Source organism: Balaenoptera borealis (assembly GCF_965194805.1).
Source record: "Balaenoptera borealis genome assembly, chromosome: X".
Taxonomy (NCBI): Eukaryota; Metazoa; Chordata; class Mammalia; order Artiodactyla; family Balaenopteridae; genus Balaenoptera; species Balaenoptera borealis.
Genome location: NC_138881.1, coordinates 93,627,875 through 93,699,416, shown reverse-complemented (window position 1 = coordinate 93,699,416; position 71,542 = coordinate 93,627,875). Strand labels below are relative to the sequence as shown.

Here is a 71,542-nt window from a genome sequence, read left to right as displayed (position 1 = left end):
TGGATTGTGTTCCTACAGTTATCTCTCCCTAAGGCATTAACTCCAAATGTCTTTATCTGGCTTTCAGGGCCCTCGGCTAACTATGCTCTTCATCTATTCTAATTTCTGATAACTGTTGAACAAGGACTTTCCCCTTTAATGATTTCCTAATCATTCCCATCTGGAGAATAGTATTTCTTCAATTTGGAGGTCTTTCTTTTATTCTCCACTATTCTCTTTAAAAAACACGCTTCCAAACTCACCTTTCTAAGAAGGCTTACCTGAACTACTCCAGCTCCATTACTTAGCCCAGAAAATCTATAAAGAAATTTAGAAGTATCAAAACATCAGTAACCAGTACACAACGCTATTCAAAGAGCTGCCCTTCTAGAGGCCAAGGAGCATTAAAAATTTTTTTTTCACTCAACAAATATTTACTAGGAGCCTACTATGTAAGAGACACACTTTTAGGCTTTGGGGATACCATAGTGAGCAATCCTTGCCCTTGGCGGGCTAGCATCCTGGTCGGGGAGACAATGAACAAAATAAGCAGGTTGATGTTATAGTATGTTAGATGGCAGTGAGTGCTAAGGAGAAGAATAAAGCAAGGAAAAGGAATAGGGAGTATTCAGGGTGGGAGAGCGTTGCAGTTATTAATAGAGTGGGCATAGTAGACTTCACTGAAAAGATGATGCTTGACACGATTCGGATTAAGACCTGAAATGACTCACCTGACATTTACCTCTAGATACTTGTTAATTGAGTAGCAAAGGGGGTTAAATAAAAGCTTTCAAACCAGTTTGACTCTTTTAACGTCAATCACAATTGGAGAAAATATTTAAGATGTCTTCATCACAGCTTCCACCATATTTTCTGCTTTTCAAAGCTATTTGGGCTGTCTATAGCCCAGCTCACTTTGAGAGGTAATAGAGCAGCATGGACCTTGCAGTTTGACCAACTTGTGTTCCTGTCTCAGCTCTGCCACTTACTTGCTGTGTGACTTTGACGCAAATCATTTAAATCAGCATCTTCTGCAAAATGGGGCTATAATAGTAATCTCAGAGGACTGTTGGGGGGATTCAACAGGACAAGGCATGTGATGCATTTCACATGGTGCTCACAGAAGTTGGGTAGCTGGGGTAGTTGTTGCTATTGGGCTTTGTCAGCAATGTGTAAATGAATTGGTGACCCCAACACCCTAAAACAGACATTGGTTCCTGGTTTCTCGGCCTCCACCAGGAAAATTAATTCAGACGTTGATCCATGTTGCAAGCAGGTTTTATAATGGTTGTTATGTTCAACTGTATATGGCAGGGGCAAACAATTGTAGAGCAACAAATCAACCAAATAGCTGAGGGGAAAACAATAACACTACTACAACTGAAAAATGGTTACTTCAAAGGCTATCTAGTGATGTGGACAGAGATTCTCTTTAGAAGGAAGGCCTTCAACAGCTGGAAGTGAGAGTTATTTTCGTATGTGACTCAATGCCAGAAATATTTTGAATTAATAAAGATACATTGCTTGCTTAACTTGAGTGTGTATTTTTCTATTTTGATGACAATTATTTGTGGGTGGAAAATACACCAAAAATGTGTTTTATCTAGAGGAAATGAATCTTAATTTCAAACATATAAACAAACTTGTTTTGAATCTCAGTGAAAACAAATTTGTTTTGGAGTCAACACCTAACATGCTATATTACAGCCTCAAGTCTAGTTTTTTAGCCAAGTAATTAACCCATTAAAATAGAAATACAGAACAGAAACATTGACATACTCTTCACTTCACATTGAGCAAGTACATGATCCAAAATTAGTGCTATTTGAGTCCTGAGTTTCCATAAATCTTTTAGACAACTGCAAAGCTGCTCACACATTTTTAAAGAGGATTAAAAAAATAAAGTGAGTCAGGGAGGAAAATAAAGAGATCTAGGAATTAGATCCCTCTTCTGGCCAACTGGGCTCCTCTTCACCAAAGACATATATATATAAATATGTCATATTACATCCTAATTGCTGCATGCTACTAGCAAACAATTAGAAAAAAGCCAACAAAAAGCCTTGTCCTTTAGCATTTCCTTCATGGGGCATAATCATTTCATTTTTCTTGTACCATTTGGATCTTCTCTTCTTCTGAGATACTTGTGGTAATGTGTCTTCCAGCAGAATCTCAATTTCCCTTGCCATGCTTCAGACCCAGGCACCCACAAAAGAATAGTTGGAGGGCAATGATACTTTGGAGAGAAAGACTATACTCTCTGTGCTTTTGTAGCTTTCTTTCCTTGTTAGGCTTTTGTCTACACCATGGTGTTTCTCTACCCATATTCTTTTCCTCAATCTGCCCAGTCTTAAAATCTACATAGTCTTCTTCAAGAAGCTCTTCTCCCAACTTTCTATCACCTAATCATGGCCCTCCTCAGCCCTAGGCTTTTCTTCTCTCCATGTTCACCCACTCACATGACCCGCAACTCTGGCTTTAGCAAGAATCTCCCTGGAACAATAGTCTTATTTCTCCAACCACCAACTCTATATCACCCATGTCAGTGGTCCTCAGTCACCTCAAAATCAAGCTTATTCCAATTTTAACCTATTATCATTTCCTCCAATCTATGTTCTTTTTCTACTGTCTCCCCAGTAGCCCAAGCTTGAAATCTTGGAATAAGTCATTTTTTACTCTTACCTTCACCTTCTTGTGCTATAGTCAACCAGTATTCAAGTCCTCTAATCTTAGGTCCTACTGTTGATCATTTAACTTAAAAAAACTGCCTCCTCCCCTCCCCCATGTCTCATTTAAAAAAATTCATCCCTATGACCTCATTTAGCTTCACATGTTGATGTTGTTGGTACCTCTGATATGCACTCCTTATATTCACTTTCTATTCCTTATGTGAACACTGTAGTCTAGGCTTGTATAACCTTAAGACAACGTGATCACTTTGGGGAGGCTGCTGTGTCCTACGTTGGAGACATTACCTGCTCACTCTCTCTGAAACTGAGCTGGAATGACTGTTCAGATAACATAGTGATGCTTAGTTTTAATTCTTATCCCCAAATATTAAAGAACTGCAGGGAAACGCTACATCAACAGTCTTGTTTACATAAGAGAATGATGAATATGATTTAACAATGATAAAACATAAAATAGTTAAGAACTTTTTAACCATAATGAAATAAATCAGAGAGTACCAAAACAAAGACAGAGGGAAACAAAAACTAAGAAATGTCATCAGTTTTATAACAGAACTTGAAATATTGATTCTGATCTCATTCTCATCTATTTACAGTTTTTTTTTTAAGTCTCTTTATTCTTTTTTTTTTAAATTAATTAATTAATTAATTTATGCTTGTGTTGGGTCTTCGTTTCTGTGCGAGGGCTTCCTCTAGTTGTGGCAAGTGGGGTCCACTCTTCATCGCGGTGCGCGGGCCTCTCACCATCGCGGCCTCTCTTGTTGGGGAGCACAGGCTCCAGACGCGCAGGCTCAGCAATTGTGGCTCACGGGCCCAGTCGCTCCATGGCATGTGGGATCTTCCCAGACCAGGGCTCGAACCCGTGTCCCCTGCATTGGCGGGCAGACTCCCAACCACTGCGCCACCAGGGAAGCCCTACAGTTTTTTTTTAATGGCTAAATTTTACTTATAATTCTTGGTTGATTTTGACTTTCTACCCCATTCTTATTTTGTGTGAGCCGTAGGTCTGGATTTCAGAACAGCAATCACCACTTAATGGAATGAGTCAAAAATAGGCTCCATCTACTTACTTATTTTTGTGGCTCTTCCTGCTAAAACAGGTCTTCCTTTGAATTACCCTCTAGAGGAGGTCTACACAGTGAGTTTTAAGCTGGAACAAGAAATCCCTCTTACTTTCTCTCAGAAGTAAATCTCTTTGAACTTTTTCTTTGCATCTGTAAACAAGACATGAGGGTAGGGAGGGAGTGGGGTATGGCCCCCTGTTGTAACATAGTTGCCCCAAACTCCTCAAAGTGAAACTAAAGAATAATTTTACATTAATTTGGTTTTCTAAAAGGCCGAAGCAGAGCTGGATTACCCAATAAGTAGTCAAAACATATGCACCAACACAGAGACCCCCAAAATTAGAATTAGAATAAAAAGCTTTTGGAAAAAAATTAATATTGAATTTTTAAAAAATGACTCAAAGTAGTCATCACAGAGGAAAAAACAAAACTTTGTTGAACTTTGTTCTACTTACTTTATAGTTTAGGGAAGTTTTATTAGTTTAAATTATGTATGGGGGTGAGTACTGTCTTTTTGACATTCTACTTAAAGCCTATAGGGTCTTCATCTGGCCTAGGGACAGATTTTGTTTATATAAAACCAATTTGTGTTAACAAAGTTTAATCATTTTATTCTAATAAATATTTTCATATGATTAAATTATTGTAACAAACTCACAGACTCTTTAAAGCTAGACTATATTTCCCAGCCTCCCTTACATTTAAGTGTGGCCCTATGACTGAGTTTTGGCCAATGAAATGTGTATGACTTCTTGGACTGACCCATTAAAAGCCTCCCACACAATCTTCCATTTTCTCTTTTCCATCCTCCAGCTAAATGGAAAGACTGCCAATGTGTTTACTTGGTTGCTGTAGACCTTTGACTATTTTCAGCGTTTCTGTAACATTACTTTAGCCACCCTCTAGTTGTTTTTCAAATGCCTCTGTGGGGAAATGTGGAACCATAGCTACCTAGTCTGTCATCTTATGGATGGCACTCCTGAATATGACTTCTTGTGTTCACCTTTGTCCTTCTTTATGTGCTATCATGCCACCCACAGTGTCCTTGCTTCTGTATCCTCCACCACATTCAAAACAGTAGGAAATTTTAGGGCATTTTTTATCTACCCTCATCCCAGTCCATCCCCAGTGCAGATGGCACAGTCTGAAGGAAGTCATAGCCCAGTTCCAAATTCCCTCCCTCAAAATAGAAGGAACAGAGTAGACCTTATTTGCAACATTCTGACTTATCTAAAGGATGCTTGTGGGATAGCTCTGTTTCACCTGACTCAGGTCTCAGGCTAGGAAAAGCCATGGAAACCCACAGTGGCCAGGGCTCATGAAAACTGCAGGAGGCCTACAGATCTCCCAATGCCTGAGGCAAGAGAATATGGGTAGAAGAATACAGTAGAACATCTAAGACCCTGAGAAGAGTTTGGGGTGAGACTCTTTGAAAAATTAAGACAATTCAAAGCATCCATGTATATGGCAAATTTTAAAAACACACACTCAGGGCCAGCCAATATGCATGCTCACAAAAGACCAAAGACCTTAAGTGTTAACTCTGGGTTAATTTGAAGATTTACAACATGCCCTACTAATTAGTGAAGGTCTTCCTTAGTGCAAAATCAATTCACAGAGACTGGGAGGAGTGACTGTTTTTTTTTCAAATGCTCAGTTTTCAACAGAAAAACCACAAGTCATGTAAAGAAACAAGAAAACGTGCCCCAATCAAAGGAAGAAAATAAAATGGCAGAAACCATCCCCAAAGAAGGACAGGCATTGGATGCACCAAATAAAGACTTTAAAACAACTGTCTTAAATATGCCCAAAGAGTTAAAGGAAAATACTAAGAAATAAAGGAAGTCAGCAAAACAATATATTAACAAAATTAGAATGACAACAAAGAGATAGAAATTGTTAAAAGGAATCAAACAGAAATCTGGAACTGAAAAACACAATAACTGAGTTGAAAAATTCACTAGAGGAGTTCAACACCAGTCTCAAACAGGAAGAAGAAAAAAACAGTGGACTTGAAGACTGAATATTTAAAGTTATCAAGTCTGAAAGACAAAAAGAAAAAAGAATGAGGGAAAATGATTAAAGTCTAAAAGTCTTACAGGACATGATCAAGGGGACCACTATATTCATTTTTGGAGTCCAAGGAGGAGAAGACAGAAAGAAAGGGGCATGAGATTATTTGAAAAAAATAATGGCCAAGACCTTCCTAAATTTGAGCAAAGACATGAATATACAAATACAAGAAAGTCAATGAACTCCAAGTAGATTAAACCCAAAGAGACCCAGAATACATTATAATCAAATCTTGAAAGCAGCAAGAGACAAAGTGACTCATTACATACAAGAGATCCTCAAAAAGATTATCAGTAGATTTTTGAGCAGAAACCGTGGAGGCAGAAGGCAGCAGCATGACATATTTGAAGTGTTGAAAGGAAAAAACTGTCACCTGAGCATTCTATGCCCAGCAAAACTCTTCTTCAAAAATGAAGAAGAAATTAAGACATTCCCAGATAAAGAAAAGCTGAGGGAATTCATTGCCACTAGACGTGTCCTGCAAGAAATGCTAAACGGAGTCCTTCAAATTGAAATGAAAGAACACCAAACAATAATTTGAAATCATATGAAAATATAAAGATCTTTGATAAAGGTAGACACATGGACAAATATAAAAACCAGTATTTTTGTAATTTTGGTTTGTAACTCCACTTTTTATTTTCTGTAAGATTTAAAGGATAAATGTATTTAAAATAATAAATCTATGTTAATTGGTATATATAAAGATGTAATTTTTGACACCAATAATATAGAGAGGGGCAGAGCTGTAATGGAGTACAGTTTTTGTATGTGATTGAAGTTAAGTTGGTAACAATTTAAAATAGATTGCTGTAACTTTAGGGCATTATATGTAATCCCTATGGCAACCACAAAGAATATATCTATTGAAAGGGGACCCTCATGCACTGTTGGTGGGAATGTAAATTGATACAACCACTATGGAGAACAGTATGGAGGTTTCTTTAAAAATTAAAAATAGAACTACCATATGACCCAGCAATCCCACTACTGGGCATATACCCAGAGAAAATCATAATTCAAAAAGGCACATGCACCCCAATATTCATTGCAGCACTATTTACAATAGCCAGGACATGGAAGCAACCTAAATGTCCATCAACAGAGGAATGGATAAAGAAGATGTGGTACATATATGCAATGGAACGTTACTCAGCCATTAAAAAGGAACAAAATTGGGTCATTTGTAGAGATGTGGATGGACCTAGAGAGTGTCAAACAGAGTGAAGTAAGTCAGAAAGAGAAAAACAAATATTGTATATCAACGCATATATGTGGAATCTAGAAAAATGGCATAGATGATCTTATTTGCAAAACAGAAATAGAGACACAGACGTAGAGAACAAAAGTATGGACACCAAGGGAGGTGGGAGGAATTGGGAGATTGGGATTGACATATATACACTATTGATACTATGTATAAAATAGATAATTAATGAGAACATACTGTATAGCACAGGGAACTCTACTTAATGCACTGTGGTGACCTAAATGGGAAGGAAATCCAAAAGAGAGAGGATATATGTATATGTATAGCTGATTCATTTTGCTGTACAGTAGATACTAACACAACATTGTAAAGCAATTATACCCCAATAAAAATTAATTAAAAAGTAATGCTTAGATTATCACCCAGTATGATGAAGTATTTTAATATATGTTTATTGAATGGAAAAATAAGTGAGCAGATAAACTATATGTCATATGAGGCTGTTACACTGAAAAAAAAAGAATATATCTGTTGAATATAAACAAAAGAAAATGAGAAGGGAATCAAAATGTACCATTACAAAGAAATAATAAAACACAAAAGAAGGCAGTAATGAAAGAAATGAGGACCAAAAAAAAAAAAAAAAAAAAGCATAAGACAGACAACAACAAAATGGCAAAAGTAAGTTCTTCACTATCAGTAACTACTTTAAATTGTTAGAATGGTAAAATTTTATGTTATGTATATTTCACCACAATTTTTAAAAATCAGGGAAAAAAATCACATCCGAGAGAGTGACTAGCTGAACTGAAATAGATCAGTACAGGAGTGACAGGAATCAAAGTTTATGAAATAGCACAAGAGATGAATATAACACAAAATCAGATTGGTGGAGGTAGTTGGAAGGAATTTGGATTTTTATTGCAGGTAAATAAGAATCAACTAGAAGTTCTTATGCAAAGGAATGACCTAATGGAATTGGTGTTTTAGGAACATGGGGATAGTGTAGCAGGGGCCTGGTGAGGAGTGCTGTAGTGATGGCAGTTGAAGTCATGAAGTCATGAGAGCAAATGAACCTCTGAATAAGTAAAGACAGAGGGAGAAAGATTGGAATCAAGATATCTTCTGCTCCTGAAAGAAACCAAGCATGCTCCTACTTCCGGGACTTTGTACTTGCTGTTACCCCAGCATAATATTATCTTCCTCCACCCTCAATTACCTACATGGTTCACTCCATCATTTCACTTGGGTGTCTGCACAAATGTCAACTCGTAAATGAAGACTCCCATGAACATACCACCTAACATATCATTTGTCCTGCCTCCAGGACTCTCTATCACCACTGATTTTTTTTTAAAGACTGTTTAAAGACTGTTCACATTGAGCAAGCCCTGAGTCAGGTCAAGTAAAGATAAGCCCTGTATGGGGGGATTTACAGGAAGCTGTCAGGCAGCTCAAATAATGACAATTCCAAGTCTCTAAAACTAGGGCTTTATGGGGAACTTTTAAACCTATTTGCCTCCTCCAGTGGCTGCCAGGTTGCTGGTTCTCACAACTACCATAGTTGTGAAACTATTGATTTTTTAAGGCTACCACTGGGAAGAGGGGGATGGGAACAGAGCAAGTTTAAATACCATAAAGCTCATGGCTCTTACTGAGATTCAGCCATTTTTCTTGAATAAACAGTTCTCGGATTGTTGAAAGATTTTGGTTAATTTCCAGAGTTCTGAAAAAGTTGATTTTGAATATTTTTCTCGTCTTCTTGTTACTTTTAAGGAGGAGCAGATTTGTGGAAGTTCTTACTCTACCAATCCAAAAGTGCTCTCTTATAGCTGTTTTAACCCTAAGCTATTTGTTGTACCAAACAAGGCCCATGTATCACCAAACCCATTATACATATATACCAGTCACAGACACATATATCACATTAACAGCTACACACACACACACACACACACACACACACACGCACAAAGAGTTTTCACTTCATTCTATCAACAGCCAAGTGGATTGGGGTAAAAAAAAGTACTTGAAAAGTCAGCTGCCTTCCTACCCGGGAATACCTTGAACATGTCATGCAGGCTGATAAATATCCAAACCATGAAAACCAGTACTGGCTCATGTGCTTCAGGGCTTAAAGATCATGATTGGCTTAATGAAAATAGACTGCAGGCTAAAGAGAATCATGAGGAGCTGCTAAAAAAAAAGACATTCAGTATGCTAAAATTCCTCTCTGCTTTCTTCATGTTTATTTTTTCATAGCTGCTATGTTTGACATGGTTTTGTAGAGCATAGTTTCAAGCAATGTAAACATGTAACTACACTTCTCACTGTAGTATAGTTGTTTCCAATGCCTGCTTGATTTAATGTGAAGATGTTTTTTCCTGGCTTGAGTAGAATGCTTATTTTAATTCACTTGGGGGACACCCTTTTGGGTAGCATTTGAGCCTTCAGAGGAACTTGGCAAAAAAATATATACATATATATCTATATATGTATATATCTTTCAGGCTTTCTTCTAAGATACAATTAGGCAGCTGATCAGAGAAAAGACCCTCTTTAACAATGTCGATCTGTAGTAGAGAAAAGGGGCCTTGAAAACCCTCATGCCTTGTTTGTGTTCCTATAAGTTACTGCCTTGAGGAAGAATGAATTCAGCCAATTAGGAGGGAGATGGTATGAATGGGGTGAGAAGTATTCTTCGAGCTCTTACAAACTATTTCCCTTCATACCGGTTTTGAACTCTTAGCAATGCAAGACCTCTCTAAATTCTTCAAAATCTATCAATCACTCTTCCATAAAATCAAAAATATCTCGAGTTGGAAGAGACATTAGAGATCACATAGTCTTGTCCAATTTACTATTTAATACTTGAAATTCCTCTATAATACGTCTGCCACCAGATTTTAAACCTCTTGTCTCATTTCCAGTGATGGGGAAGCTTACTATCTCCTTAGACAAATTTTTCTCCCTTTGAATGGTACTGAACATTCATAAATTTTTTTTTTATATTGAGTTGAATCTAGTTTTCATGGAACCTACACACACACACATGTGCACAGTGATTCTGATTTACTCTTTAGAGAAATAAAGAAGGTATCTGAGTCCTCTTCCCATAGACAGCAGTTTTGTTCACCCAAGTCTTACCTTCTTCAAACAAAACATTGCTTATTCTTTAACCACACCTCTCAGGCCCAGCCTGTTTCACTGTATTGTAAGTCCAAGTGTGTTGGTAATTGTTTAACCAGCTCTCTGAAGGAAGGAATTTGGGGTGGGAGAATTCTTTGCAGCATTTGCCAATTATTTGTAGCATTTGCCAATTTCCCATCATGGCCTACCATCATGATGATTTTGGATGCAGAGATGTGCATAATCACTGCTCAAGAACTGGTGCAAGTCACCTCCAGCACACCACTGGTCTTGGACCCCTTCTTCCCTGCTCAGGCTTTTGGAGTCAACTCTACAGAAAACATTTTATTTGCCTTGGACCAAACCTTAATCCAAGGAACATGGGATCATGGCAGCCATATATACATGTCCCACCTTCCAGTGCAAAAGCAGGCTTTCTGCATTCTCCATCATTCCCTCTCTGTAAATGAGTAGAAATCCAACAGCCCCTTGCCAGATCAGAAAACAGTCAATTGGAAAGTTACAATGTCTTCATCATAAGATTGGCAATGAAATAGTGTGTTCTCTAGTGACCAGAAAGACTTAATGTGGCTCTCTGGACTCACATTACTTTACCTATATGTCGTGGCCAATCTGCCACAGGAAATTCTGCGTGAGTCTATAAGAGGAATTAGGTTTAGGGTATATATAATTCATTTCTGCTAAAGACATAGTTAATTTCATATACATCCTATTCTTTAGTCCTCGTTTTTCAGAAAGCAACTCTAAGCTTTCCATTATCTAGTCTGAGAACTCCAAACTCCAGCTTGCTGGTGCCAGTAACACAGACATGGCCCACACTGCTGTCTGGGAAATAACAGGTCTATTTGGTCAGGTGTGCAATTGACTTTACTCTCTTACATGAAAGTCTTGATAGATCACCTTTTAAGACTCACTTGACAACATGTTCCCATCTTCCAGTGACTTTTAGGTGCCTTACTAAAAATGAAAAAAAATGGCATTTTGTAAATAAATACACATCCAGGCGTTCAGAGGAGAATGGATCTGCCAAAACAGAGGCTAGAGGCAAGGTTCTGCCTATGGTTTACCTTTCATTCCAGCTGCTTGGGAGATTGTGTTAAGCTCTCCTCATCTGGCCTCATGGCCCAGGGATCCCTTAGATTCAGTCTCTTTTGACTTTTCCTTGTCCTGCTGAAAGACAAACTGGTAGAAATAGGTAAAAAGAGATTGTTCTCAGTCAAGTAAGATTTTTCAGAGTTAAAACATAGCAATACACAAAATTTATTTACATCAGTGATTCTCAATCTTGCTCTACATTGAAATCATCTGCAGAGCTTTAAAAAATATTGATGCTGGGCTTCCCTGGTGGCGCAGTGGTTGAGAGTCTGCCTGCCAATGCAGGGGACACGGGTTCGAGCCCTGGTCTGGGAAGATCCCACATGCCGCGGAGCAACTAGGCCCGTGCGCCACAACTGCTGAGCCTGCGCGTCTGGAGCCTGTGCTCCGCAACAAGAGAGGCCGCGACGGTGAGAGGCCCGCGCACCGCGATGAAGAGTGGCCCCCACTCTCCACAACTGGAGAAAGCCCACGCACAGAAACGAAGACCCAACACAGCCAAAAATAAATAAATTAATTAATTTTTAAAAAAATATTGATGCTTGAATATCACCCCCAGGGTTTCTGATTGATCTGGGGTGTGACCTGAGCATTAGGATTTTTAAAGCTCTACAAGTGATTGTATTACACAATCAAGCTTGAGAACTACTGATTTAGACAATTCCTTAATGTAATAGTTTTCCTATTGCTGCTGTAACAAATTACCACCAACTTAGTGATTTAAAATAACACAGATTTATTACCTTGCAGTTCTGAAAGTCAAAAGTCCAACATGGGTTTCGCTGGGCTAAAACTCAAGGGCCAGGCAGAGCTGCATTCCTTCTGGAGGCTCTAGGGGTAATCTGCTTCCTTGCCAATCCAGCTTCTAGAGGTTGCCTGTATTCTTGGGCTCGTGGCCCCTGTCCTCCATCTTCGAGGCCAGCAACATCGGGCCAAGTCCTTCTCATGCTACATCACTCTGGTTCTCTCTCTTCCGCCTCCCTCCTCCTCTTCTAAGTACCTTTGTGGTTACATTGTCACACCTGGATGACCCATAATAATCTCCTCCTTTCAAGGTCAGCTAATTAGCAAACTTAATTCCATCTGCAATCTTAATTCTCCTTTGCCATCTAACCTAACTTATTCAGTTTCCAGGGAGTAGGATATAGACAGCTTTGGGGAGCCGTTTATTTGCCTACCAGAATTGGGTCTTTCCTGGATCACCTATAATAATTCTGCATGGAAGGTGGAGGGGTTAGGTGGAGGAAGAGGAATATATACCAAAAGGAAAATACCCAAATCCATTTTTGTCTGTCTTTGGAGCATCTGAAGAGAGACACTGTCACACACTTATGCTCAGGTGCTCATTTAGTTATATATATATATATATATATATATATATATGTAGTCAATAAACACTTTGGACAGAGCCTCATACACACTAGTCACTAAATAAATGTTCAATGAATGCATGGATGGATGAATGGCTGATACTGTTTTTGAATGTGCATTTCCTCAAGTTTTCCATACTTCTCTGTCTTGAGTTACCTGTGCCCCAGTGAAAAAGGTGATCATTGTCCTATCAAGCTCAAACTTTTTTGACACAGTTTGAGTAAAGAGAGAGATTTAGAGGTTGGGTATCCAGACTAGGGGTAGAATCCTCCGTAGCAAGGCCAAGTGAGAACAATAGCTACAGCAAAAAAAAAGAGTGGCTAATGCTTTCTGGGCCTCATCAGAGGACAACTGCATTCAGGGATGCACCTGATACCTCCTTCTACTGGTGTCAGAAGTGAAGATAGTACTGGATGTTCTATAGTGTCTTGAAGGTTTAATAGATCAGTAAGTCAAATGCTATACAACAAAATTCCTGAAAGTTAATAACATGAAGCAGTTTTTTGTTTGTTTGTTTTTTTTGTGGATTAAGCCATCCCCATTTGGCTCCACTCGAGAACTGCAGCTCCAAGTCCTTGCAGACCCATTTCTACCTGGGTCAATTTTCATCTCACATCTGTCTTTCTAGCTCGAAGAATTTGGCTTTCCCACGTGGTTCAAATGTTCATGCTCTTTAGATCATGAGAATGTGGCCATTTTAATGGGGGTCTAGAGACCCTAATGCTAATTCAAATGCCAGTGAATGACCTCTGCTTCTGTCAGGGTTCCTGTGTGCTCATTTCAGAACCTGGGGTTGGGGCAATGTATGCAAAAGCTTACTGCAATGCTAAAGGGGGGAAAAATGGCAGACACCAAAAGCTTTCTGACTGTAATTCTTTGTGCATGCCTGTGACCTCTCCTCCAGAACTCTCAGGGAAAAACTTTGCAGGGATTAGGGACCACAGTCAGCAAAATGGGTGTTATTCCTTTGTGACACTGACAACTCACTTTGCCAGTCTGAGATTCGACACTGTTGCTTCCATAACATGCTTTTGATGGGTACCACTGTATCTGCTGCCATAGTTCCCTCTGCCTGGCACTGTTCTGCTTCCACTAGGACTGCCACTTGGAGTCCTCAAAGCACCAAAGCTGCATGGAATTCTATGGTGAAGTGAAGGGGATGATCCTCCCATTTTATTTACACTCTGTTAAAGGGATGTTGAGTTAGGGACACAGCCGAATGACAGATGCCACAGTGTTCTCCGTATCAGCTCTCCTCTCCCACACTAAGGATAGACAATTGAACCAAGCTCGCAAGCCTAGCTTTCTCTCCAGGTGGGATGAATTCTCCCAGGAAATTTCCCGGTCCCTCACGCAAGTAAACTTATGTGCAAGGATACATCTGAAACCTGGTCATGGTCATAGTTTAAACTCAGAATGGGACCTTTTGCTATATAAGGTTGATCTTTAGGCCCTTCCCAAGTATCACTAATCAGTGAACAGTCTCTCCAGAAGGAAAATAAAAGCTTCAAAGAAGGCCAGGAGGGGAATTGAGATCTTGGCCTTGCTAACACTTGGGTCCCATCCCTAGGTAAAGCCTACACCTTTTCTTCAACTATCACCAGTAGATTCAAGGGTTTTTAGCAAAGATCACATATCTCAATTATTTTCAGGCAGCCAGGGGATTTTTTAAATCAGAGATTCTGGGAAAGAAGTCTTGAACTGTGATAAGTAAAGTAAGGAAGGAGAATTACATCAGAGAACATGGATAAATAGAAATACAGATACTTCTTTTGAGTCCATCTACAGGTGGATCTAGAGTCTCAAAGTACTTCTGAGGAGAGAAGAAGTTGGTGACAGGTCAAATAATTAGTTTTAGAGTTTAAAACAGTTAATTATTTTGCAATTAACGAGTTAGCCTTGAGTTGCTTGCTTTTAAAATACCTAGCTGCTTGAAGAAAATAAACTGTCATTTGTGCCCTTTGTTCCCCCAACTTGTTGGAATATATGTGAAAGCAAAGAGTAAATTATTTTCCTAAAAAGTAAGAAAAATTAGTGGATTCAGAGTAATTGACTGTAATACGGAAATATCGAGACAGGATCATTCAGAAGGAGAGAATGGGAATCAAAATCCATCATTTTAGAATTTGTGAATATGAACCACATATACAAAAGTGAACTCTGAAACATGGGCATTACCACCAGCTTTCTGGGTACTTCTACCTTGCAATGCCTGATTGAAGCTCATAAGGTTGATGAGCTGAGTTTTTAATTTTTTAAAGAAGAAAATTACTTTCTCATAAAAAGACAGAAGGTATAGTAATTTAGAGGTCAGATTGGATTTAGATAGACCTGGCTTCAAATCCCTTTTCCACCATTTACTAGCTGTATGACTTTGCAACATTTCTGAGCATGCGTGGTAGGGAAGGATAGTGGCCCACCGAAATTTGTATTCCCCCTTCCTTAGAGTACAGTTGTTACGGGGAAGTAGCCACCTGGCCATATTTTCCTGCCCCTCTTGCATCTAGATGAGGTCATGTGACTAGTCTTCACCAAGGGAATGGAATCTGAGGCCCTAGAGTATAGCCAAGGCACAACATGGAAGGATCCAATGTTCTTGAAACATCTCATGGAGGAAAGCTACCCATTAACCAAGAATACCCACCCTGGGCTGTTACATGAGTAAGAAATAAACTTCTATTGTGGTTCATTTGTTGCAGTGGTTATAGTTCCCCTGTGCATGTCTGATGCCCCATCTCTAAATTGACACTACCTGTACGTGCATGTTACTGGATTTGTTATCTAAGGTCATCCGAGAGAGCTGCTTAGGGAAAAAACTAGATCAGCAAACAGACTGAAATAATAGTTTCTGCATCCAAATCTAAGCTTTAATACTACCAGCTCTGACTTTGGACAAATCGCTTCACTTCTCTGTGCCTCAGTTTTATCATTATTATTATTACCATTATTACAATCTACACGTATAGAAAGGGAGATGCCAAGAAGACAGAAAAGAAGATAAGGCTCAGAGTCAAATGGTCTAATCACAGCCAGACTCTGCCCCTGGTCAGTTTCGTCATCAAAACTAGGTCATTTGGTATCTCTGGGTCTCAGTTTCCCCACCTCGAAACCGGGAATAGGAACTATCCCATCTACAGGGCTGTTGGCTATATTCAAGAGAAGCAACTTTTGTGAGAAAGGGTTCTTTAAAATATAAAATGTTATTTTAGAGTTTGGACCACCCAGTAGTCAGACTGTTTTTAATGTACATCCAAAAGCAACACTTGAGTGCCTCCACATGCCAATGAACATGGTACGTGGGATCAGTCAGTGCTGGAGACTACCCACTTAGCCTAACATTGGATGCTACTGCAATAAACACTTCTGGAACCTCTCCTAGGGATATAATAAAACTAGTATCATTGCTTTACATCAACGCCTCTTTTCAAAACAAACTTTTAGTATTACCCAGCTTAAGCACACATCTCACTCACTAGACTTGACCCTCGGTGATTTCTGACTATTTCCAGAATCAAATCTACCTTCACAGAAAGGAGAGTTGTTGCTGGATGTGTCCCTGCAACTAAGGCAGTTCTAAAGGAGGTGCTGCCCCACTGTTTTTTGCAGTTTAGTCCAATCTCTAAAATTATACTTTGCATACTAAAGGACTCTCACGATGTTTTTTTCCCTGAGTATCACCAATGATCATGGTAAGTAGGTTTCATACTGAACCAAATTCAGAGATGTGCACACTGAGTCCCAGAGAAGCTCAGTGACTTAGGCCTGGTCACATGTATGATGGGCAGAAGCTGGATGTAATTGAAGTAGTTTTGCTTGGAAATAAGTGTATATCATCTTCCCAAATGCCTATCTTGAGGGAAGAAACAGTCTTTTGGTTGTATATGATGCTTATTTACAGGTCATTTGCCAGTGACAGCCTTGCCCCAGCTGAGGTGACAATGACTGAACTAAGGGAATGATACCTTAAGGATGGAGAAAAGTGGATGAAGCTAGAATCAATAGAACTTGCTACAAAATTGGCTGTGGGAACTAGAGGGTTTTTATAAAAAAGGCATTTAAGAAGATCCCAGATTGGAGGATATCTACTGCTTTATTGATCCAGTAGCCCCTTCCATGCTTCTGGGAATTGTCTCTCAGGCTACCCCAACTTTGTGTCCCGTCTGGAGCTGCTTTGTTCTCATGTGACTCTCCTCCACAGGCCACATAGGAATGCTCTAGGGGGGAGTCTCTGGTCCAGCTTCACCAATAAGGTCCCTTTATCTCATTTTTTGTGCTTCTTTTGAAGAGAATTCAATCGCTCCCCGAGTAGCTATATAAGTTGTAACGCTATAAAGCAGAGCTGCCCAATAAAAATATAGTGTGAGCCAAGCATGTAATGTTAAATGTTCTAATTGCCACGTTAAGAAAGGAAACAGGTGGGATTAATTTTAATAATACATGTTATTTAACACAATACAACCAATATCTTATCATTTAAACATGAAATAAATGTTTTTTAAACTAAGAGGATATCTTACATTCTTTTTTTTTTCTAGTACTCAGTCTTCAAAATCCAGTGTGTGTTTCACACTTAACAGCCAGCACATCTCAATTTAGACTAGCCACATTTTGAGTGCTCCATAGCCAAATGTGATGGGTAGCTGCCATATTGGACAGAGTAGCTCTAGAGGCCTGGATCACCCACTATGGGGAGAAAGCCAGCCTCCAGAGAAGAAAGAAGTAAGTCAATATACAGAGAGGTGCAGACATGAAAAGCAAAGAGAAAAACCAAGAATACTGGTGGCATTCAGGTCTCTGATTCTAAGAGTTCTTGAGGATCAGCTACACCCTCCCAACCAGGACAAGCCATAGCCTGGATGTTTTTTGAGATATCCCAGTTCCATTTCAATAATATCCTACTTTGCTATTAAAAATATTATTTTCCTTATTATTATCATTATTAATAATAAAGTAAAGCCATTTGCATGAATTATCTTAAGGATGGCAATTTTCTCGATTTGTATACCCACACCCCTGTTCTTAGCAGACGTTACTAATGAATTGTTCGTTTGCCCTCTTTCTTATGGATTCCAAATATGACAAGAATCCTTCTCAACAATGCTCTAAGCAGCTACTACCAAATAATTGGAGTAAACATGTAAGTGGAAAAGTATCTACCACCACTGCTATAAGAGTTGCAATGCATCCATTTTATTCTTTCCCTTAATGAATTATGAGAGAACTATATGAGCACATCACAATGAGACAATCCCTAATGCTCTTAGACAAAATGTGTGTGCATATTGAGGTTGGGGGAGGAGCATGACCTCATAGAGAACCGAAGAAGAACCTGCAACAGCTGAAGGAGACACAGCTAGAAATAGATGGTTTGAACAGTTATTGCAGCCATATACATTTTTTGCCCCAGACAGATGGCTTGGGATGTCACCTAGACATTCAGAAACTTAGCCACTGTGAAATATAGCAAGTAATCAAAAGATTTAGTGGCAAACTTATGGATGATCCTTTATAACAAATCCAGTTCCTAAGTATTCCATTTTGGGGTTGTAATAAATATCAGCCAAGGAAGGAAGAGACTGAAAATAATAAATGCCCTAGTAAGAAATTCTGTCACTGAATCCGTGAACCAAACCTTTGGAAGAAGTTTCAAGTAAATTTGAACACTTCCTTCGTGGTGCTGGTGGAATCTTCAAAGAGGAAAAGATATTTGTGCAATTGTATCCAAATGAGACCAAAAGTAAACAGGTTTAATTAAAAATTAAAATGCACAATCTTTCTTTTCAATCTTATTTTGTTAATGGACAATGAAACTTGCAGAAAGTCAGACATACTCTTCTTTCTCTGATTTCTATGTGGATTTCCATGAAATAGCTTCCTTTTGTAAGAATGCCATTTCTAGGAAAGGAAAAGACAACATTTTTGGATTAAAGAATTCTAAGGCGACCACACCTCAGCCAGTGTCGTTAGAATAATTGCTGATACAATGCTGCCCTCTAGCAATGGCTCAGACTGAGCTTCCGCCCCAGTAGTCCTCTCGCCGGGCCACTTAGACGCCTTCCTACTTCCGGAGCATGTCCAAACAAGAAAGGAGTTATCCTCTTATCTGGTTCCCTAATGAGAACTGAACAACCATAAAGATGAGGTCACTGAGGCCCAGAATGATCAAGTGACTTGCCCAAGGTCACACAGGTTGTCCTTGACTGGCACAGCTGGAATTGCAATGCAGATTTTCATTTTGTTTTGTTTTTCTTTAAATTTTTAAAAATAAATTTATTTATTTATTTTTGGCTGTGTTGGGTCTTCGTTGCTGTGCGTGGGCTTTCTCTGGTTGCGGTGAGCGGGGGCTACTCTTCGTTGCGGTGTGCGGGCTTCTCATTGCAGTGGCTTCTTCTTGTTGCAGAGCACGGACTCTAGGCGCGCGGGCTTCAGTAGTTGTGGCACACGGGCTCAGTAGTTGTGGCTTGCAGGCTCTAGAGCACAGGCTCAGTAGTTGTGCTGCACAGGCTTAGTTGCTCCGGGACATGTGGGATCTTCCCGGACCAGGGCTCGAACCCATGTCCCCTGCATTGGCAGGTAGATTCTTAACCACTGCGCCACCAAGGAAGCCCTTCATTTTGTTTTATTCTCTCTTTCTCTCTCTCCCTTTCCCTCTCCCTCTTCCTCTCTCCCCCTTTCCCTCTCCCTCTTCCTCTCTCCCTTTCTCTCAGGGTAGAGGATGGTAACTTTTGGTGAGCTGGGTTATGGAGAAAATCTGAGCAGTGTCAGAATAAGAGGGTCTTAGCCCAGTGAATGACCACAACAATGAATTATTTGTTTGGGTTATTTTAGTTTGAGGTTGAAGGAGGAAGAATCCACAGGAAAGAGGCCACATTTCTCTGGGAATTTTCTTTTGAGCCAGGGCTTCTGGGTCTCCAACAAACCCCAAAATACAAGCCCATACTCACCTTTGTTGTGAGGCAATCTTTGTTACAGAAGGCAGCAGTCGAAAGAAAGTAGTTAATGGATCTGGGAAGGACCATGAGAATTTGCCTTTCTAATCACCCCCCAAATCCTGAAAAGGTTTGGGGCAATAGCATTGCTAGGGTGGGCTGGAGAGCAAGGGGAGAAGTAGCTTCTCCCAGAATACTCTTAAAAAGTGAAGCCTCTAACAGTACTTATGGTAACATGTTGCAAGATAGTTGAGTTTGTAATAAAAATATATTGGAGGGAAGCTCAATATTGTTAGCCATCAGGGAGATGCAATTCAAAACCACAGTGAGATACCCACTAGAATGGCTATAATCGAAACAGGTAATAACAAGTGTTGGTGAGGACGTGGAGAACTTGGATCTTTCATATCCTGCTGATGGGGATGTAAAAATGGTGCAACCACTTTGGAAGACAGTTTGGCATTCCTCAGACGGTTAAACATAGAATTATCACATGCTCCAGCAATTTTAATACTATGTATGTACCCAACAGAAATGAAAATGTATGTTCACAAAAAACTTGTACAAGACTGTTCATAGCAGCAGTATTCATAATAGCCAAAAGGTGGAAACAACCAAATTGTCCATCAACTGATGAACGTATAAACAAAATGTTGTATATCCATACAAGGGAATATTATTCAGCTAGAAAAAGAAATGAGTACTGAGACATGCTACAACATGGATGAACCTTGAAAACATTATGCTAAATGAAAGAAGCCAGACACAAAAGGGCACATCTAACATGTGGTCCCACTTGTAGAAAAAGTCCAGAATAGGTAAAACTATAGATACAGAAAATAGATTAGTGATTTCCAGGAGCTGGGGGGCAGGGGGAATGAGGAGTGACTGCTTAATGTGTACAGGGTTCCTTTTTGAGGTGATGAAAATGTTCTAAAATTAGATTGTGGTAAAATATAAAATAAAATAAAATTAGATTGTGATTATGGTTGCACAACTATGTGAATATACTAGAAAAAAATTGAATTGCACACTTTAAATGGGCAAATTATTGGTGTGTGAATTATAGCTCAATAAAGCTCTGACCAAAAAAATAATACATTAAAAAAAAAGATACTAGAGGATATTGTGGGAAAGCCAGGGTCAGTCTGTCCAGTACCCATTTATACATCAATGCTTAGACCAGTAAAATTCTCAGCAAAGGTTGTCAAAGCGTAAGAGTTTTTTTTTTTCTTTTTAAATCTTGCCGGCTTCCCCAAGCCCAGCCCAGCTCTAAGGGCAGCACGTTTCATATGAATGGTGAATTGACTCAGTCTTTCTTGGAAAATGTCTGCATTTCATACTGACTCGCGAGTGATAGTTGAACAGTGTATAGAATTAGAAGTGCACAGTTTTGCTGCTCAAGTGCTATGTAAATATTCTATTGTCAGCTAGCCTATATCTCTTCTGGCTCCACCACATTCACCTGGAGGACTCCAGAGCTTATTGGTCTGCCATTAAGATCCCTCTTTGTTTTTTGCCCCTGGGGATTTTCCTTTCTTTATTTCAGGCCCAGCTGTGAATTTCCCCCCACACTTTATCCAGCATTTCTTTGAGTTTATCATGGGAGCAGCTACTCCAATTTATCTCTACCAAGTTGCTTAAACCGGAAGTGTCTGGTGCCTTTTTTTTAATGTGAATACTTTTATTTTGTATCAGCAATGCCTCTAGAATACTTTAAATATACTCTGATTTATATAGACCCTTTTTTAAAATTGAGGTAAAATTGGTATATAGCATTACATAAGTTTCAGGTGTACAACATTATAACTCAACATCTATATACACTACAAAGGGATCACCAACAAAGGTCTAGTTCACCCATTGGGGAAGGGGGTTGAGGGGTGGAGGAGATGGTGCCTTTTAATGTGTGCACTCGCACCAGTGTTAGATCTAGGATCGCTTTCCAAGGCAGGGGTAGGGGAAGGCAGAAGAGGATGGCACTGGAAGGCAGGGGCATGGAGTATCTAAATGATTGATCGTCTTCCTTCCTTACCCACTTCCCCCCTTTCTTGAGAGAAGAGTGACAAAGAGGGGGAAATAAGTACTGAGAAAGAATAGCCAGCTCTTGGTGTAACCACAAAAATCCCTTCCACTTTCAGAGATGCTCGGGCCCAAGATGCATTTTTTTTTCTCTGTGGGAAGATGCCCAAGGGAGAATCTTACCTTCCTTCTCTGGCTAGAGACTAGAACAGAGGTTGTTCTACTTTGCGGCTGCAGCTAGCCCCTGGGCAGAACCCCCTGAGTTCAGTAGCATCCCACAATGACTGATTCTTTTCCTTGAATATTAAAGACTTTTTCTAAATACTCTCAAGAGGATTCACATCTGGATCTAAGATAGGGAAGGGGGAAAGCAGGGCCATTTTTGCTCAGGCCTCAGACTTTATGGGCTTCAAATGTTGGCTGCTATTGGGCAGCAAATTTGTTCAGGGTAACAGGGTAAGTCTTCACAGTGGCCATCTGGCTCTGAGTAATGAAGCCATGCCTATATAGTGGAGTGGTTGCATATGGGGGCTCTGGGGTCAGACTGCATGTGTTCAAATCCCAGCTCTGCTCGTTTTTAGCCTTTAGAAGTTATTTAACTTCTCTGTGCCGGAGATTCTTGGTAAAAGAATAAAATAAAATAGGATCAATGAGAGCACCCACTTCACATGGTCATTTTGAAGATTACATAGGATAATCCAGATGAAGCAGTTAGTCCAGAGCTTGGACTCCTGACAAATGCTCCATAGATGGCCTTCAGCCAAGGATTTACTTTTACATCTTCCCCCACAGTTTAAATAGCACCCCTGAAGAGACTGGATGCTGACTATGTCCCAACTAGCCCTATCCCACCCACTTCCCAACCTCCTCAGGGCCGAGCTTAGGTTAAGGGTAATAAGATCTCAGGCGATCCCAATGTGAGACTCAGAAATGTTTGGAAACTGTCTGAGGCATCAGTCATTCAATGACAGCCCGAGCCTATACTTTCATGGAGGCAGTGATCTTCAGGAGAAGGTTCTATACACTATTGGTCCCTGAAGGGCAGAGACAGAGACCAGGTGATGGGGGAGAGAATGGCAGAAGGAGAGAGGACCAGGCCAGGGTGACATTTGCTCTCCACCTGGGCCCTAGAACTGGGCGTTTGGAGAGAGTCCCTGGCATCTATTCACCTGGAGGATAATGGTTTTGATGAGATCTGTGGACTTCCAGTGCCTTAAGGGGCAGGGCTAGAGATACGGAAATAGGGGCTGAAAGTGGGGTCCAAATGGAGGACTTGATGGCTTTTGTTCTCCAGACACAGGAACTGAGTCTGAAAATCTGAGCCAGGGCAATGGGGGCAGGGGCAGCAGGGGAGAGTTTGCTGCAGGAAGAAACTGAAGCCCCTCTTCTCACGTGGGCCTCACTGAGGTACAGGGTAGAAGCAATGTGGCTTCGGTGTCCAGGTGACAAAGTGTGGCACGGTATGAGGAGGGGAATTATCACCCCGATCCCCAACTCCGGTGAACCCATCAGTGGCTTCAGCCAAAGCTGAAGGGAAGACAGCAACGTTTAGGCCCTTTGTGGATTTGCAGAATGCTCGTCCCACCCCTTCAGGGGCCTCCGTGTTCCCACAGCCAGAGGCACCCACCAGCAGCCGGGGCGGGGCGGGGCGGCTGCCCTCGCTAGCCATGTGGGCAGCCAACCTCCACCGAGGCAGGGTAGGAATGGACGAACAGGAGACGACTGTCAGAATATGGGAGACTGCCGGGGTCTTCCACAAATAAGAGGAGGAAACCTTCAAGGGGCTGAGGTCCTGTAACACAGGTGGGCACGGGGTCAGTGACATCCGAGTTTTTACTGCTTATGGGACCTTATTTTTACCCATGGGCCAGTGGGGCCTGAAGAAACTTGAAACACCATTTTACAGCAGATGAAATTGTCTTGAGTACTTGGGCGTATGATAGCCAGCTCCATGTAGATGCTGAGTGGTCATTTCTAATTATAACTTTGAGGTGGGTAGAGGAGCAGGGACAGGGCACTGGCAGGGTGTGATTGGGCTTCATTTATTCCACTTATCTCTAGTGACGTTAGCTTAAAGGAGAGGAAAGGCAAAAGCAAAGGGAAGAAAAATGACTGGGGAGAGAAATAAAGCAAAGGATTGCGATGGTTCTCCATTATTGTGGTTATCAGAAAATTAACTTCATTTTTAAGACATTTTCCTTCCCATATATATTTTCTAGACTCAGATTGTGATTCTGTATCATCAATTTCTTTTTCAGTAGAGAGTAAAGTCAACAACAGCCTCCTGAGCTAAGAGCAACTCTGGCTGAACAGGGAGATCAGAAGTCCGCACGGGTCTGGACTGGACCAGGTGTGAGCCAACAGGGTCAGAGAAGAGGGGAAAACTGGGTCCCCAGAGGCCTACTACCTAGAATTTGGTTTTCCCAACCAATGGCACCCTCTTTTTCCCCCGAGGCACCAGTACTGGTGATTGATGCATCCTCAGGCAGCCCGAAGAGCCAGATTCTTATCTCTATCACCATGGGGCTGCCAATTTGTCTGCTAATCTTTGTTTTTTCTGAGAATCATTTTCCTCTTCCTGGAATCAGACCCAGTGTTTAGGGTAATGGAGCAGCGGACTTGAATCCTCAGAAAGAATTTCGTCTCTGTCCTTCTCTTTCCATCCCCACTGCCCTGGCCCTAGATTGAGTAATCTGATGAGTCAGTCACCTGTACCATTGCAGTAGGGGGCTCGTACCTGCACTCTGACCCTTTCCCTATCCTGCATCCAAACTGTTGCCAAGTTAGCTTTCTAAAATATGTTTCTAATCATGTCACTCCTACTGTTTTTAAAAGGTCTTTGAGTAAACCAATTACATGGACTATTATTGAATAAATAAAATGGCTCTGTTAGTATCAAATTCCCCATTATTATTTCTTGTCTTTATAGCCTTCACCATGATTTCAACCTATCTTAGGTATGCGTTTTCTTGCTTATTGTCTGTCTCCCTCTTCCATTGGAATGAAGTTTTCATTTGATCAAGGTTCTTATCTGTCTGTCCCCAAAACAGTGGCTGGCACATGTTAGATAATAAATATTGATTGAATGAAGGACTCAATAAATCAGATTCTGTTAGCCACAGTTAATTCTTCTTTTTTTTTCTTTTCGTAAATGGACTTTATTTACTTTTACGATTACAAATGTAATACATGCTTACTGTAGAGAATCTGGAAAGTACAGAGAAGTAGAAAGAAGAAAAGTAAAACACCCATAATCCCACCACCTGAAGGCAAACACTGCTCATATTACGCTCTATCTATGCCTGTTTAAAGACCGAGATCTTTATCAAGAGGGCTGGCCACAAAGCACAATAGCCAAGGGGGAGTGAGGGCAATTAACAACTGAGGGGTCACCCAAAGGTCAGAGCTAGAGATTTGACACTGAGGGACAAGACAACGGCCACCGACAATAGATCAAGATGTAAGAAGTTGACAACACAACAACAAGTCGGGTTACGGTAAGAATGTAGTGAGATGATGCTTGTCAAGAGTTTAGCCCAGTAACTGTCACACAACACATAATCAATAAGTGTTAGCCATTACTAAGATTACTACTATGGGTCAAAACGAATGGTTCAGGATGGAGACTATAAACAGGGCAAGGGCCCTGGAGACCCGTCTTAGGTGCTATGAGTTGGGACATATAGGGACAAGTCTACTGGATGAAAAGGATGGTATTGGAGTGGGCTTCACTCTCCTTATAGGCTCCCCTGCCAGGTGAAATGGGACCAGGGCTTCCTCAAGTTTGCCTCATGACATGTGGCAAGACATTCTAAGGTGTTTTTGAGGTAGGACACGGTTTCTCCTGCCTAGACTTCTCCCTGGACCAGGAACTAGGACTGGCCTCGATGGTAATGGGAGTTCAGAACCTCATACACCAAACACTCTTGAAGTCCACGCTCTGATTGTTGGGGCAGGTCAAAGGCATGTGGGGTGAAAGAGAAGGTCAAGTCAGCCAAGTGGGAGATAGGGTGGGATGCGCCTGGAGGGGGATGCTGAAGGGGGAAGGCCACAAGGTTTAATGATGTAATTGAATGGAATGGGTCCAGGAACAAGTCCTCAAGTTAGCAGCCAAGCTGGATATCACAGGAGAAGAGTCCAGGTAGCATTACTTGTTAGTGGGGGCCTTCTGATGGCCTGTGCTCTGTCGAAGGTGGTCGTGCAGACCCTCTTGAGGGTCTCCATGCTCTTTCAGGTAGTAACAGCGTTTGGGAACATGCTGGTGCTGGGAGTGAGAAAAAACAAAAAATGGCAGAGGTAAGAGCCATGCTTACTGTGACGAGCGGGGTTCTGCCTGGATAATTTCAGTAACTTAGCAGGTCAAGCAACTTGGCTAATGTACCTTATTTGTATAAAGTGTGATCGAGGACTAGACTGGCCAAATTCCCTAGTGACCTGGGCCTATAACACCTGTGGCTGTAGGTGGGACCCAGTCGCCAAAACGTGACCCCTCTTTTAGAATTGGACCTGGAATAAGTGCCGAGTTGGGACTGAGCCCAGCCATTTCCCTCAGAATCAGAAGACTTAGCCCTTTGACCATCCCAGGCCCTCCATATCTTGGGTAGGGCATGCCTCCTCAAAGTGGTTAATACACCCAAAATAAGTACACAGCCAGGCCCGCTGATGAAACTCTAGGTTGGGGGTTAGGGTCTAGGAGCTCAATGCCTCTCCCAGCCTCTTCCTTAGGCTACTCAAAGGAGCAGGGTGACTTTGCCATCATTACCTCATTTTTCTATTCAGAAACCTTGAGTGTGTTTCCCCATCATTACCTCCTCGGTCTGCTGTGGAGAGTTCAGTTCATTCTCCATTGCCTCCTCGTTATTCCGCTTACAGGCTGACGGCAGAACCTGGCTTGAGCTGCCCGGGGAATCCTTCTCTCCAGCCAGCTGGCACTCGGTATAGAGAGACCTGTCTATTAGCTCCTTTAGGCTGCCGGCCACCTTCAGGAAGATCCGGCCCATTTTGGTGGCAACAGCTTCCGAGAGTCCTTCCAGAAACCTGGTCCGCAGAATGGCATCAGACCAAGACAAATGCCGGGCCAGCAGGAGGAAGTCAGTGGCATACTGCCTGACTGACTTCTGGCCCTGCTTGGGATGGCAAAGAACGGCACTGAGGATGTCTATTTCAGATAGGGAGTCATATAAGCCCTGGGATCTGCTCAGGAAAGATTTATCTTCATTGGAGAGGGGGTTTCCTACCTCCATCTGCAAGATGGACCACCTCTCTGCTGCCCCCAGATGAAGAGACACCAGAAAGGCCATTTTCTCTGAATCGTTCAAAAATCCCTTCATTTGCTTCTCCTCATCAATCTCCATCTCCTCCTCCACAGAGCATGAACCCCGGGCTGCTTCCTGTTCTGCTAAGAGGTAACAGAGTGCTGGGGTCAGCATGCCAAAAGATGGGACTTCCTCTGGCGGTTGGTTCATTGTTTCAGGGGTCATGGCAGTCACATGTGGTGTGGACTTTGATCCAGAGGCTCTGACGTTGATGTGAGAGGCAGATGTTTCCCCAGAGTCTGTGGCTTTGATTTCCAGAGTGGACATCATTCCAGAGGCTGTGGTTGCCATTTGAGGTGTGGACGTGGCTCCCGGGACTGGAGCCCTCATTAGCGGCATGGATACCCCTCTAGAGGCCGTGGCCGCCATCTGTGGCATGGACATCCCCCCAGAGGCTGTGGCTCTCAGAAGTGGCACGGACATCATTCCAGAAGCCGAGGCTCTCATAAGCGATACGGACGTTGCTCCAGAAGCTGAGGCTCTCATCGGTGATGCAGGCATCCCCCCGGAGGTTGCGTATGTCATTTGTGGCAAGGAAGTAGGTCCAGAACTCACAACTCTTTTTTGCAGTGTGGACGTTGCCCCAGAGGCCATGCTTTTCATCAGCGGCATAGACATCTCTCCAGAAGCCATGGCTGACATCAATGGCATGGGCATTGTGCCAGAGGCCGTGGCTCTAATGAATGGCTTGGACATCCCTCCAGAGGCCACAGCTGTTGTTTGTGTGGTGGACATCTTTCCAGAGGCTGGAGCTCTCATTAACTCTGTGGACACAGCTTCAGAGGCTGAGGGTCTCCTTAGTGGTGTGGACATAATTCCAGACACTGGAGCCCTTAATAGTGGCGGGGACATCACTCCCGAGGCAGGGGCTCGCACTGATAGCATGCACATCTCTCCAGAAGCTGTGGGCATCATCTGCGTAGTGGATGTTGCCCTGGAGGCTGGGGCTCTCATCAGTGGCATGGACACCCCTCCAGAGGCCGCGGCTGTCATTTGAGGCACGGACATCACTCCAGAGGCTGTGGATCTCATTAGCGACGTAGATAGCTCTCCAGAGACTGGAGCCCTCATTTGTGGCTTGGACATCATTCCAGAGGCTGTGGCTGTCTTTTGCGGAGTAGACATTGCTCCATAAGCTGGGGCTCTCAGAGGCGTGGCTACTTCTCCAGAAGCTGGGGGTCTCGTTAGTGCTGGGGACGTCTCTCCAGAGGATGAAGCTCTTGTTAGCTGTGTGGGCATCTCTGCAGGGTCTGAGGCTCTCATCAGTGGTGCGGACACCGCCCCAAAGGCCGGGGCTCTCATTTTTGGTGTGGACATCAGTTCAGAGGCTGGGGCTTGCGTCTGCAGTAGGGACATCCCCCCAGAGGTCATGGATCTCCTGAGCGACATGGACATCCCCCCAAAGTCTTGGGCGCTCATTGGCTGACTGGGCATCTTTCCAGAGGCTGTGGATCTCATTAGCGCCATGGGCATGGCTCCAGGGCCTGGGGCTCTCATTAGAGGCATGGACATAGTTCCAGGGGCTGCGGCTGTCATTTGTGGTGTGGACATGTCGCCAGAGGCTGGGGCTCTCATTAGCGGTGTGGACATCGCTGCAGAGGCAGTGTCTGTCATCTGCGGCATGGACACGGCTCCAGAAGCTGTGTCTCTCATTAGCATTGTGGAGATCTCTCCAGAAGCTGCAGTTGTCATTTGCTGCATGAACATTGCTTCTGCGGCTTTGGATGTTGTTAGTGGCTTGGACAATGCTCCCGAGGCCATAGCTCTCATCTGTGGCACGGACATCACTGCCGAGGCTGTGTCTCTCATTAACAGTGTAGACATGGATCCAGAGGCTTTGGCTGTCATCCGTGGGGTGGACATGGCTCCAGAGGCTCTCATTTGTGGTACAGCTGTCACTCCCGAGGCTGTGGCTCTCCTCTGTGACACAGACATTGCTCCAGCGACAGGCGCCCTCATTCGCGGTGTGGACACTGACCCAGAGGCTGAGGCTGTCATCTGTAGCATAGACATTGTTTCAGAGACTGGGGCTGTACTCGGCAGTGTGGACATTGTTCCAGAGGCTGGGGCTCTCATTCGCAGTGTGGACATCGCCCCATTGGCTGGGACTCTCATAAAGCCCATGGACGTGGCTCCAGAAGCTCTAGCCATTGCTAACTGCGTGGACATTGCTCTAGAGGCTGCGGTTGACATTTGCTCTGTGGACTTTGCTCCAGAGGTTGCAACCGTCATCAGCGGGGTGGACAGTGCTGCAGAGTCTGGGACTGTCTTTAGCAACGTGGACACACTTCCAGAGGCTGGGGCTCTCATTCTCGGTGTCGACCTTGCTCCAGGCTCTGGGGCTCTCACTGGCGGTGTGGACATCCCCCCGGAGGCTGTTGCTCTCATTGGTGGACTAGACACAACTTGAGAGTCGAGATTTTGTGTTAACCGTGAGGACATCACTCCAGAGCCTTGGGCCGGCATCAGCCGGGTGGGCATCCCGCCAGAGGTTAGGGCCATCATTACCAGTGGGGACATTGCTTCAGCGTCTGGGGCTGCCTTTGGCAATGTGGGCATTTCTCCAGCATCAGGGACTGACAGGAGCAGTGAGGACATTGCTCCAGAGCCCGGAGCTGTCATTAGTGGTGAAGACACTACTCCAGAGTCTGGGCCTGACATTAGCTGGGTGGACATTTCCCCAGAGTCTTGGGTGCTCGTTGGCTGGGTGGACGTTGCTCCAGAAGTTAGGGCTGACATTATCAGTGAGGAGATCGCTTCAGAGTCTGTGCCTGACATGAGCAGTGAAGAGATCTCTCCAGAGGCCAGGGCAGTCATTAGCACTTTAGACATTGCTTCAGTGTCTTCGTCTGTAATTTGCAATGGTGACATTCCTTCAGAGCCTGGAGCTGGCATTGGCTGTGGGGACATCACTCCGGGGTTCACATCTGGCATTAGGAGTGGGGAGATCTCTCCAGGATCTGGGGCTAGCATCAATGGTGTGGACATCGCTTCAGAGGATGGAGCTGGCATTGCCAGTGGTGATATTTCTGCAGAATCTGGTGTTGCCATTAGTGCTGTGGACATTGTTCCAAAGTCAGGAATTGTCATCAGCCCTGGGGACATTAATCCATACTCTGAAGTGGACAGCAATGGGGACAGTGTTCCAGAATCTGAGGTTGGTATCAACAATGGGGACAGCACCCCAGAGTCTGAGGTTGGTATCAACAATGGGGACAGTGCCTCTGAATCTGAAGCTGGCATTAACAATGGGGACAGTGTCCCAGAGTCTGAGGCTGGCATTAGCGGTGGGGACAGTGCTCCAGAGTTTGCTGCTCCCATTAGAGGTACGGCCATGGTGTCAAAGGCTGGGGATGTCATCAGCTGTGTGGACATCCCTCCAGGGTCTGATGCTGAACTTGAGACCATAGGCTGGACACTAGAATGCAGAATTTGGACCTCTGCTCTACTCTCTATCACTGTTCCAGAGCAGGTCGTCTCCCTGTTTGGGGGGTCGACACTTTCCTCCGTCAGCACATTGCTGAATCGCAGTGAATGTAAGGGTACTGACATATCTGCCATGGCCAAAGGATAGTGTGGAGGGAACCTCTAAAGCAGTTATATCAGGGATCCTGCTGAAGCCCACGTGGCAAGAAAATCTGTAGACAGAAAACAAGTTTAGCAGTCAAAAGCAAATATCAAGAAGATTGGGAAATAGACAAATGATCCACGATGGAGACTTCTTTTATGTGTTGCCAGCTATGTGGCATCGGAGATGGGCCTATCAAGTTAAAGAAGCTGTGCAACATTAAACAAATTTGAAGCTGGAGCAAATATGCTCTCCAGCCCTATCCTTTTCAAACCAACCCACCCCGTCACACAGCACACCCTCTCGGTTTATAAAAGCTATAAACGCGGGCAACTTCAGAGCAGCCAAGAGCCCGTGAGGTCCTGGTTCAAATGAAACAGCAGCACCACCTGCTGGAAAACTGTGAAAAGTGCAGGTTCCAGAGCTCTGCTCTCTCCCAGCACAGCACTAGCAAGCCAGCCAAGGAACTGGCAGGCCTGGATGAGAACGCCCTTTGCCCCAGGATGATCATTAGTTCCTTGGGCTCATCGAGTCCTGCCAATGGTTTAGTCCCCATTTTACTACTCTGATGGCCCTGAATGTCTTCCTCAGGAAAAGGAAGGCATTTAACTGATCAGTGGTTGAGAACATCATTCCATGAATTGAAAATCCTGTTTATTATCATTTTTATTATTAATAACAAAAATCATCACTATTACTACCACTTATTGCCCACCTAGTGTGTTCCAGGCACTATACTTTAGGCAACTGTACACAACTTTAAACTGTCTATAGTGCACAGAGATGTGCAAGCATTACCCGTTTGAATCTTACAAGAGATAGTAGCATTATTCCCATTTTACCAGGTTTCTCAGATTAACTGGGGCTGGGGCTAGACTAAGAGCACTGTGACAGTAAAAACTGTTTGTCTTTGACTATCGCTTCCTCCTCGGGGTTGCCTAGCCTTTGGCATCCCTAAGGCCGCATTCAATTATCTCTCTGATGTCCTAGATCATGGCTCACTGAAGCCCAGTCTCTAGCAAATACAGATTTCAAGTTTCTCTGACGACATGTGGGTGGGCAATCCCAAAGCCTCAGCCCTCCGGCACACTCCCATAAGCAGCCCCCAAAGGGGCTTCTTGGCACAGAGCTTGGAAACCAACACGCACACTACACGACGTTGATACATCCCCACAGCCTGCCCATACCCCCAGTGGGGCACTTGCTCATTTGGGACAATGTCACAGAAGTCATCAATCTTGTGCAGTGTGCCTCCATAATAATATTGAGAATACTAGCAACAGAAATGCCAACAGCCAACATTTCTTGAGCGCGCGCTGACTGGCGAGCACTCTGCTGGGCCCTTTACATGCATCGTTTGGTCCTCACAGCAACACTAAGAGATTTCGGTAGTACCCTATCCTCATCTTACAAAGGAGAAAACTCAGGCCCAGAGAGGCTTAATAATTTGCCTGCAGTCACTTGGATTCACGGGTCCACCCAACTCCAGAGGCCCCTACTCTTCTCCACTGTGCTATAATGATCCACCTTGTGTGCCCTCTCTCCCTCTTACTCAGTCACATTACCAAGACAGCACCCCGCCCCATCTCCAGCCTGGACAACCCCGAGATGGGGTTTAGTAAAAGAAATACTGGCCTCCTGCTGGCACCTTGGTTACTCTAATAATTGGTGCAATGGGAAAGATGAGTCAAAAGGGCAGTGATAGATGACCACCCCCGCCCCCATCTTTAGAAAAATCCCTGAACACGCCACAGTTTCCCACTAGGCAGAAGCCGGAAAGATCTTACCTTGCCAGTTAGGGAGAAGAGAGGGAGTGTAGCTCTTTTGGTCTGGCCAACTTACTTATGCCCCATGCCCAGCCAGTTCATTAAAGTAAGACCCAATACCAGCAGCTGTTCTCTGCAATCTCCCTTAGCTATCCCCTGCCACGCCCCCCTCAGCCTGCCCGCCCACCCGCCCCACTGCTCCTGACTTGCTAGTGCTTGCTCTGTCTCTCTGGTCCCAGATTCCTGCCTCTATATAGGCTCTGACATTTGCCTCTGGCCGCCTTTCACTTGACAGCCCTCCAGAAGCTCCAGAAGTGCATAGCACTTGGCCTATGCAACTCCACCCTGCTTCCCCTCGCCCCCAGTAGCTGCACCAGCTCGCTCTGCCCGCCTCTGGCCGTCCCAAAGAAAAGAGGAGAGTCACACAAAGAAAGAGATGAGACCGAAAGTGTCCTGGCTCAGGAAATGAGATGTTCCCTCTGCGGCTGAGCAGACACTGGCGTCCTGGGAGACAGGCACTGCCACCGGTGGGCCGTGGAAGAGCAGGCAGGGCTTAGAGGGAAGGGAACCGGGGCTGGAGGCTGAGTGGAGCAGTGGCAGGAGAGTTCAAAGACGTCTGGGTGCAGGGAAACCACGGTTTGGAAGGATGGGCCGTGGGGCTTAAGACAGCCCAGCAATGGCGACAATTAAAAAGCCAACTGGCCCCGGTGTCAGAGACACGGAGGGAAATCTGGCAACCAGTGACTCTACCACAGGGCCAGAATTCAACAGCAAGCCTCCAGGGTGTCCAGACAGCTGGCAAGAAAAGCACACCGATATCTTAAGGATACCAGGTGAGGGCTTGCTCATAGAAGCAGGGCTTCAGCCTGCTTTCTAGAACTGGGGCACAAGGTCAGAGTAGAACTAACAGGAAGGTTTGCCAGAGCTCTCTAACCTTCTGAATCAGGAGCCCTCAAACCCCTATACTAAGGGCAGAAGTGGTCCCTGAGCCCTGGATAGGGCAAAGCCTTTAGGTGAAGTTCAAGTACCCCAGGGACTCAGAGTCTAGGGGCTGGTGGGGAGGCATTCAGGTCGTTATAAACCACCCCATGCTCCAACAACCAACAATAATTAGCAACCAACAATACCTGGGCACTCGGGCTAAGCGCTACACTTGCTTTATATCCTTTGCGCCTCGTGGCAGCACCTGCAAGGTAGGCACTGACGCCATTCCCTTTTTGTTTGTTTGTTTTTTGCTTTAGAAATTTTTTTTCCTTCATTTTCTTTTTTTCAATTTTCTTTTTTTATTGAAGTATAATTGATTTACAATGTTGTGTTAGTTTCTGGTGTACAGCAAAGTGAATCAGTTATATATATATATATATATATATAGATACATATTCTTTTACAAATGGGGAGAGGGGCTTGGAGAAGTTGTGACCAAGGTCACAGAACTAGTACATGGCAAAGCCCAGATCTGAACCCGGGTCAGTCTGATTCAAGAATCATTTTCTCTCTTTCTAAACAGACAAGTGGTTAGAAACATTCCAAGTGCCACCTTCCTCTTCCCACCCCAACTAATGGCTGAATCATCGTAGTGATAATAATAATAGTAATAATAATAATAATACCAACTGACTTGGAACTCTTCCCATATGCCAAGAACTACACTGAGGGTTTTACAAGCATTCTCTCATTTGATCCTAACAGCTGTTTTTAACTCTCAGTTTACAGATAAGAAAACTGAGTCTCGGTGAAGTGAATTGACATGACCAAAAGCCTACAGCTCTGTTTGACTCCAGAACTCACTATAGTATACTACTCAAAAAGAAAAATTCCAGTCACTCTCCCCCTCCCCTAAAGCAAAAACTACTCACAGGGAACCCAACAACAACAATGACAATTATTATTATTATACTTAATAATAAAAGCTAACATTTACTGTGCCAGCCACTGTGCTAAGCACTTTACGCGCAGGATCTCATTTGTTACTCACGACAACACTATGAGGTGGGTACTATCATCACCCTCATTCCCAGATGAGGCACCAGAGGCACAGAGAGGTTAGCTAGCTTTCCCAAGGTCACACAGCTAGGAAGCACTGTTGTTTATGATCATAAAAACTTGGAAATTACCTAAATGCCAATGTTAGAACCCAATCCACTTAATGATTAAACAAATCATGGTGCATCTGCAGTGGCCAGTGAAAATGATTATCTGATTTTTATGAAATAAATATGTATATTTTTGCATAGACAAAAATACAGTTTGGAAAGATATACACCAAAATGTTAACAGTGACCATACCGGAGTGATGGGATTAAAGGGGATTTTTACTTTTGTTTTCCTTAGCTGTATTTTCTCATTTGTCCATAATGGACCCATATTGCTTGTGTTAGAAGAAAAAATATATTTTTCTTTCTTTTCAAAGGTGTGTTCCTCTAGGGTTCTATCTCTAGCCCTCTCCCCTCCTCTCTCTGAGTGTCCCCAGCATCTCCCCGCCCAAGCAATCTTTCTCCCCCAATAGGCTTAATTCTTGCACCACTCAGATCCTTGGTCAGTAGTGACCTCTGAAAACTGTCTCTAATGGCTTGCTTTTATTTTTTTATTATTATCAAAAAAAATTTCCTGTTTTTCTACTTTTATTTATGCCTAACAATTACACAAGTAATCTAGGAATATATTCTCAGGATAAAAACTTGAAATCCTACCTGCAGATAAAGCTAGTCCTGCACCTTCCCCGCCCCCCATCCCCTCAAGTCTGTTCACAGTTGGGTGTGTCTCCTTCCAAACTTTTTCTAGCTGCAATGGCATTTGGAGTTCCTATCATGCAATTGCTTGCAAAACCCAGGGTATGCAAAGAGCTACAGTTAGAAAACCATCCTGACACTGGGCTCTCCAGGAGTTCAAGTTCTGGTCTACTGTGACCATTTGTCATCAGCCGGCTCCTAAGGCAGCTACTGAGAGAGAGTTCTTGCAGGCTCAGCCCATTTGGGTCACAGACTTCCGTTGTATTCGTGCCAGTGTCTTTACAGCCACAGAGAGGGGAGGCCTACTAAGGAAGGAAAAGCCCAGAAACTGCTGCTTAGCATCTCAGATCCCTCACGTCTGGCCCAGTCTGCAGTGATCAATACGGCTACGAGGTGTCATGCTCCCGCCGCCTCACAAAAGGTAATTGAGTTTGGGGGATTGCATGGCTAGCTGCTCGGGGGAAATAAGAATAAACAAGACACGGTTCAATATGTCAACAAATAGCTTCCCAGCTCTTGAAAATAAACCTTTCCTGAGATTCTGCACGATATCCTCTCCCCCAGCCCTAGCAAACAGGCACCCAGATAACAGAAAAGAGACAACCTCAGGCTAAAGAAATACCTGATCTACTTGAGGGTCCTCTACCTTCCCTGATCAATCAGGGAGGGAGAGACCCTCCTCACCCCCTTGCTCGCCCCCTCCCCCAACAGCCCTGATGCTTAAAATGCCCACCCGGCTCTTTATAAATCGAGGGGGGAAATGGCTAGCGTTTACTGAGTCCTTACCCTGCCAGGCACTGTGTTAAGCTCTTTACATACATCACATCATTTATTGCACAATAAACCAATGAAGTGGGTTTTTTACCCTCATTTTATAAATCAGCTAAAGAACCAAAGTAGAGAGAAAATAAAATCAAGTAACTTACCTTGGCTCCCACAGTTGAGAGGGAGTGAAGCTGGGCTTGTCACTCGGGTCTGTCTGACTCAGCTGGTGCTCTTAACTCACAGGAGAGTCACACACTGTCTTCGAGTCTCTGAAGGGCTGTCATATGGAAGAGAGGGTAGGTGTGTTCTGGGTAGCTCCAAAGAGAAGGATTTGACTGTTAGTTGGGAATTACACTTTCATTGGATGTGCTGCAAATTCCCCAAACAACATGTATATGCATGTCCAACTCTATAGGGAAAAGAACATTATAAGAAGAGCAAATGGAACTGCCTTGCATTAGGTGCTGTCCTGAAGGATCTGTGGAATTGGAGAGAACAGGAGGGATATCAAAGGGCTGCAAATGGGCAGCGTCCCAATTTTCTTAAATAAGGAAACTACAGACCAGTATACTGTAAACTCCAGAGCTGTAAGCTTGATGTCAATCCTCGGAGAGATTCTGCCGCAGATCATGAAGCAGGTAATTTATAAGCACTTAGGACGTAAGTGGTGATAGGAGGTACCCAGAGGTTCTAGCAGAACTGAACAAATTAAACCAGGTTCCCAAGACTGGCAGCTATCGCAAACCAAAAAACTGGGGGACCGACAGTGGGTTGCCAGATTTTTCTTTTTCCAAGTAAAGGAACAAACGAGACAAAACAAACCCAAATTATCATTTCCTAAAAAGGGTTTTCTTTAAACCCCCAAAGAGAAGGAAACAATCTCAGAATAAAGGACAGTCCTTTAAACGAAATAGGTTTCGCTGTACAGAACACTGGCTACGTAGCCCTCTGACTTTCTCACTGCACCCGTGGACTGCTGTGATTTTCACTCAGAGTGAAAATATCAACACAGATAAGATCAGATACCTGTAAGACAGGAAGTCTTTCTGGCCAGAAGAGGGAAGAACAGAGTTTGACCTTAGCCTAAGTGGGGACACTGACATAGATAAAGGAAGTGTCCACAGGAAGGAGCGTGAGAGAAATAAAACTTGCCAGGTGCAAATTCAAGCCCTGCTGGGGCGGGACTTGGCCAGCGCATTTGACCTCTGCCATCCCTTGGACCACACGACTGTCTTGTAGGAATATGTGCCTGATGCCATTAAGCATTTGGCTCACAAACCAGTTTCTGACTTGAGACGCTCCAAGCAACCTTCAGACTATGACTTGTCTCCCCAGGGAGAGTTCCTAAAGGCAGATGAATTCACAACTGGCTCAATACCATGGCTAGACTGGGGTTCTACAACAATCTAGAAGGCGGCTGCTAGCCTTGATCCCGTCCTGTTTGACCCTTTTATCGATGGTGTAAATAAGAGCACAGATGGAATTTTTACACAATTATTCTAGGGCTGAGAAGAACCTCTGTGTTCGCCTAGGAAGTAGGCTTACGTTTTTAAATCCCATGGTTTACAATGTACGTCTCTGCACTTGGTCGTTTTCTCTCCTGTTCTTTGTTGCCAATGCAGTAAGCTCCTGCAGTGTGCACTCTTCGTGGAAAATGCTTAGTGAACATATGGCAGCTGTGAGCTCTGCCCGCTGAACACTACATCTCAGGCCTGTCATCTTCCCCCAGGTAACTGGTGTCAGCGGATACTTTCCCGGATCCGAAAAGAGGACAAACTGATGTCCTCTTATTGGTAGAATTGGCCCCATTTCCAAAAGAGTTTCGACTGGACTTTGACCACATCTGTTGACCTTGACCTCGTTTCTCAAGGTGAAGGCAAAGCAGTTTACAGTACCTGCCATACTCGATCCAACTGCATTTCTCGAAGTGTGGCTGGGAAGCCCTCTGCATGAGTCGCCCCCTGGGAGGACTGTTAAAATGCAGGCCGACCTGGGGAGGTGGGCCCCACATTCAAAGAGTCAGACTCAGTAGGTCTGGGGTGAGGCCGAGGAATCCGCCTTTTGACCCAAGTGATTCTGAAACCCTCTAGAGTTTAAGAACTGCTGGCTTAGGGGTTTGTACACCCTGATTTTAACATCAAACAAACCTGGGTTCCAGCTCCCAGCACTTCGAGTTACCTCGCCTCAGTTATCTTGTCTTTAAAACAGGGATAATAACAGTACCTACCTCCCAGGGTATTTGAATGTTTTAAACAAAAAACATGTGTAAAGTGTCTGGCACCTAGCTGAAGCTCAGTCATCTCTCCTGGACCTGCTTATTCATGGGCCCTGCTGCCTGCCTTCTGCCCCTGTTGCCAACTGCCCACTCTTTCTGGATCTGGTATTCAAACTGCCCAAGCAAGAGACTCTCATTGGTCCAAATTTAGTCACCACTGCGCTTGTTGGGCAAAGTTCTCATCCCAGGTTCCCTCCTAGGCAACTTGCCAGCCTATAGAGTGACTGCTCTTGAAACAGATGCCCTCTCCTGGCTCAGTCGGCTATTGCCAGGGGGATGCAGGGTCCCGTGGGCACCAAACATAGCCACCTATTCATAAGAAACTGCTCCTTCCCTCTGCTAGGGTCTGCGGATGGAAACTCCTTTTAGAAGGGGCCCGTGGGTGTGGCAGGAATTCTGAGGCTTAGCCCGTCCAGTACACCTAGGCTTCTCATTTATCCAGCCTGCCAAAGGAATGAAGCATTCAAGTTCACTGAAGTCTCTATTTAATTCCAACTTTTCATCTCCATCAGGCTAGGAACACCAGTTTTCAAAAAACTAGACACAGTGAAGGGAAAAAAAAAAACAACCTTAACCCTAAAAATGAGACCGTCTGTGTCTAGAACACGTTTTTAAGTTTTCAAAGCACTTTCGCATCTACTTCCTCATTGCAGAGCTTGCAAACTGGCGGCCACAGGCTGGATTCAGACTGCAGACGGATTTTATTTGACCCCTGCAATGTTTTTACCATTTTTTAAAGTAGTTGCCAACATTTGAAAGTCAGGAGATTTCACCTATGAAGCTGAATTTCTGGCTTCTCTGGGAAAAACAGAAAGGCTTGGATCCTGGTTCTGAGATGGCAAGAGTCAGGTGGAGCTGAGTAAGCCGCTCCCTGTAGATGGGGCACTGGCTCACCATGTGGGCTCAGGACCCACAAGCCACTTTTACTTTTTCAGGTAAAAAGTAACTTGCTTGGCCTCTGTGGGCCTTTGAAGCCTCATTTTAACCCCACGGAGTAGGGAGAGAAGGTGGTTAAGAGCACAGATTCTGACGCCCAACTGTCTAGGTTAGAATCCCAGCTCTGCCCCTCACTGGCTTTGGGAGTCTGCACGAGTGAAATAACCTCTCTGAGCCTCAGTTTCTTCATCTGTAAAATGGAGATGATGATGATGATAATAATGCCTACCTCATAGGATTATTGGCCCAACTAAATCAGTTAATGCATATAAACTGCTTAGAACCACACCCGGTGCATGGCACGCACTAAAGAGACCTTAGCTTCTTTCATTGTCCACAATTCCCTACCTGGCTTTTTGACATCCAAAAGATTCTGAAAACTGAAATTTTGTGGCAAGCTCATTTGGTGGCCAAAGTGGGCCTGAATTGGCATGAGGCTATTCATTTATCCAACTTAGAAATATTAGTGTATTCGATCACAGGATACTTGCCCCAGATCCCACAAGGGGTGTTATATGTGTTATATGTACAATATTGCTTTTCTAAAATCTAAAACTTCTGAAATCCAAAACATATCTAGCCCCAGTGGTTTCAGATAAAGGCTTGTGGCCCTGTATTATTAATTTGTATACCCACTTGACAGATGGGGAAACTGAACTCCCGGGCACTAAGCAACTGGCCCAAAGTCCTACGGCTTGGAATTGGAAATAATATTGACCATTAGGCATGAAGCCCCTAGCACCTAGTGCTGTGGTATATATCAGGCTCACTGTAGACATGTTGATACAGGACTCGAGTGGCTACCATTCAGGGTCCCTTGAAGAACTGAAGACTGCCACCATTTACTGAGAGTGACAAGCCCTTCCCCTAGTAGCATTCTTGCGACCCTTTGTATTAATCTCCACTATTCATACCATTGGATTAGGATTAGGATGGGGATGATTGTCTTCATTTTACAGAGGAGGAAGCTGAGGTCCAGCACAGAAAACTGACTTGCCCCAAATCACACAGCAAAAGACAGGCAGAGCTGGAACGAGAAACCAAATGCTGTGCTTTTTCGTCTTAAACCCCAAGGCTGATCCGAGGAAGACATATGCTGAACTTTCTACATACTGACCCACACTCTCTGCAGACAATCCTAAAATTTTCAACATACCTGATTAAAGGAGAATGTCCCAAGATCTCAGCAAATACAAAAATGAGACAGCGTGCCTGGGTGGACCTCATCCTTCCCAGTGCCATAGGCAGCAATGTACAGACACTATCCAGTCAGAAGCCAGGGAGGGGAGATTTCTCAAATCCCAAGGAAATCACAGAGACCCTACTGTTTGCTCTTCTCTGTTGATGTTTTAGGAGCTGACATTTACTTATGCCAAAGGCCAAAAGAAATGAAAAGTCTACGGGAAAGGGAATTTCATCAGTTACGGAGCAATATCTTAAAGAAACCTTCACACAGCATCAGTTCCCTTGTTTGAAATGCAGAAAATAGAGCACTGCTATTTCATACTGTTAGCGCATCAGAGACCTGGGACTGAAAACAGCATCCCTAGGACCTCTTGCCAGCCCCCTGTCTCAGCACAGGGGAGCTTTCTGACACCACTGCCAACTTAACCAAGTTGGAAAAGAGAAGGCAGGCCGTGCCCCGGGTGACCTCGTGTCTCTCCTAAGCTCATGGCTTGAGTTCCTCCTACCAACAAATCCGCACTTTGATCACACACCCACAGCGACCCAGATCTTTGAATTCAGCAATTCTTTCTCAGGTTTCAGCGAGGCATTGGCAGCCTGAGCTATTTTGGGACACTTTCTCTGCTGTGGATGCCACTTTCGGAATACGCCAGAGACATGCTCAGCACCAGGAGCTCTCCGTCCTGGACCCGCTTTCGGGTTTGCTCGCTCTCTCTCTTTCTCTGGGCTGATTGTTTGGAGGACGGTCGTTCTTGCCAACCTAATCCCAGGAGCTTGACTACCTTGCCGGGCCAGAGGCTCCAAGAGGCAGCGTGCTGCCAGCACCCTCACGGTAAGGGGCATGGAGGCACCAGGCAGCCAGGAAGGACAGATGTCCTGGGGAGGGGGCTGGTGGTCTGAGTTTGGATGTGGACTGAAACAACCAGGGGAGGGGCGACAAGATTTTCCAAACATCTTATTCTCACAATCATCACTTCCTAATCTGATGCAACTGACTCAGCAGGCATTCAGGAGCCTGCGGTCTCCATTTTCCTGTCCGAAAATCCTCTGCACCTGTAAGTACCAGGGTTCGTTGCCACTCGTACTGTCTTTTGGGGAGGGGGAGAGGAGGGCAGGGCCTGGGGAAGGTCATCAATATCTGACTCAGGTGTGGGCAAGCCCATGACGTTGGAAGAATTCCTGACACTCTCCCCCCACCCCCCGAAGTGCTTCTTAGTTCAGAAAATGAAAATGCCTCCTTGTTCTTTCCCAAGCCCCCAGCATACCAGAAACTCTACCCGGCCTTCAGGGTCTTCTGTTCAGCGGTGCTGTGCACACCTGATGTCTCATGTTGGACTTAATGGGAGAAGTGCACCCTCGGCATTTGAATTTCTTAAATGCAGCCACAGCTACTACTGAGGGCACAGCCGCTACCGGCTTCTCCATTTTTTATGCAGCCATTTGTTGAAATGGGGAAAGAGGTACTTGTAAGCAGGAGGGTCGGTGGAAATGAGAATTTAGACACTCCTCCATGGTGAAAAGAGCAGTGTGGCTCGGGCTGATTCTCAGCCCTGTTAGAAACACTGCCACAATGGGGAGGTTCCATGCTCTGCGGGGAGAGGGCCCCTTCCAGTGCCTTCCTATTTTGATGGAAAGAGAGGCCAGAATAGCTACAGGCTCTCCAGGAAAGGAGCATTTCTGATGCTCTTATTTACCACTTTCCTGAGAGACTGGACGCTGTCTCTGGCCAGTTTGTCAGTCCCTGAAGCAGTTCAAATGACTGCTCCAAAGGGGACACTCGGCCCTTTCTTTGGGAGACTAGCGAAGTTCCCTCAAAGGAGCCCCGGATGGGGACTTCCCTGGCAGTCCAGTGGTTAGGACTCCGCGCTTCCACAGCACGGGACTTGGGTTCATTCCCTGGTCGGGGAACTAAGATCCCACGTGCGACACAGCGCAGCCAAAAAAAATTTTTTTAATTAAAAAAAAAGAGCCCCGGATGACAGAGCCAGGCCCTGTTACCTACCCTTCTCCCCCAACACCAAGTCCAAATCATTCTTAGGGGACAGTATATGTTTGGAGGCGAGGGTGAGGAATGCCTTTACAGGAAGTCATCTGGATAAACCTGCCAGGATCCATACTAAAACTTTAGTATGAAGTCCCTTTGGGCTTTCATAATGACTTCCTGGGCCATGAATAAGAACAGAGCGAGGTCAGAAGGTCTTGCCCTTTTTTTTCCACACAGCACCATAGAAGGAACATTGTCCTTAGCAGAGAAAAAGAAAGGCTGGCTACCTTCAATTTTTCAGACTGGCAAAATAAGCAGCTCCTTATTTGTATTCTGCTATGAGTGCGGGGTCTGAGGTGGATTTGAGGAGAAGAGTGTTAATATCAGTACTGGAGAAATGAAAAAAGGAAATTCACCTTGTCTCTGGTGGAGACTGGATTAGTTCTCAGACTATAGAAAGAAACTAGTCTCGGGAGGAATTCGGTTTTGCTTTGACTACTGCCTGTTTGTGTGGTCTTTGGTAACTCATGGAGCTTCTCAGCCCTCCTCCTTCCAAAGAGCTCTGAGAAAATGATGCTTGCATCATAGAACTTCATTATCTGGAAGACTTTTTAGTCAAAGCCTTGAGTGGTGGGTGAGAGGAGGGAGATCGTCCTATGTGATGGATTCTGATTATAACAAAATAATCCAGGTTCTGGTTTGGTGGTAGCCTGAATTTGATGTCTACCTTATGGCATTCCGGGATTATTAAGAACATTCCCTTGCCCTTCCAAATCTCTCCCTATCCACTCCCAAGGGCTTGAAAATTCTTAAGTACGTAATTCCTTTGACTCAGGGCTTTGGCATCAGTTAAAATGCCAACCTCTTGGGAGGGTCAATCTGTTAAGCCTCACCTGGATGCATCCCATCTGGCAGCAAATTCTGATAGAGGGGAGAAGAGAAGGAAGGAACATGAGATCATTGTAGGTACAAAGATAAGCCTCAGAGCAAGAGTCTGGATGCAGGACCCGGGTCAAGGCCAAAATTACCAAGAAAGTCCATTGACAGAAAGGGAAAGTTCTTGCTAAAATGAAGTACAAGACCACTTACTAAGGCAGAGACTCAGGATTTGGGTAATAGGACAAAGACCCACTTAAGGAAATGGGGGACGTGGAGGAGAAAGAATCCCATCTACTAGCATGGGACAGGAGATAGGAGAGTTCCCTGCAAGGGCAACCTCGGGCTCGGTTTCCTGAGCCACTGAACTAGGGACTCTCAAAAATGTTGAGGCCTCAGTACAAAGAATCAAACAGATCAAATACTCTGTGACTCCTCAACCCTGGCGTTTCTCCAGCCCAGAAGGGCAGTTCAAAGGAGGGGATCACACAGGGACCTAGACTTGGAGACTCTGCCCCACCTTTTCCTTCATCTGGGACCAGAGTTGAACTCATACCCAAGGGGATTCATGATAGATACAGTCACTCACCTGGTTCACCAATAGCTGTAGGATGCAAAGAGGGGCTGCCCATGCAGAACCACAGGCCAAGGGGGAGGCATCCCCACATCCCTATGTCCTTCCAAGGGCCTAGTAAACAGGGTTTCGGAGTAAGACTACCTGGGTTGAAATCCTGGCTCTGCCACTCACTAGCTGTGTGGCCTTGGGCAAGTCATATAACCTATCTCAGCCTCATCTGTAAAATGGGCACGATATTAGTAGGATCTCTCAGAGAGTATTGTGAAATGAGATGAGGCATGTAAAGCCCAGCATAGTGCCTGGTACAAAGTAAGTACTTAACAAAAATCAGCCACAATTAAGATTCCCAGCTCTCTGCTGTATGAATCATCATCTAAGAATGGGTGCAGATCTAACACCACCAGGGTTTTGGGGGGCTCACCATTTCCTTAAAGTAGCCCTCTTCTCCTTCGCCTCCCAGCCTCACTAGATGAGAGCATTCCCAAGCCTTTCCTCTCACTAATTTTACATCCACTCCATCCCCAGCTAACTAAATAGACAGATTCACCGCTAGCTAAGGATTCATGACATCTTTTTCTCGGCTTTCCCCAACGGCAGACTGAGCTTTGCTAGCCATTCCCTAGTGGTGAGATGGAGTCATTTCTGGGCGGGCAGGGTCCAGAAGGGTGCGGCTCCCTGACCACTCAACAAAAGGAAAGGAGTCCCACCTAAAATTTTGGAGTCTCTGGTTCCTGTAAAGCTCACTGCCGCTGTAGCATCAATACCGAGCCACGGCCACTCCTGCTGGGGCTCCCTGATCCTGTGAATGCTGACCCACGAAGGCACTGCCCCCCCACCCCTCCCACCCCTCCCTCCCTCTCTCCCTCAGGACACTCCTTTGTCTTGGCCCCAGGGTGCTGCAGCTTCAAGAGGCTTTCCTTCGCTTCCTCGCTTCCCCCTCCCCACCCTCTCCTGAGGATACAGAATTCACTCTCCTTCAAGGGGCGCAGTGGCAGAAAAGAGCTCTGCTTTCTGTGCAGGTGGGCCCTCAGCGTGCTCTCTGCATTCTAGCCCTCTCTGACTCTCTGCTGGGCAAAGGGGAGGGGGAGGAAGCCCCCCTGGGCATGCTTTGGGTACCTCCAGAATCAGAAGACAGGCCTCCAGCCTCTCAAAGATTTAAGTGAGAGCGGTTCTGGAACTATTTCAGCCCGAGAGTTTGCTCAAATGCATGTTCCAGCTACAATCTCCGTAGAGATACAGAGTCTCTGGGTTTGGGGTTCATCTCTGGAATCTGCACGTTTCAAAAGCTCTCCTTGGGCCACACCTTAAGAAAGATGGCCCTCCGTCTTATGGAACGAGGGCAGGGCGTAGGGAAGAAGATCACTGGGCTCTGATTCCTCTAACCAGCCCCAGCCTACATCTTGACTCTATCCAGGAGCTTGTGTAAATGCTTTCTGAGTCCTGACTTCTCATCCAGACAGCAGCTCCTAGGCTGTTTCACAAAGACCCAGAGCAGTCTTAAATATCTGCACTGTAGACCTAAATCAGGGATGTTACCAGTCCGAGGTGCTAAATGGACACAGAGCTCTCATCTAGAGGTGTTTTGAGCTATTGGGGGCTATAGAAGACCTGGGTGGTTGATAGCACACTGAAGCCACACTGGCAAGCTTTGACTCACAGCCCAGGCCTCTTATAAGCCGTGTGACCTTGAGCAGCTTACTCAGTCTCTCTGTGATTTGTTTCTTCACCTGTAAAATGGAGATAGTAATAACACCCACCTCACAGTGTTGTTCACGTGGAATTAGGAGTTATTTTGTCTCCTGTGTTTAGAACCATGCCTGGCCTACATTAAGTTCTCAGGAAACATGACCTGTTATGATTGTTACTATTAATATTATATATATAAACAGGGTCTATAATATTCATGAGGAATAAACGAGTTCATGTGTGTAAAGTGTTCAGAACCATTATTGGTGTGGTCCAGGGATTTAACACAGGAATCAGGAGCCGTCCTCGGGGTTTCAGAGGAGATCCAGGCCATCCTGGATAACAGTTCTACGGGAGAAGTTGGTTGGAGGCTCAGAAAGAAGATGGCAGTTTGGGTCTCTTACATTCAGAGTGTAACTGAAACTCTCGTGGCTAACTTGTTGCTACAGATTTATGGGATTATGGGATTTGGTTATGAGACCCACTAGGTCTAATTAAAGTTTTAGGGCTCCTAGGAGACCCACGGTGGTTCGCACAGACTGGATCTTTAAAAATGCCCTCGTGAATGTGCTTCTGGCTCCGCAGCACTGAAGGCTCAGTTGTTTGCACTGAACGCTCCAGCGGTCACTGCGTAGCCCTTGTATTTGTCCTTTCTGTCCCAAATCCCCGGTGGCTAATTTATTGGATTTCATTAGAAGACACTCCCCCACTAAAGAACTCAAAGCTGAAGTGACTGTCCTTTCCGTGGCTTGCGGCCCCTGCGTGACATGAGTTCTGCGCACAGAGCACCTCCCTTCGCTGGCGGGAGCACAGCCCTGGAAAGGGGACACTGGTCCCAAGGGGAAGGGACAAGGTTTCTGGGAGGGGCTGGGAGAAAGGTGTCTTCCCACCCTGGGCCGGTGTCCTCCCCACATCACGCCCCTTTCGTGCTGGGGCTCACCTGGCTCTGTCCCCAGCCCTTGCCCTGGAGGAGTAAACGGGAGAAGAGACACTCCATCCGGTCCCACAGGGTCAGCTAATGCCACTTGAACCCCAGTGGTCTCTCAGCCCCATCTCCCACCCCGCTTCCTGCTGGACATGTCCACTCGCACATCGCACTGCCATCCCAAACCCAACGGGTCCCAGCTGAACTTGTCACCCGTCCCCACTCATGCCCCTGCCAACTACTAGCTCCCATCTCAGCTAACAGCATCACCACGGGCCCGAGCTGGAAGCTCAGGGTCACTGTCACCTTTGCTCTCTCCTTGACCCTCCATGACACCCAGCCCCGTGGTGTCTGCCTGTTGACACGTCCCTGGACTGGTCCCCTGCTCTCTGCTCCCACTGCCACAGTCCTGGGCCAGAGCACTTGCCACTTCTTGTCAGGACCCTTGAGAGGGCCTCCCAACCAGTCCACCTGCTTCGAGCCTCTCCAAGAATTGTCTTCCTGGCCTGTCCCTCCTCCGCCTTCATAAAAACCTTCGGTAGCTCCCTCTCGCTCACAGAACAAAGTGCAAAACTCTCAGCCTGGCCAACAAAGCCTTGAACGAGCTGCTCCCAACCCCCTTCTCTGCCCCCTCTGCTGCTGCCAATCCCACACCCCACCAGCCATCGTCCCGCCTCCAGAACAGGCGCTGTCCTGCAGATACTGCTCCCTCTGCCCGGAACGTCCCTCCCGTCCCTCCACTGCCCCTCCTGGCAAAAGCCTCCATCCCTCACAATCCAGCTCAAACGTCCTTCATCTGAGAAGCCTGCCTAACTTCTCGGTACCAGGTCACTTACCATCAGTGGCCCCGTGGCGCTGCTACGTTCCTCGACCACAGCACCGTTGGACCGTGAGTGTTTATGTGCGCCCCAGTCCCTCCTGCTGGATGGGGAGGTCCTCAAAGACTACTTGGGACCATACTGGGTTCTCATTTGCATTCTCAGTACCCCCCCAGGCTTGAATATAATAAACTATTGGTTTCCTCATTTGTAAGTTGGGGATGAAAAGAATAGTTGCTACCGCCCCGAGTTAGAAGGATTAAATGAGATCATGCATATAATATGCATGCAGAGAATGAGAAAGAAGATGGCAACGATAAGAAGGAAGAATAGTTACCATCCACTCGGTGCTTTCAACGTGCCAGAGACTGTCCTAAACCCTTTATATGGATGAGAGTCAGGTAAATAGACGAGTTAATCCATGGAAACTGATTATGTATGCATGTGTTTGTGTGTGTGTATAAGGATATATTATAGACGTCATTTAGATGACGTATGTATAACATATACACTCCACACTGTGCCTGACACCTAGCGGAAACTCTAGTTTTTCCTTTCTTCCCGCATATTCCCCATCCTTCACCCTTAGCCCTTGCTACCCATCATTCCACAGGGCTGGGGCAGGAGAAAGGTGAATGCGGAAGGTGTCTGTGCGTCATGGTCCCTGGTAACAGACTGGTTAGCGGAGAAGAGTGAAGCCCTTGGGATTGCCTTTGGACTTGGTGTCTAAGCTTAGTCTCTCCATTCAGGTTGTCATGTCTTTGAGGGCGGGGGCTATGCTGGACCACTGTTTGAGGCCCCCATAAGCAGCGGTGGAGTGGTAGGCACGCAGCAGGCCCTAAATAAGCTCTTAGTCTGGGCTCAGCTCCAGAGGTCCTAGTTTTCAGCAACTGCCGAGGCAGGTCTTGGAGTCACGGCTCCCGGCTTCTCAGAAGCACGGAGGGCAGCAGCCCAAGCCACCCGGTAGCAGCCCTCTCGGCAGCGCCCTGCTGGGGACGGGGCACCTGCACCCCGGACGCAGCTCTGCCACCAACCGGCCAGATGACCCTGTGCCAGCCTCCCTGCTTGTCTGGGCCTCAGGGTTCTCACCTGTAAAATGCTGGCCCTTGGAGCTGTCTGAGGAGGCACGGCCTGACAGCTGTGAAAGCTCTTTGCCAGAAGGCCGCGCAGAAGTGAGGTGTTGTTAACTTCAAGTGCCGGGCTTCGCTCAGTAGGAAACATTCAGGAAGCGGGGGTGGAGGGAGAGAGCAGGGGCGCTTGTATCCAGGACGTATGGGGGCCTATATTTGTTGTCCTCCTGCTTAGCAGCATTAGTGATTCAAGCTGGTGCTGCCTGCGTGGAACACTCTGTCCTTCGGGATCCTCAGGGACAGGAGAGATTGCAGAGCTGCGAGGCCGAAGCCAGCGCACAAGACGGTGAAAAATAGAGTGATAGCAATGAGGGGCCACGCACACAGGTTCATCCACATGCATTCACACTCCCCACGCCCCCAGCGCTGCCGCACAGAAGCAGCTGGAGCCAATTACAGACAGACAGACAGCTCCTTCTCCGTCCGACTCTTTTTCTCAAAAGTGTCAACCCTACCCACACACCCGCCCACCAACCCGCCCCTGGGGATGGCCTGAGCTCTCAGTAAGGGTGTAGCTGGCGCCACAGTTAAGTGCCTAGAAAGAACATGGAGGGGGTACAGGGTGTAGGAAGCCGCCATGTGGCTCCCCGTCTTGCGGGGGCGAGGGGAGCAGGCTGGGATACAGATGCAGCTTTGTGTTAACAGATGTGCTCTCCTGGTAGGAGAGAGCCCAGGCGCTCAGCCCCTCTCTCCTCCTTCATCTGAATCCACCCAGGGATCCCCCTCTTAACCCTTCTCCCTCTTAAATCCCCAACTTCCTCTTCAAACTCTGTATGTGGCACAAAGCTCAGTAAATGTTGAATGAATGGATGGATGGATGAATATACGAACGCCCCTCAAACCCATATGACTCCCAAGCCCTGTTCCCACCTCACAGACCATGATAACTCTGCAAGCCCCTTCCTCTGCTTTTCTTTCTATATACTCCCTTCGGGCAGTTTCAACCCTCACCTCTACGCTTCTAACTCCTGTATCTCTTTCCAGCCCAGACCTCGCCAGCTACCTGAATGTTCCGCATGCTCCTCAAATGCAACAGGCCCCATATTACATTCTTCAGCAACGACGTCCCTGGGGGTTTTCTAGCAGTGAGTCCTGGTCTGGCCAGGGAGTGGAGGAGGGAAGCACTTGCTATATGCCCCCTGGCAGGATAGAGGCAATGAATATATCAGCACAGTCACGGGGCAAACTCCTGTTCCCAGGGCCTCTCTTTATTCCTCTTAACGATCGCACCGCCGTACACCCATAAGGAAAGCCAAGTTGGGAACCTGGGTGGCTAACTGCCCAATCTGGACTTCTAAGATTGGGACCAGGCACTCTCAATGCCTTGCAATCCTGGTACCGCCCAATCCCACCCCTGCCATTCCTCACCCAGTACACACACACACACACACACACACACACACACACACACACAGCCCTCCCCTCACTCCTCAGCTCCATTCTGGACCCCTGTCCCCAGGCTCACTGCAAACCCCCAGGTAAATATTGAACCAAGATTGGTGGAGACTGGGGATTTCATTCCATCAGACCAGCGCTGGAGGGAAGACTCAATGTTTACTGAGAGTCCACACTCAAATTCTTTCCTGGCCTTGGCAAGGATAAGAGCAAATAAAGCCCCCCTTTCCTTCAGGCCCTCCTAGATTTGGACAGCAGCCAAAGGGACCGGTTACAAACACAGTGGCCTTTGGTTCCTGACAGCCTCAGGGCCTATGAAGGCAGAATCCAAGTTTCTTCCTTCTTTCCCAGGGGGTCCTGAGTACCATACACTGAGACAAATGCAAGGTGTGACTATACCCAACTGTGTTATGGTCACATCTAGGCATTTTCAGGTTTTAAAGCAAAGTGAAACCTTTATCACCAATTTCAGTCTGACATGCAACATGTGAAATACTTTATTTAAAGCATTCACGTGTTTAATCTCAAATGAATTTTAAATTCATTTGTTCATTCAGCAAATATATATTAAACATTTCAAAGAGCTGTAAACCATGGTTCCTGCCTTCATACTGCTCCTATTCTAGTTGGGGTGGGGAGCTACATACAAGGTTAACTGACAATACAAGACCATGCCATGTCCCCTCCCATACCTGGTGTGGCCTGTGTGACTCTTGCAGTCCCTCTGGCAGTACTGAAATTTTCTACTCTATTGCTACTCTCACGACTATTGCTCTCTCCTCCAATATAAGACAGTGGTTAAATGTATCTCCAGGGTGGGGTGTGTCTCTGGGTTCATATCTGAGTTCTGCCATTCACTATCTGTGTGACCTCGGCCAAGTTACTCAGCCTGTCTGAGCCTGGTGCCTCCTCTGTAAAATGAGGACATTAATAGTACCTACCTCACAGAGTTACAGTGAGAATCAAATGAATTAATACACACAGTGCAGTAAGAATGATACCTAGCACATAATTAGTGCTCAATAAATGTTAGTAATTATTTTCCTGATGCACGTACTGTCCTTTGTTACCACCAGAGGTTACAAATCTTATTGGGCTTCCAAAAGAACCTCATAGAGGCCTTGTTCATTCATCCATTCAATCAACAAATCCATGTTGGGCATCTACAAGCTAAGCCTGGGTCATATAGACAAATAAGGCACAGCTCCTGCCTTTGGGAATAAACAATTCACTCAGAGTAATACTGGCTTACCAGTGCCCTGAAGCACCAGGAAGAAGCAAACACAAATTCTTCCTGGAGGAATACACCCTCCATCTGGTTCCAGATTCCCATGGACAGAGTCAGGCTGAACATGAACTCCTAACCCAAAATTACAAAGCACACCATGAAGCCAGAAACAACAGAAACAGAATCAGATCCTCCAAGACTGAGACATTGCAATTATGTGATATAAAATATGTATTTTTTTACATTTTAGGTGCATTAAAAAACAAAAGAGGATTTTGAAAACATTAGCAAAGAACGAGCTATTAGCAGAAAATAGAGAAAGTATCATCTTTTTATAGATGGCAAAGCTAGAGCTCCGAGAAGGATGTGACTCCTTCAGCATTACACAGCTAATCACGAGGGACTCACGTCAGCCTCTCAGTGTCTAGTGTTTTATTGTCAGACTCGGTTACTGGGGCTGGGGCATATTTTCCCTGAGTCAGTCAATGAGTGAGATGAGTACGAAGCGCTGTGTTCGATCTGTAGAAATGACAAAGATGAACACAAGAGTGTCTCTGCCCTCAAGTAGCTTAAAATTCAGTACAGAGACATGACTACACACAGCCATAACCATGGCTCTCAGGCTGTGTGGTAGAAGCTACTGTGGTCTGGAATGGTAGGAGGTCCCTGCAGGACAGGGAAGAGGTGGATCTGTGGGCAAGAGGAGCTTTGGAGTGGTGACAGGGGTAGAGGAGACTGGGAACAGCCAACGTCATGGAGAAAATGAGGCCACACAGCAGTTCAGGGAGCGGTGAGTTCATTTGGCTAGCACGCTGGCTATATGCAGGGGCAGGCCTGTGCCCGATCACAGGACCGTGCACTCACAAGGGCCCCCTGCTTTGTTGAATGTGCTGCTGTTGCTGTCCTGAAAGTCTTAATAATTTTTTAAAACGGGGCGCCGCGTTTTCATTTTGCCCCATGGCCCACCCACAAATGATGTAGCCAGTCCTATACTGGGGGGTGGGGAGAGGCATGACTGGAAAGGCAGGGCACTCTTGGGAAGGGCCTTGAATGCCACCCTGATATCTGCTCTGCAGACAATGAGCAATCACTGAAAGTGTCTGAGTCTGAGAAGGCTATGGTGACTGTGGTTTTTAGAAAGCCACGTGGTGGGGTCGGCGGGGTGACAGATGGATTGGAGAAGGGAGAGATGGTGGTTGGTCAGGAGACTATTGCAATAAAGCAACGGGAGTCTGGACCACAATAGTGGCAGCAGACATGGAGAAGGAAAGGGTCTTCACTTTATTCAGTTATCCATTCTCCAGATGTTTACTGAGCACCTGACACGTGTTAGGCCCGGTGCTAGGGGCTGGGATTCAGGGATGCATATGACCCCAGCCCCCGACCTCAAGCTGCTCACAGTGAGGAGGCAGATAAGTAAACAGACCATCACTGCCCCATGTGCTAAGGGCCAGGATCCGATTAAGTGTTGGGGGAGCCCAGAGGAAGGGTCCCTAACCCAGACAGGGGATTCAGAAAAGATTTCCGCGAAGATGTGATATCTGAGCTGTATGTTGAAGGTGGAGTAGAAATTCACCCCATGAACAAGGCACAGACAGGCAACCCGGGAAGAGGGCACAGAATGTGTAGTAGCCTGTGACATCTACTGGGTGCCAGGCACTGTCTTTGAGGCTGATAATCCCTGTTCTCAGGCTGGTAGGGGAAGCAGACAACTAAGCAGAGAATAACAAGACGATGGGGAAAGCGCTGTGATATAGATGCTGTGGGAGTATCTAGATGCAGGGGAGAGGCATCTAATGCAGACTGGGGAGGTCAGGGAAGTGTCTTCTGTAGAGGTGTCTTCTGAGCTGTGTGTTGTAGATAAGAAGGTGTCAGCTAGGTGAAGAGGGGGAGGGCGGAGGGCCGGGGCCGAGGAGAGCTGCGTGCAAATGCCCAGAGGTAAGAAAGAGACTGTCTGTGGCCTCAGAGAATTGTAAATGATTCCCTATCACTCGATTCTAGAAGGAGCATAGGAGGAGCAGGGGGAGATAGGACCAAAGAGATAGGCCTTAAATGCCAAGCTAAGGAGTTGGGCCTTCATCCTGGAGAACAGTAGTCCTCAGCCCTGACTGCATACTGAAATCACCTGGGGAGCTCTGAAAAAACACTGATGACTAGCTCCCACCCCCAGGGACTTGGATTTAATAAGCCCGTGGGCGAGGCGTTGGAATGTTTAAAAGCTCCCCGGGTTTATTCTAATGTGCAAGCAGAATCGAGAACCGGGGCTTTAGGGTGGGAGGTCTCAAATTTGAGCACTCATCAGAATCACCCGGAGGGCTTGTCAGACACAAATTGGGAAGGGGGTGCGGGACTCCAAGTTTCTGATTCCGTAGGTCTCTAAGAAGTACCTACTCTTACAGGTTTTCAGAGACGCTGTTGCTGCTGGCGCCACGACCACACTTTGGGAGCCTCTGGTCTCAGGTATTGTAAAGTCAGTACCACTTCAGTGGAGGAGGGGGTGGGAAATGGTCTGATCTGCATCTTGGAAAGATCGCTCGGGCCACTGGGGGGAGAATGGTCACCGAGGGGAAAAAGAGAGGTGAGGAACCAGGAAGCTACTGAAGGAATCAAGGCAAGAGAAGACTGCGAGGGAGTCCTAAACTAAATAAAGCGCTGGCAGGAGGAATGGAGAAAATGGGTCAAATCTGAGGTACGCTTAGGAAGTAGGCTTGGCAGGGCTTAGTGACTGGCTGAATATAGAGGTGAGAAATCAGGATGTGGGAAAGACAACTCTTGGATTTTTGCCTTGGGCAACTGGTGACTCTGATTGTATTGGGCATGCTGGTTACTGTAATCATAAAGCTAAAGGTGTTACCAGGCTTGGGGTGGGAGGTTGTGGAGGGGGGCATTTCTGCCCTCAAATCTCACAGCAGTAGTCCCAGGGAATTTAACAGGCATCTCCCACTGTCCACTTAACCCCTGCTTTCAGCACCATGAGTCCTCACCTTGACCCTAAGCAACTTGGGATTCTCTTCAAAATACCTGGAAAGGAAAAGGAAGACTGTGATCACCCTGACATGATTGACCAGCCGCCCGAACCCCAGGTACAGGGCCTGCACCTCTACTATTACCCCAGGTGTGTTTCATTCACTTGTTATTTTAATGTGTACAGGGCTGTTGCCTAGAGGGGTTTTTGAAATATTCACAGAGGCCACATTTCACACACAGGTAAAGAATTCATAACCTGCTCTTATATAGCCATGGAAACAAACGTAGCTTAAAGGGCAGCCTGCAAAGGCATTCATTTGGCGTGGATTTGAAATGTGTAAAAATGAGCAATTTTCCAGTGCATCATCGGTCGTGACTACTTGTTAAGTCTTCTCCGTGGGCAAGTGGAGTGCCAGCAATCAGCAGGACCAGGAGCGTGATGGATGGGATAATTGTCCATTAGAGTACAGATAATTTTTGTACCGTGGGAGGGTTCGACAGCATACAGACATGATAGATGGAAGATGAGCTAACTAATGTGATAGGAGTGGCAGCTCCGTTTCTGGTAGTAACCATTCTCTGGCTGAATCGATGATTAATCAAAGACACTTTCCCATCTGAAACTCTTCGCTCACCGGTGCACAACTCCCGCTTTGGGTTAAATTTAATAGCATCATTAAAAACTGCTGTTCAAGAAACTCAGATTACTTTTCGCCAGAAGAAATCGTGCCACATTAGAGAGTGCTTTTGTGAGCTCACGGGCAGGGGCCATGGAGGGGGGTGCGCCTGTGTGTAAACGTTTAACATTGGAATCCTCAATGCTTAGCATAGGGGCTGACACAGAGCACTCAATAAATGTTTGTTAAAGTAAAGTGAAATGAATTAATACGTTTGTCCATTCATTCATCTGTTTATTCCTTTAACAGACATTTATTAAATACAGGAATTAAGAGCTCTGGTCCAGGAACCAGATGCTCCAGGCTTCAAATTCTAGCTCCCACCAGCTGTATGAACTTGAGCAAGTTACTTAGCCTCTCTGAGCCTGACGCCTCCTGTGGAAAATGGGGGAAACTATAGCACTTGCTCTCATAGGGCTGCTCGAGGGGTTAAATGAGTTAGTGTCTGTAAGTGTTCAGCACAGGGCTTGGCCCATAGTAAATGCTCACTAAAGGGCAACTGTTATATCATTATCATCATTGTTATATATACTATGGCTAGGCCTTTCTCAAGTAACCAGGTCCATATAAGAGGCCCAGAATCTCTTAAGAAATGACAGGGCTATTGGCCAAAGCTGGCTTTCATTAAAGTGGTTATTTATGGTTTCCAACCCAGAGCCCGACTGCCCTAGGCCTGGCAGTCCTGGCCTGGTGCCCTCCTGTGGCGGCTCAGGCTGTCTCTAGGTGGGGAGTGCTCTCTAGAGAAACCTGAGAAATTGCGGAGCAGGAAGGTGAAGGAGGAAGGTAAGGGCTGGCGGGGATCCAATTAACCATCAGCATGCAACCGCTGCCCCGCCCCCAACATTGTTAACTCCCTTGGGTGTCTTTCTGCGCTTTTGTATAGCTCTTCCTGGCAACATTTCTACCTACTAATTGCTATTTCGAATGTTTATCCTCTTGGCTCGGTTGAACAAGACTCTCCTTGATTTTAATTTTAATTTTAAGGCAACAAAGTAGAGAACCCTTGCCTTGGAGTTCAGTCAGGAAGTAAGGGAGGCGATGCAACTTAGCGGCTTGAGATGCTCTGGTGATGGCAACGATTGGCCACTGAAGAGCTGTGTGACCTAAGGCATATTGCCTACCGTCTCTGAGCCTCAGCTCCAGAAAAGGGAACGAGAGAATAATGGTCGTCAAGACTAAATGGGGACCACTTAGGACTGTGCCTTTTTTTTTAATTTAAGTTTTATTTTATATTGGAGTATAGTTGATTTATGCAGAGCCTTCTTGTTCCTTATTCTCACGATTAAACTAGTCCAGCCTCTTTCAAGCCTTTTACAGTCCCCCGTTTACACAGACTCTAGTATACGAATTACAGGTCATGCTTGTTTTTTACATCAGCACAAAAAAGTGGAATGGGTGCTCTGGACTCATGTGGGTCCTGGGCTTGAACTCTACAACTGGCAGCTAGGTATAAAGCACGTGCCAGTGCTGGGAAAATGATAATAGGACCAGTAACCATAGCACCAGCGGCAGCAGTAGTAATTGTAACGATTAGCAAACTGTGGAGTAGGAAATTTTCCTCAAGGATTCATTTTGTTCTCAAGGGCTGTGAGGGGCCTGAAATATGCTATGTGGAGGAATTATAGTGTCGTTGACTCAGATAAACCTGGGTTTGAATCCCAGCCCCCCATATATGGATTGTGTGATCTTGCATTACGTTCCCTGAGCCTGTCTCCTCATCTGTAAAGTTAAGATAATGACAGTACCTACCTCACAGCTTTGCGGTGAGGATGAAATAAGATATGGTATAAAGCATATCATAGTACAGTACCTCACACATAATAACGACTCAAAAAAATCTATTTGAATTAGTGAATATGAATTTTCAATAACATGGCATGAAAGAAACTCTGGACACCTTTGAGCATCTGCATGAGATCTGAAGGAGGAAGAGAGAATTCCCAGTAAGAGCCGGTTAAACACTTAACCAGCTGTCTCTTCCAATGTAATACCTCGTGTTGGAAACAGTGGGAAATTAACATTATCAGAACAAACCATTCCCAGTGAATGCAGAGAACAAAGCCACTGTTTCACGGCACAATCACCCAGTTGCTGCATCTCAGAGGGTCTCTGAGAATGTGATTAAGTGTTGAAAAGGACAAATTTGACACACACACAGTAGGTCATGTCAGCCCCTCCCAAATGGGTAGCAACAAATGCACCAATAACCAAGGAAGCCAATGCAGAAAAAAACAAGTCAAAGCAGTTGAAACCTGATCATGGTAATGACCTCACTGGACTGACCCTTCACTCTTGGCCCTGGGGTGACCTGCCAGACTGGACAACCTGTCAGGCTGAGCGGTTGACCCTGGCAGGGAAGTCTACTGTCACGATGTCACCACATGTCCTCTCTCCTCTTTATGAGTCGAGGGGACACCGGACATGATGGGGTGGGATTGGCTCCCAGTCTGGGATGCAAAAACTACCTTTTTTCCACTTTCTGTTGTGCCGCCTCTGCCCACCCCCCCCCCCACCCCCCCCCCGCCATTCTTGTTTGGGCATGCACCGAGAATGGCATTCAGGATTCCTGCATTCTCTGACTCTTTTTTAGTGTTTGGATTGGCTGTTTGCCAAGGCAACTGAAGAGCATTTTCAGAAAGGAGGTGAGTTTGGGGAAGATCTCGTATCTTCTCCAATATTTTAACTCCCTGCCAATTAAAGCAGTCAGGGACCCCCTTGGAAAGAACATATAAGCACTCCCAGAGCTTCCAAATTAAAATTCCTACAAGACGCCTAACAAGGTGGTCATTTTCAAGGGAAAAGTACCCAGGTATGGCAGCTGCTTTTAAGAAATTTGAGAAGTGACACACAGGTTACATTTCTGTTGCGCAAACCGCCCTGTGTTCCTTGTAAGCAACCGTTTGGGTGGCATTGCTGTCATGGGTGTGAAACATCTGGTTGTAACCAGAATGTGGGTGATTGGCTCACAATTGGGGAGGGCAGGTAAATATGGCTTGGCCTCTTGTCTTGTACCTGGCCCAGACGTGCAAATTCCTATCAGGAAACTGATTCTTCCCTGCCAGAATTCAATAGGTTAATAGTGAGTGCCACATGGCGACAGGTAAAGGACAACAGAAGGCCGCCAGAGAAGGGAGCTTGGATTGTCTGAGGAGTAGGCGACCTGGCTTGCCAGTCAGGGGAGGGAACAGGCCCTGGTCCGCCAATGTCGGAGGTGCAGGAAACACAACCAGAAGAAGCCTGGACAGGGAAAGTACTACTGGTTGAGCACTTACTCTCTCCCCACCAGGCACGATGCCAGGTCTGGGTAAGTTGTCTCATTTGATCCCAGCAAGAGCCCCATTTTACAGAAAGGGAAACTGCAGCCATAAGGAAAAGACAGATCAAAGGCAGGAACCCGGAACAGCACAAATACCAAAGCGCCCAGAAGGCCCTTGGAATCAGTTGCCAAGAAAAATTCAGCAACCTGAGTTCTTTATAGTCATGGCAATGGGGATTAGGAGATTTGCCTCTAAGCCACTGCGTCGCTTCAGCTGACTCCCTTACTGGACCGCCTGTGCCTGTCACACCTCGAGGTGGCTGGTAAGGGCTGGCTTGGCAAGGACTGGGACCAGACACGAGGGATGGACGGGTGTCTGTAATGGATTCCTTCGAAGAGTACATGAATGGCCACACGCCATAAAACTCCAGCTAGCACACTAGTGGGAGAAGATCAGTGAGCTGCAATAGAAGAATTGGCACATGAATTTGAGCTCTGTTTATACTTCTATAATCAGTGCTAATCATTTCCTTGTTTGCAACTGAGATGTTCTGCCCTCATTAATACCTGTTGATAAGTGCAAATAGGCTTGAATTTCATTCTCAGAGACCCGCGCTTAAGCACACTGACAACTGCAAGCAAAGCACGGGTCCTACCGAAAATAACACACAATAGAAGTTGCCGCAGAACTCTGATTCATAAATTGTCTAAATAGTCTTCCTCCACAGACAGCATTAGCCCTCATTTGTTCTCCAGCCAAAACTGTCCTTGGCTCTGATCAGCAGTGAGTAAATGACACTGTATTGCAACATTCTGCCGCTAGAGTGTACACCTCCACACAGCAGGAAAAGCAGGCGTCTCTCACCTTCAGCCCGCTGTGCCTACAAGCAGAAAAGTCCAAGTGCATGAAAAGAGTTAGATCCTGCTTGGTCTTTTGAAGGGCGAGAAAACCTCTGAAAGGTGACAGACATCAGAGCTATCCATTTACACTGGTTGGGCTGTGACACAAAGTCAGAGGGGTTGGATGAGAACCTCAAATAATGACAACGGAGTTGCATTCCCAGCTGTGCGAAATGACCAGCATATCATGATTGCCTTTTCACGCAAATGTCAATGACATAATCCTAACAGGCTTGCAGCTCTCTCACTGGTGTAATAAAACAATGACCCAATTATTCTGGAGGGCTGAAGCAGCAGATGTGATGACTGGGTAGGCTGTGCCGGGCACTGTGTGTGATGGACGGGGCACAGTAGGGCAGCAAACTGTGTGCCGAGGATTTGAAATTTGCCTCCCAAGCCAAAACTTCTACCATTCATCTGGTTGGAAAAAAAAATAAAGCCATTCAGTATGAAAGTTCCCACTTGTTCTCATGACGGAGGCCAGTTGGGAAAATGTGGCGCAGCGCTGATTGAAGCAAATTCTGTTTAAAAAACCAGCCGGTTTGTGGGTATTTGTTTATTTATAACTCTCCCCTCCTCCTCCTCCACACCCTGCCTCGTTCTGCAAAGGATTTGAGATGGGATTGGAACACTGAAAGTTTGTTTAAGTCCTAAACAGGTCCAGCTACTTTTTAGATGGACGACAAAACGAAATGCTTAGAATCAAGCGCCTTGCTCTAGAGACGCTGCCTCCGTTTTCCCAGTCAGCGCCGGTCCCCCTTGTATCCCGCAGGGAGAGGGACCTCTTGCATCAGAACACACCTTGTCGCCAGTGCTACATTTTAATGTAACGCAGGGAAATAAACATGAGCCCATAAGCCCGAGCCTGAGAAAATAGAGGAACATGGATTCACTCCCTCTCTCACTCATTCACTTACTCAACAAATATTGATTGGTACCTGTTCTGGAACAAGCTCTATTCTAGGCACAGGGGAAGCAAAAATGAAGAAGACAGAGTCCTTGAACTTGAGAAGCTCCCAGTCTAGCGGGAAGGTTAGCCGATCAGGGCTGTGGCAGGGTAGCTTCGGGGCTGCAGGGGGCGTGCATGATTCAGTTCATGGCCTCAGACTGCCTTGGGTTCAACTTCTGGTTCTGCCTCTCGCTAGCTGCCTGACCTTGGGCACTTTGCTTAACATCTCAGAGCCTCAATTCCCTCATCTGTAAAATGGGGCTAATAATAGAATTGACGTCATCGCATTATTATGAGGATTAAATGAGATAATCTGTGTAGAACACTTAGAACAGTTCCTGGCACATAGTAAGCACCCAGTAAAAAGTTAGCTTTTTATGCTTTCTATTCCTTTTGTTTGACTTTCGTAAGACTGTGTCTGGTGATGAGACTCCGAGGACTGGTTTCTAAAACAAAACTGCTTTCAACAAACTCCTCCCTTTAGCCTGATTTTTTTTTTTTTTTCCATTTCGAATGACACAGTTCTGTCATGATTTTTCCCTCGGCAACCAGATGTCTGGCAAAAACCTCAGGGAGAAAATATTTCCCACATGGTTTTGTTTATGTCGGCCTACTATGTGCCAAGCACCCCTCTAGATGAGAGGAACACATTGCTGAGTGATAAAGACAAGGTCCCTGTCCTCCTGGAGTTTACATTCCAGTGGGAAAGACAGACTCTAAAGAGACACATAGAAACAAACATAACTACCCAGAGAGGTAAGTGGGATTAAAGAACTATGGCCAATAAAAGGAATATTAGGAGGGAACTAACTGTAAGTGGTCGGAGGAGGCGTATCTCAGGAGGTGACGTTTAAGCTGAGACAGAAAGGTGAAGAAGAAGCCTCCCCTGTCAAAAGCAAGAGCAAAGGCAGTCCGGGTAGAAGGAACAGCATGCACAAAGGCCCTGGGGCAGGAAAAGACTTTGGGAATGTTGCAGAAATCAAAAGAACTGCGTGGCTGAGACATGCAGCCCCGATAGGGAGGGAAAGCAGACAGGATTATTCTATGCATTTTGAATGAGGACACGGAAAGCCCAGAGAGATTAATGGACTTACCCACAATGCCTTGCACACAGTAGGCGCTCCATGTGTTGTAGAATTGTCAGTCTGCAGGGCGGGGCTGAGGCCCACCGCTTTCCAAATTCGGACTGAGATTACCCACCACAACTAGGAATCAGCTACCCAGGAAGACTGAAACATATAGTCTTTTTCGTTGGTGAGTCATAGGCAACACGCATTAGAGTGTAGGGTCGAGTGGCCCCAGCTGCCGCCTGAGTGTAAGGGGCGGGGGTGGGCTCAGGCCGCGGCTGAAGCTTTTTAGCATGTTTATGATGAGCTGAAAGCACTCACTGCTTAATTTAAAATACCGCTCACACATACACATACAATTCAGCAGCTGGGGGAGCTGCCAGGAATTGAGGCTAAGTGTAGAAAATTGGAGGATCAGGAATATCGGGTACCCGGTCCTGTTTCCCAGCTCGCACGGGCTGTCTCTGACCCCGTACAGTCCCATCTTCCCTAGTAAACTCCTGGAGGTCAAGACGTGGATGGGGGCAGCAGCGGATTGGGGAAGGGAGGCCTCCGCAGAGCCCTTCGTGCCAGCGACACTAGTAGTAGTTCTACCTGGTCTTGAGCTCGCCAGTCTTCCTCTCCATCCATGCCTATTAAAATACCCCCTCAAAGCCCAAACCCACTGTCCTGGTGAAGCCTCCCTTTGCGGCCCTCCCCAAGCCCCCTCACTTTCGTTTTCCCGGAAATCTACCAGTTGGGAAAACTCATTTGGCCCTGATCACAAATTGCCTGAGCCGGCTGCTGCTTTTTCTAGTGTGCGTATCTTGTCTTTCCAACCACACGGGGGCCCTCGGCACACATTTGAGGAACCGTGTTGCTTCCTTCTGTCTTCCTCCCAGCTCTCAGCACAGGAGTATGTACACAGTGAGAGTCCCCAGTGCCTTGGCTCATGGGTTACATGACAGTATCATTCAAAAAGCCTTCTGGGTGGAAGAGCCGCTCTTGAGTAAAAAACAAGAACTTCAACTTGACAAAATGTGAAAACACCCTCAGGGGTATCCAGTTTCCTTCCCATTGCTCCCCGACACCCAGGGTACCCTGTCCACAAACTGGATGAACCTGCAGCCTTCGCGATCAAAATGCCCCACAATCCATCTCTTTGTTCATAATATCCCTTCTGACCGGGAGGCGCTCTCTCCCAACCCTACCTATCCAAACCCCGACTCACCCTTCAAGGTCAAATCCAAATGCCACCTCTGCCATGAAACCTTCCCAGGCACAATTCATTGCCTTGTCCCTGAACCCGCATGGCACCCTGTGTCTACCTCTTGTAGGCTATAGGCTGGTGAGTTGGAATAACCTAGGTTCAAAGCTCAACTCCATCACTTCCCTAAGCAACCTCAGTTTTCTCTTCTGGAAAAGGGGATAACAACCTGCCTCAATGGGGTATTGGAATGTGCCAATCAAATAATAATATCTGCAGCCCACTCAGCCCAAGACTCGGTCTAGGGAGCTTAGTGAGGGTCACTTATCATCATCATCTTCATCATCTCTGGGAAGCAGGGTGAAGTCAAGGTTAAGAGTGTGTGGGCTTGGGAACCAGACACATCTAGCTTCCAGGCCTGGTTCCATCACTTCCTAACCATGCGACCTTGGGCTGGTCACTTCCCCTCTGAGGCCCAGTTCCCTTACGTGTGAAATGAAGTTTCCCTGCCCCATCACAGAACCTGTTGGGAAGGTTCAAAGACATACTGTACGCAAGGTATACCGCTCAGCACAGGATCCGTAGCACAAAAATTGCTCATTCAGGTCTACGCTCCGCTACAACCTATAAAACTCCTTTAAGGGCACAGACAGTATTTGACTTATCTTTGCATCTCTCCCTGCCTAGCCTAGCCCAGAACCTCTGCAGCTGGCAGGCCCACAATAAATCATTGTTGAATTGAATTGAAAACCCAAACCAGATGTGCCTCCTTCCCTGTCAAATGAAGCTTTCAAGCTGGTGGGTTGGGCCTGCTGCCCCTTCGACTCCCCTCCCTCACAGCTGAGCTGCCGCCATTGTCTCGCAGGGCTCTGGGGACTGAAGCCCGGTGGCGGGAGGGATGGGAAGTGGGGAGAGCCAGGCGGGATACGCCGGGTAGGCAAGAGAACGCTGTCTGCTCCTGGTGACTCTGAGCAAACTGCCTTGGAAAGGTGCTCTCCAGAAGTCAATGCTGAATGAAAAGAGGTGGGTTGGATTCCTGAAGTGACACCTCGAAAGCCCCTCAACCCATCCAGGGCCTAACGATTGAGGAAACCCACCTCTTCCCTCCAAACAGCGAAAAATGGACAGAAGCGAAGGTGTCAGGAGAAAGCTCCCTTCCCCTTTAGTAGACCTGGTGAAACTGAGGTTCGACTCTGAAATCATGAGTGGGCTTCAGAACAGAGTTCAGCTGGTGCCACAGAAAAACTCTAACCACTGAGATACCTTGCCTCTAGGTGAGTCTTGTTCCAGAAGGACAGAGGTATGTATTTACTGCCCCACCGCCTCAAGACCCCTGGGAAGAAAACACAGAGCTTTACTGGGGAAAAATACTGCCCCAAATACAAATCAGTTTTAAAACTACAGAAAGAGGCCCATGTCTTCAGTGTTTCTGAGCCAGAACTATGTAGACAGGGCCCAGGGAGCAGCGTGATGTCCAGCGCAGGTCAAGGCGAAGAGCCAGGCACCAGGACATGGCTGTCTGCACTGTAGCGCTGGGTCTGTCACACACTAGCCTGCCTGACCCCAGGCAAGTGACTTAACTTCCTGGTGCCTCTGTTTTCTCACCTGTTACAAGGTGCCAGTAATAGTACCTCCTCACAGAATTGTCTACGAGAATCCAATGAGCTAATGTTTGTAAAGTACTTACCATGCCTGGTGCGTGGAAACACCGTAGGACTATTTGTTAAATAAAAATAAATACATACCTCTTTCTCTCTGGAGCAAGACCAGCCTAGAGGCAGGGTGGTCCAGTGGTTAGACCTTGCCTGCAGAGCTAGCTGAACCCGGCTTCCAAGCCCAGTCTCATGACTTCAGAGCCGGATCTCCTTGAACCTTCAGTGTCACCGTCTGTAAAGTGAACTGCTAGGGGATTCTAACAGTCCCTAGCCCAAAGGCCGTTTCGAGTTTTAAATGAGATAGCTCCAGAGTCCTGAACACAGCGCCTGACCCAGCGGAGTGAGTAAGCACCCAACAAAGGCAGAGTACTCATCATCTGAATCTTGGAGAGTGCTGCTTCCCAATTTTTTTTTTTTTTTTTTTTTTTTTTTTTTGCCTCTTCTGGGTTAAGTTAACACACGATATGTAGTTTTGGAAATCCTGCCGCAGTAAAGGAACAATTTCATCGTTTTGCCAGTGAAATTCCTAAACATTTTATTCAAGAGCCAGAAAAGGGAAACATTTTTGGTCATTTCCAAACCACGCGAACATGGGCAATCCATTTCCCCAGTCAGTAAACCTGACCCCCCGCCCCCGCCCCCCCGCCCCCAAAGTTGCAGAAGTCACTTACTTTGCAGGACAAAAAAATCCAAAGGAATGAGTATTTTACTGCAAACAAAAGCCATCTTTGTTTGCTGCCCAGCTTTGGGAGAAAAAATACCTCAACCCAGGAGCTTGGAAAATTCTTGAAAGTTCTCATTTTATTCCAGCAAATCCAACCGAACTGGCAAGACTCCTGGCCATGTGAACCTGAATCAGAATGAGTCGCCTCTACCCACCACCCTCTTCACAGCACCCAGAACCCAACAGGGTACACTGGGCGTCAATACACATTGGTTGTCGACTCCTCCATGGGAGCCCCAGATTCCACTGCTACAATGTCTGCTACGTTGCCAAAACCCTCGGAAAGCAGCACTAAAGAACATTTTGAAAACAGGCAAAAAAAAAGCATCCATCAACTCACCACTCTAACACAACTCTTAATTTTGTGTGGAAAGTTCTCTTCCAGTCTTTATCCACGTGCAGACATATTTTTACAGCACTGTAGTCATAGGGAAAAACTGCGGCAGCTTCAGCCAAGAACCAGATACCATACAGCTCATGTCACTAAACTTTCCAAGTGAGGGCTTTTTCTTCCCTCATTCACTCCATTCATTCAGTCAGTCAGCCATTCGACAAACATGGATTGAGCCAGGCTGTGGCGCTACGCCCTGGGGAGTGCGGAGATGGAGATGACTAAGTCACAGCCCCCGCCCTCAAGCAGCTCCCAGTTTAGCGGGAGAAACAGACTAGTCAGCAGGAAACTAGAGCGCACTGTCATCAATGCATAACTGCTCTGAAGGCACAGAAGAGAAGCATTAAAGGTGGGCGGGAAGGGGAGGGGGAGCGGAGGACGGGGGAGACCAGGCAGAACATACACAAAGACATGAAGTTAGGAGAAAACAAGGTGTCCTCAGGTAGCGAAAAAAAGAGCTGAGAATGGCTGGATCCTAGGCAGATGGCAGTGGACTCAGCGAGGAAAGAAGCAGGGGGGCAAATCATTAAGATGAAAGGTTTCAGTTTCATTTTGAAGACTGGGGAGGGGGGAGCTTCGGAAAGATTGAATTTAAGCAGGGTAGTAGCACAATCAGATACACATTTGAGGAAGACTGTCCCAGCAACAGAATGGAGGGTAGATGGGAGGATACGAGACAGGTAACAGGGGGACCGTTTAGCAGGCTGTCACAGTCATTCATCAAGATAAGGAGGGTCTAAACGATTGAGATGGCTTCTCCTCTTACACGCTGTGTCATCTTAGTAGGTGATTTAACCTCTCTGTGCCTTAGTCTCTTCTGTAAAGCAAGGATAACAACAGCATTTCCCTTGTGGAGCTGCTGGGAGGACTAGATGAGATGCTGCATGCAAAGCGCCTGGCACAGTGGCTGGTACCCAGAAGACACTCAAGACATGTTACTTCCCCTTCCCCTCATTCCCTTGTCTTCCACCTCACCCTTCCTTAAAGGCTGGCACGGTATGGAGCATGGAAGTGGCCGAGGCAGGATTCTAACCCAGACAGTCTGACTCCAGAGGGCAGTGGAGAAAGTTTGAAAGTGCTGTTGTCAGGACAGTTACTTAGAAGGATTGTTTAGCCGAGTCGAGGGCCCAGCTGAGGTTGGAAACTATGACTTTTGAGTGGGACTAATCAACAAAGTGGTGGGATTTCCTCCAGCAGTGTTCCTCCATCTGGGTGTAAGCACAGAGGAGGAGGCTGTCAGTTAAACTTATCCAGGCTTGGGTTTTTGCCTAGTGGATGTGTCAGAAAGACACAGGGCAAGGGAGTTCAGGATATAGGCAAGATCCTGAAGTCTACATTCCAGGACTTAGGCAAACAGACCTGGCGTCAAATCTCATCTCTGTCCTGTACTAGCTGTGGGACTTTGGGTAAGTCACTCAACCTCTCTGAGCCCCAGTCACCTCATTTAAAAAAAAAAAAAACAGTCCCTGTCTCATAAAGTTATTGTGAGAATTACATGAGGTTATTGAAATGATGTTGTGAGATGCCTAGTATGTGCCTGGCACATACATATTCATTATTATTTTTATCATCATCATCATCATTTTCAAGTGATGGAGAGGGAAGGAAGGAAGGCAGGAAGGGCTGACGGGGTAGGAGAATGAAGGGGGCTCAAGAGCCTGGAGATCCTCTTGAGGCAAAAGGATGAGCTTTGAGGTCAGTGGGCAGGATGTGGATGGTGGGGTGTTCTGAGATGGACCGATGATGAAGCATGGTATGGCTAGAATGGGGGTGTGTCCTGCACATGGATCATGGATGTCAACTCACCCAGGATGATATCAGGACTTGGGGTGGAGAAGAAGACAGTGAGCCAGATGTCGAACTCTTCCTTGAATGGGTAAGGGGGATGGGGTGGCTAAAAAGAAGAGTCGATGAGGAGAGGAGAGGAGAGGAGAGAAGAGGGTGCTGTAGCCAGATGGCATCAGAAGGAGGAGTTCTTGGCTGAAGGCGGAGGAGTAACGATCTGGACGCAAACAGGGGAAGCTAGAGCACAGACCCCACCTCCCAGCCCTAGGGTGTCTGTGGTGTTGGAGTGTGAGCAGTGTCCACCAGAGGGCGCTGCAGGCAAAGCCGTGAGCTCCTCCGCGGAGACTCAGGTTTCAGCGTTTGCAGGCGCAGAGGTAGAGAACAGTGTTCTGTGAAGCTTATTTAGAGTGTAGGGGGAATTGTTTCCCGTGGGGTGGGCCTTCCAGAGGGTACAGAGAATAGTGGGAGAGGGCAGGAGTAGGGAGATGGAGGAGTCAGGGGTGGTGGGGAACGGGAACACAGGGCAGAATGGGGACGGTGTGGGAGAGGACAGATGATGGGCAGGGAGGCTCACGTTTGGGCTGTAGCCAAGGACTGGGGGATGTGAGGCTTGGTGGGATTAACTGTCCTCAGACTTCCAAATGAAGCTTTTTTTCCTTTACATCTTTTGTTTATTATAAAAGTAACACATGCTTATTTCAGACAATTCTAATCATTACCGAAGTGAAAATCCACCTTCCCCATCCCTTTCCCCAGAGGTAACCACTGTTAACAATCTGTCTATCCTTCCAGATTCTTTGCCTGTGAATAACATATAATATCCTTAATGAAAATCAGGTCCTATTATACTAATTTTTCTGCAACTTGCTTTTATCACAATATTATACTGGAGACATCTATCAGTATATAAATTACATCAGTATATAAAGATGTAGCTATGCATATCAGTATATATAGATCTAACTTGTCCTTATTGCTACATTGTCACTGTCATCATTACAGTAGTAGTAGGGGTAGTACTAGGTGGCAATTATTGAATGCTCTGTGCCAGGTACTATTCAAGTATTTCACATGCCATAGGGATTATCTCATTTACTCTTCACAACTTTATGAAGAAGGTAATAGTACTATTATTCTTCCCATTTTAGAGATGAGACCACTGAGGCACAGAGAGGTTTAGGAACTTGGGCAAGGTTACACAGCTCACAAGGGCTAGAGGAGGAAATCAAACCTAGGCGGTCTGACCACAGAGCCCAAATTCTTAATAATTAGCATAAGAGGCTTAGTCTGCCATTATTTGGACATGCTATAGATTATTTATAAGTTATAAATTATGACGCCAGTTCTCCACTGAGGTCATTTAGGTTATTTCTAAATTTTTGCTATTTACAAATAATGTTTAAATGAAGATCCTTTATACATGGAGCATTTCAAAAGGCTAAACTCCTAAAAGAATACTTGCTGGGTCAAATAATATTTCAAGTTGCTCTCCAGAAGTTGTGCTAATTTAGACGTGTGCCAAGAATCAGTATGTGTACCCGTCTCACCATATCCTCACAAACGCTGGGTTTTAGCAACCTTTTAAACTTCTGCCAATCTGAAAAGTGAAAAACAACATTTCAAGCCTCTCAATGCTGTTTTAATTTGCATTATTACTACTTAATTATTACTGAGGTTGTGAACCTTTTTATATGGCCTAAACACTTTGTGTCTCCTCTGTGGATTGCCTGTTCATTATTTTTTGACCGTTTTTCTAGTGGACTGTTCATCCTGTTCTCACTGATCTATAGAAGCTCCCTCATTCATTCTTTCAGTGAGTATTTATTGAGCACCTACTGTGTGCCAGACACTAGCACTAGGAATACAGTGGTGAATACGAGAAGCCTCAGCCTTCTTGAAGCAAACATGCAGGTAGAGGAAACGGATAATAAGCAAATCATTAAATAATGTAATTGCAGATAATGGTGAGTGCTATAAAGAAAATAGTGCACATCCTATAATGGAGCTCTTGAAATATTATGAATAATAAACCTCTGTCTGCCTTTGACTTTATCCGGGTTTGTCCTTTGTCTTTCAACTTTGCATGAGATATCTTTTGCTATAGCGAAGGTGTTCAGCTTTTTTCACAGGCAAATCTGTCATTCTTTTTCCTTATAGCTCCTAGGGTTTTTTGTTTCTTTGCAAAGACTTCCAACCTCCATATTTTTAAAAAACATTCTCCTATGCTTTCTTCCATTCTTTCAGTGGTTTCTCTTTTGAAAATCGAAATCTTTGACTAAGCTGAGATCTATTGGGGAATAAGGAGTGAGGTAGAGATTCAGCTTCATTTCTTCCGGTGGCAGGCCACTTGTCACAGTAAGTGGCACCACGGATTAAACGGTGTGTCCTTTTCCCCAGAGATGGTCAAGCGAGGCCCACAGAAAAGAAGAGCCTTGCTCAGGGTCACGCAGCAAATTAGTGGTGGCAGAAGTGAGCAGAACCGTAACGTCCCAGGGGTGGCGGACTCCCACGGCCGCAATATGGGACTGAGCTCGCCACAGCTCCATCCATCAGTGCACTTGAACGGCCCTCCCTGACCCGCGCCAGGATTCACTGTCTGCGGCCACGGCGCTTTCCCTTTCCAATAAGCCCTCTGACCCCTGGCTCAGAGATAGGAGTGCAGCGGCCCACGGCAGCTCTGCTACTTATAAATAGGCAAACACCTGCTGATCTGTGCTAAGCTACCTGACATTGAGGCAGTTTGGGCTGCAGAGGGCTGGGGGCAGAGGGCAGACAGATTTGCCGTTGAGGAATCAAACTAGGAAGTGTCTATTCTAAATAAAGAAATCTGGCTGTGTTTTCATTCAGTGGCTGACAGAGCAGCTGCCGTCCCGGGAGCCTTCCAAGGGGGCCGCCTCGAATTAGGTCAAAGTGATAAGCTGTTCTGGAGACTTCTGGGCCTTGTTCTGAGGCCCCAGCTAGAACTATCCTAGAATCTAAAAGGTTATCTTCAAAGGACAAGGGCCTACACCACCTCCACTGCAGCTTGGCCTAGTATTCCATTTCACGTGGCGCCTCCTATACAGGGTTTCCCCCTCCGTCCACATTTCCCGGGGCTGTGGACATTGTCACACCCCCAGGAGAAAGGAGTGCAAGAAGGGGTCTCCAGGGGAAAAAAAAAAGTGATGTGGGAGTTACATCATTCAGGCTACGTGAGGCAACATTTAAAAAAAAAAAAAAGAAAAACACTCCTATTTTCCCTCAGTTACCAGGAGATTTTTTCGGTCAAAGTGTTCGAACATAATAGGCGGATAATTGCCTCCATTATTTCCCTTGGCTTTCTGTGGATAGACACAGCCAAACATATTGACAAGTTCTTATCGTCCTACTAACCTTGGTGGGTATTTTGTTGCTTCTCTCCTAAACCCAGCAGTAAATTTACTGCTTGTGATAAGGTAAAACAACCTTGTGGCATCCCATCTGCCCTCTACCTACAGGCAAAGTGGGCAGCCAGCCTCTGCGGTGAGATATAAGGTCGTTCTTCCCACGCCGAGGATCTCTCCAACCAGTCATAATGATGTCAGATATTCCCACCACCAACACGGTGGGAAGGGACCCGAGTTCCAGCTCCAACTCTGCCATGATTTGCTGTGTGACCTGGGGCAAGTCACTGCCCCTCTCTGGGACTCGGGTAGCTTCCAGTAAAATGAGAAGGTCAGTCTGAGTGGACTCCCTAAGCAAGTTCCTCGTCAAAATCACCAGCGGTACTAACTGATATGCGGATTTCAAGCCCCAATTCAGACTTACTGAATCAGACTGAATGTTAGGGGCCACTGCATCTGTCTGTCCCCAGAACCCCCAGGGATGCCACTGTGCAGGCAGGTTTGCGATCCAGTGAACCAGATGACCTCAAGGCCGCTTCTGCCTCTGACGTTAGGTGGTTTGATACCTCCCTCGGCATTTCTATATTTTATCTCGAAGAGAGGTGCTCCCCTTTACCGCCCCCAACCCTATGCAAAGGGGGGGGGGCCACTCTCTCATCAGGAGCCCTGAAGGCTTCCGCCATTCACTTGTCGGACATTGAATAGTCCTTTGAGGACAGGACCCAGGAGGAAGGGGTACACACATTATTGTTGGGGAAGGGGGCCAGGAGAGAGAAAAGCAACAGTAGCAACAACAGAAAAATGGGGGGCTAGATCTGCCTGAAGGTCAAGGCAGCCTGAGACCCCACTGAGGACAGAGAGGTCATTGACGTATTATAGGGACCGCACTTGAGGCTTATGTTCCCTGGGGTCGTCTCTGCCTCAGCCCAGGTAACACAACGCAGAGGGCTGCAGCCACACTGGGGAACAGCCTGCTTTTAGCTGGCGAGGTCTTATGTTTCCTGAGGTTGGTACCAGTCAGCAAGGGCGTGAACCCATCTCTCTCCACCACTGGGACCATCTGACCTCAGTCCCTGGGCCCAAGCATGACTCGGGCCAAGAGACCTATAAGAAGCACTGGGCCTTGACATCAGGACACTCTAACTTTGGGGGAAGCTTTGAACGAGGGTCCTCTTCTCATAGCTGGCACCCTGCGCTCTTTTGGCGATCAAGAGTCCCCATCTCCTGCCAGTTTTATCCCCCGACTCTGCCGCCCTAGATCCCTAACTCCCTGGCTCTGGGCTTGAGTCCACATTCATTATTCATTCTCCACTCACCCGTTATTTACTAAGCACTTACTCTGACCTGGCCCTGGGTTAATTAGGCCAAATGGAAGCAAAACAGGCATGGTCCTGGCCCTCAGGAAGCCAACGGGCTAGCACAGTGATTTTCAACCTTATCAGAATCAACACCTCTTTTTTTTATCATAAATGTCTTTGGTTGTACCCCTTTATTATCCTGAAATTAAAATCATAGATATAATAACCTGCATGCCTACATAAGTTCAAGAAGATCAAGAAATCTCCTGCCACACAAAGAGGAAATGAAAGTAATCCATAATCAACTACAATATATTTAAATATGTAAATGCTCATGCAGGACGACACTGAAAAGCTAAACGAAGGAGGCAGAGGCTTGTGCTTTCATCTAGAAGCCCCACAAAAGCAACAACTACAAACACAAACTGGTAAGGGATGTTGCATGGACGACTCTAATTCCAAAAGCAACATCACTACTGTCAATGTGATTTTTGAAATGGTGAACGACTCTGGATAAACCTCAGGGAGAAGGAAAAAAAAGTTTGATCTTCCCTCTCTTTATACAATAGTTTCATTAAAACTGT

General features: G+C 45.8%; 2 protein-coding genes across 3 annotated transcripts; one reads left to right on the top strand and one right to left on the bottom strand.

Moving 5' to 3' along the window:
- Window positions 1-22,343: 22,343 nt before the first annotated feature.
- Window positions 22,344-35,906, bottom strand: RTL9 (retrotransposon Gag like 9). Of its 2 annotated transcripts, none has more exons than XM_082377018.1 (2): window positions 26,392-32,348; window positions 22,344-25,847 (listed from the first exon to the last, which is right to left on the bottom strand). In XM_082377018.1, the coding sequence occupies exons 1-2, from the start codon at window positions 30,457-30,459 to the stop codon at window positions 25,731-25,733; spliced, it is 4,185 nt and encodes a 1,394-aa protein (XP_082233144.1). In that variant the 5' UTR covers window positions 30,460-32,348; the 3' UTR covers window positions 22,344-25,730. The 2 variants fall into 2 exon arrangements, with proteins under 2 accessions (XP_082233144.1, XP_082233143.1); XM_082377017.1 differs by lacking the exon at window positions 22,344-25,847 and adding an exon at window positions 35,888-35,906 and having other exon boundaries at window positions 25,966-30,536.
- Window positions 35,907-37,858: 1,952 nt separating this feature from the next.
- Window positions 37,859-54,590, top strand: LOC309620740 (uncharacterized protein). Its single transcript, XM_082377614.1, has 4 exons — window positions 37,859-41,177; window positions 53,141-53,201; window positions 53,710-53,856; window positions 53,949-54,590. Exons 1-4 carry the CDS (start codon window positions 40,964-40,966, stop codon window positions 53,950-53,952), a joined length of 426 nt encoding a protein of 141 aa, XP_082233740.1. The 5' UTR covers window positions 37,859-40,963; the 3' UTR covers window positions 53,953-54,590.
- Window positions 54,591-71,542: the final 16,952 nt, after the last annotated feature.

What these genes read in the sequence shown, in the direction of transcription:
- RTL9 (XM_082377018.1), bottom strand. Translation starts at nt 30,459, where the DNA reads ATGGCAGATATGTCAGTACCCTTACATTCACTGCGATTCAGCAATGTG. An exon ending in CTCCACAGCAGACCGAGGAG is followed by an intron (nt 25,848 to 26,391) that starts GTAATGATGGGG and finishes TCTCACTCCCAG; the next exon opens with CACCAGCATGTTCCCAAACG.
- LOC309620740 (XM_082377614.1), top strand. Translation starts at nt 40,964, where the DNA reads ATGGAGGCACCAGGCAGCCAGGAAGGACAGATGTCCTGGGGAGGGGGC. An exon ending in TCCGAAAATCCTCTGCACCT is followed by an intron (nt 41,178 to 53,140) that starts GTAAGTACCAGG and finishes CTACTCTTACAG; the next exon opens with GTTTTCAGAGACGCTGTTGC. An exon ending in TTGGGAGCCTCTGGTCTCAG is followed by an intron (nt 53,202 to 53,709) that starts GTATTGTAAAGT and finishes CCCTGCTTTCAG; the next exon opens with CACCATGAGTCCTCACCTTG.